Source organism: Papaver somniferum, chromosome 6 (assembly GCF_003573695.1).
Source record: "Papaver somniferum cultivar HN1 chromosome 6, ASM357369v1, whole genome shotgun sequence".
In the NCBI taxonomy this organism is placed as follows: Eukaryota; Viridiplantae; Streptophyta; class Magnoliopsida; order Ranunculales; family Papaveraceae; genus Papaver; species Papaver somniferum.
Genome location: NC_039363.1, coordinates 56,389,085 through 56,461,173, shown reverse-complemented (window position 1 = coordinate 56,461,173; position 72,089 = coordinate 56,389,085). Strand labels below are relative to the sequence as shown.

The window sequence follows — 72,089 nt, the reverse complement described above, 5'->3', positions numbered from 1 at the left end:
TGACTATCAAAGAATTAAATCCGACTAATAGAATCTAAAATTAAAATTTCCCAATCTCATACTGATAAACCTAAGAGTATAAATAATGTTAGCAAGATGATTGAGTTATACTACACATGATAAGTTTTCAACCATGATAACATCATAGAATTAGGTTATTTGAGTTCAACCCTAATCCATAAACTAGCATTGCAGTTACAAAATCAAAGATCGCAGAGAAATTATCTCTAAATAGTAAATTTCAAAGGGAAAAAGAACCTGGAAGTGGAGAGACGGACTGCCATTCGGTGCCGTGAGTCCCCATAATCTGTTGCGGTTTTTCAAATTATCCCCTTTCTTATACGGAAGACTCGGGAATGAATAATGATGGTATTGTTGTAAATTTGACAAGCATTTAACACTTCAAATTAAAACTGGAACCGGTAATTCCGATTCTAGTTGTTAACATTCTACATCAGCCATCTTGTGCAGGAATTAACGTTTATAGTTGGGGAAAAAACGGTTCAGTCCAAAATCCCTCTTAAATGTGCGGATTAGTTCACCCCGATCCGATTAGGAACAGATTAGTCCAAAGTTAATTTGAAAATGTGTAAAGACGTTGTTATCCTTCGCACGCGTTTCATAAAGCGCACGTGCAACGAATTGGAACTGTTTTGTAACTGACACAGTTAATGTGGAAGAGACACGTTGGTTCGAAAAAGAAAACTGAAATTAAAAACTGGAAAAAGAAAACGAAAATGTTAGTAATTCATTTAGCAGAAGAAAGAAGATAAAAAAAACTCAGAGAAAAGAACACCAAGAGAGAACTTTAACCTAAAATCCAAAATCGAAAATCGAAACCTAAAGCTTCAAAATCAAACCTTAAATCTTCGCAGAATAGATGAATACAGTAGCAGTAACATAATGGTGACTGCTAAAAAACCAGTTGCTAAGCGAAAATCAACAGAAGAATCTTCTGATACACCAACAACAGTTGAAGAAGATACTTCAAAATCACAAGGACCGAAGACGAGATCAAAATCTGCAGCAATTTCAACATCAATTGTACAAGAAGATACTTCAAAATCACCACCACCTAAGAAGAAATCAAAATCTACAGCAATTTCAACATCAATTGTACAAGAAGATACTTCAAAATCACCACCACCTAAGAACAAATCAAAATCTACAGCAATTTCAACATCAACTGTACAAGAAGATACTTCAAAATCACCAGCACCTAAGAAGAAATCAAAATCCACATCAATTTCAACATCAACTGTACAAGAAGATACTTCAAAATCACCACCACCTAAGAAGAAATCAAAATCTACAGCAGTTTCAAAAAAGGGTAATACTACTTCAAACTTTTGTCCATCTATTGTGTTTTACCAGTGTACAGATCTGTACACCGGCATGCTATATCATGTTTATATGTTCTGATGTGTGTGTTTTCAGACTGTTGTCCATCTCTTGTTGTTGGTGTGTAGAGATGTATACACTGCCATGCTGTTGCAGGCCTTCTTTTACAGTTCTATCGATTTTTTTGTGATTTTCATGAGATTTGTTTTTGGTGTGTAGAGATGTGTACACCGCCATGATGTTGCAGGCCTTCTTTTACAGTTCTATCTATTTTTTTGTGATTTTCATGAGATTTGTTGTTGGTGTATAGATATGTGTACACCGCCATGCTGTTGCAGGCCTTCTTTTACAGTTCTATCTATATTCTTGCAATTTTCATGAGATTTGTTGTTGGTGTGTAGAGATGTGTACACCGCCATGTTGTTGCAGGCCTTCTTTTACAGTTCTATCTATCTTTTTGTGATTTCCATGAGATTTGTTGTTGGTGTGTAGAGATGTGTACACCGCCATGCTGTTGCAGGCCTTCTTTTACAGTTCTATGTATTTTTTTATGATTTTTATGAGATTTGTTGTTGGTGTGTCCATATATATACACCACCATGATGTTGCATTGATTTGTGTTCAGATTTCTTGTTCATGTGTATATACTATTGCACTCACATGTTGTTGTACTGATTGGTGTCATGTTCTGTATGTTTTTGTACTGACTGTTGTGATTTGAAACTGTTTTTCATCACTTGTGGTACCAGTGCACAGATCTGTACACCAGCATGCTAGTTCATCTTCATAGCCTGTTGAGTGTGTTTTGAAACTGATTTTGTTAGATTTTTGTAAGAGTATAAAGACTTTTACACCTGTATTGTTCTTATTTGATTAGTGCTCTTTTAAATACTTATGTATACATTGTTGTACACCTATGTGACTATTTTGTAGGTACAAGTATAATGAATGTATTATTTTTCTTGGTTCATTTTCGTAGATACCAACAAACCTTATAGATCAAGTTTCCATGCAATCAGTGACTTTGTGAATAGAAACCTTGAGGAAGATGAAAAAGAACGAGGAGGAAAAGTATGGTTCACCTATTATCAATTACAGAAGCAAAAAGAAGGACCATTTTGTCCTGTTATAGATATCTTTGTCCACAAAAAAGCAGATCAAAAAGATGAGAAAGATCCAACTAAAAAGAGAGGTGATATATGGACTAGGAACCCAAACTCAATCTTGAAAATTGTGAGACAGTATCGCCATGAAATTTGTGAAGAAGGGGGACATTATTTCATGTTTGATACTGTTATGTACCTAGATGTACCATAACAAGGGTGGAGGGATAATCTCTTGATTCTCACGAATCAAGCCTACTAGTTCAGTGAAAACCACAGCTTAATCGAATAAACAATTGTTTTCATTAAAATTGGATTAAGAGATTCATTACAGACTTTGACTCTTTGTAGCTAGGTTCTTCCCCATTTAGATCTAACGATCCTAAGCTAGCCCGCATGTGTACATCTAAACCACACGTTACAATTGATGATAACAATTACTAATAAGATAAAGTATGCCAACTAAATACTAACACTAATACTGTATAAGATATGGGACACCCTTTCCTCATCATAGTGGATACATGACACTCCCTTCCCCTTCAGAACATCCTTGTCCTCAAGGATGATGGTAGACAGTCCTCGCTTGCAGACCTTCAGGAGCAGTCCAATACCCATGACGCTAATGAATATTTTTGTGAGGTCCTTGCGTAAACCCTTAACCACTTGTGTGAATACCATGAAAAAGGTGAAAGAATCCATTTTAGTGAGAACTGACTTGTTGTCGATCCCTTAGCAATTTCAACCTGATTCTTGAGAGATACACATCACCTTTTGCTGTGAGGATATCATTCACTTGGGTGGATAATATCTCTGCTAATAGGAACGTTTCATTAAGCATTCGATAAAAACCAACAACACCTTTACCCCATGGCTGCAACAAGGAAATAATTGAAATATCGAATAGATATTGTTGTACACACTTGAACTATGATTCGATCATAACATATACACCATTCTTAAACACATGACCCAGTGTATCTTGACAAAAATATACCATGGAAAAGCAAGAATTACTCCTCTATGTCCGAAATTCAGACCTTGACAATCTAAAATTAGATCAGCAAGTAAACCATATGCCAGCTGCCGAGTAAGAGTGCCTTGTTGCAATATATTATCATACAACTTGCAACCTGCACGACTTCCCCCTTGTTTAACAACCCAAAATGCATTCGACTACTCTAAACCATACTCACATTCCATAATTAGTTGAAAGACTAAAGAACCCTTGTTTGTATCCCATAAATTTGAGCACACGAAGAGTATCAATGGATAAAAATGGGTAGATCTGATAAGAACTCATAGGCATCCATAGAATTAGAAAATCCCTGGACATCCTCTGCTGGAATAATTAGGGCACTAAAAATCCCAGAAGTAGGAAATGAATATCGCAAGGAGGAACTTACGCTGTATAATGGAGCATCAAAATGTGCACCAATCTTCCACCTCAAGGACCCTTCCAACTCAATTGTTAGTGGAAAATGCACTTCATTAATATCCATATGGAGAATGGGTCCATTCAAAGACTCGAATAATAAAATTAAATGGTACCCAGATTCCAAGATCAGCTCAAACACCGATTCGGAACCGTACTCGGCCACCCATTTTGATATAAGAAACATAGTGACGGTATAAGTAATTTTAACCATACAACATTCATAAGTGGTAAGAATAGAAAAATACCCTTGACTAGAAGACAACTTTCCTCTATCATAAATCCAGCGAGTACACTTGATGAGAACTACTATTCGGCAACTCGATGGATCCATGTGATCAATCATATGACAAAGTTCGAAGAAGATAAGGCTACTTCTGGAAGGTATAAGCAGCACCATAGAAATGTGAACATTAATTCCAACAAGTTCAGTTGTTGAACTTACAACTTCAATCAAATAGGGAGAGACCCTTCCAGCAAATTGAATTGTAATCCCAACAAGCAACCCACGCTTCAGCTGCAGAAGAGAAAAAATCGTGCTCCACAAAACAGGACTTAGATCAAACCTTCTGAAGTTCACCCAGTCACAACCACATAAGTATGTATAAGCATTCTGAATACTAAGCCACAACTTCAATCGATGCCCAAACTTAGAATCCAGTGTAGCAAAACAAGAAATCCAGATAATAAGGTCGATCTTTTTTCCACGATCAAACACACTATGGCTAGAATCCAAAACAAGGGAAAGACATACATCAACAATGAACTTGTAACTCAACTTACCTTGCTGCATCCATTTATACAACAACTTGCAATCATCGCGATTCTCAACCTCAATCACCAAGACAAATGCAATTGAGCCTTCGAACAACAACTGTAATGGGTACCGATGTTTGAAAACATTCTCATTAACAAGGTTCCTATAGTCTTTTTCCACCAAAGAGGTTAAAGAACTCACTAATATTTTTTTTCTTTGCGACATTTTTATAAACATCTCATCATTATCACCATAACCACTTCTTTTAACAAACACCAGTAGGTCCGGTATAATTGAGTCACAAAAGAATGAATCAGATTCAAACCCTGGTTTATTAGCGAGCTGAACAAAATTTCCATCAAGTTTATCTATTCGAATCGAACACACATCGAGTACCATGGAGCCAAAAATATTTTTAGCAGGACAAAATTTATAATTACTAACAAAATCAGAACCCTCCATAATCTCAAATTCCTTTCCACGATCAAATAAAAATCGACTATAATCAGAGTGAAGAGGTAAGCAATCTTTACCCATCAACTTGTTGTGAAGAATGACCAGATCCTTCAAGATTTGGAGTTTCTCATAACTACCCTCATTACTCATAGCTTCTGTAGTTTGAAAATTCACCTCATCAGGTAAATCATCCTCTTCATCGAAGAAAAACGAAGGGATGAGCAATTCGAAATCGAGACAATCATCATCTTCTTCAGTTTCAATAAAGAGAAATTGAGGAATCAAATATTCTTCTAAATCAGTGATTGAATCCTCTTTTTCATCAAAGAAAAACGATGGAATCAACTCATCAAGCGAATCGAGAGAATCAACAATCAATTCTTTAGCCACACACATCTCTTCAGTCTGTGTTTCTTTTGGAAACCCAGCTTCTTCCACTGTTTGTTCTGCAGGGTGAATTTCTTCCTGAATCTGTTGAGATTCAATAACCCCACGGATTGACTCTAAATGCTCACAAATGATGGTGGAAGGTGAATTGATTCCCATCTAATCCTGGCGAAGTTGATTTGAGACTCTAGTTCCCAAAGAGTATAATTTCGATTGAATGAAGGTACCTCGTTAAGTAGCTCTTGATATCGTCTTTGCAGATCCAGTAAATGGACATAGAGTTGACATTTCGCCCTAGCTCGATACAAAAAATCACCCATGGATCAAAACTAATCTGATGCCAATTGTTATGTACCTAGATGTACCATAACAAGGGTGGAGGGATAATCTCTTGATTCCCACGAATCAAGCCTACTGGTTCAGTGACGAACACATCTTAATCGAATAAACGATTGTTTTCATTAAAATTGGATTAAGAGATTCATTACAGACTCTGACTCTTTATATCTAGGTTCTTCCCCATTTAGATCTAACGATCCTAAGCTAGCCCATGTGGGTACATTTAAACCACACGTTACAATTGATGATAACAACTACTAATAAGATAAAGGATGCCAACTAAATACTAACACTAATACTGTATAAGATATGGGACACCCTTTCCTCATCATAGTGGATACATGACAGATACTCCCAATAAGAAAAAGAAAGTGGCAGTAAAGAGTGAACCTGAGGATTTCTTTATACTTTATGGGATTAAGATGGTGGCAACGGAACTTGAAAAAGGAGAAGATTTAAATACTGCAGCAGAAAAAAGATACGGTCCGCTGATAAACAGATTGCCTCTTAAAAAAACGAAATGAGCTGGGAAAAAAATATGTGGAGGAGGAAATCGTACGTATCATGAAGCTAAACCCAAAGTCGCCATTGGAGATTCAAAGAAACTCTGAAGACTTAGTGGTGTTGTTTACTATGTACTTGTGTATCACTGTGTTTTTTACCCAGACAAATGGAAGTATGATTAGCAAGAACCAGTATGCACACCTTTTTGAGTCTTTCGATATGATGAACAAAAATTGCTGGTCAGTTCATATACATGTGTATCTCATGGCGTGCATTAAGAAACATATCAATGCACCACTTAAAGTTAATGGTTGTGTGTATTATCTGTTGGTGAGTTTACCATTTTAAAGAATTCTGTTCATTGTGTTTGTTTCTTTCTATTACATTTCTAACTATTCACCTATTTGCTAATGCAGCATTGGTTTCCTGAACACAACAAAGGCATGCATCCGATCAATGAGGGTGTGCCAAGGCTTCTCAGGTGGATTATCGGCGACGTCAGTAATACAATCGAGAAAGACCTGAATGACGTCATGAAAAGGGTATCTCAAAAAACTTTCTTATGATAGTATATGTACATTAAGGTATACATGATTGTACATTGTTGATAGATTTTAAGAAATTTATCTTTTGTACAACAATGTACACTCTTACAACATGTGTAAAAAATTGTACACCTGTAATCAATGTTGATACTTTGGCATGTTTTCAGATGAAACCAGGATGGGTAAAGGTTTACACTGATGAAGAGCGATTGTTTTTGGAAGACCACCGGACGCGGAAACAAGAAAATAGCATATATGCAGTGAAGGAAAAGCTGCGCATTTCAGATATGCAAAGAAAGGAGTTGGATGAGGAGCTTACTGAAGTTCAGAAGAGGCAAGAAAGGCTTCTTAATTACATCGAAGAGAAAAGCCTAAAAGTTAATGAAGTTGGTCTAATGAACTTGACAGAAAGAGAAGTGAATGATTTTCGTAATTACACTTTGGATGAAATCTTATAATTTGCAAAGGAAATACGGCTTCAAACTGAGAAGGATGAGGAGATTGAAGAGCAGGAGGAAAAGCAAGATGAGGAGTGATGTGATTTCAAATTTAGTTGTAGTAAAAAGTTCGTTGAGACTTGTGAAAGCAAAAGATTTTAGATTTCATGAAATTTAAAAAAACAAGAATTAATTCAAGATTATTAGGAATAACCAAGACACTGATTTCACTATTACACATGAATAAAATTATGGAAAATAATCCAAAACTCTAATTATCTTTTAAGTCCCTTATTTCTTAATTCACAATTAATCAAACATATTCTTAAATATTAATTGTATTCCCCAAGCATAGACTATCAATTGATTAAACAAAGTATAATCTATAGAATTGAATCACAAGTAATTAAGAAAATTATGTAAACATTTAAAAACTCTGCAAGAGCAGTGATTGAGTGAATTATAATTAAAAATTAGAAAAAATGAAATAGTTACCCATTATTCATGCGTGAATAGCTTCCTCATTGCCTTGGTTGTGGGAGAATTAGCTCATCATCATGTAGGAAACACACTCAAAATTCATTTTTTATTGCTTAAAGGGTGTTTACAAAGATGAAATGGAGAAAAACTATTAAAAACCGGGTTTGCAACAGTTATAAGTTTTACAAACTGAAAAGAACGATAGAACGGAGTATTGTCGCTTATTCTCGACCCTCGCCTGTGTGTCATTTCCACTGTTGAGAAACGACTGTTGTTGCGCGCCTAATGTTCTTGGTGTTCTTCACATCAGCAGAAATGGTGATTCTTCTGCAACTCGACTTTCACAGCTCTGTAATCTCCCGCAAACTCTCCGTCTCTCTTCCTTGCATATCCCTTCACTATTTATACATCTCTGCAGTATGAAAATCACCGTAATAACTCCATTATAATCCTCATTAACGCTGCCAACCACAAGAATATTCTCTTTCCTTTTTTTTTTCTCCTGCACGCACCTGTTGTTGTCATCCTCTGTCCAAACACTCTTCCACACATCCCAACATGCGTCAAACACGCTCAGGTCACATGAAATCTTCCCAAACATACCCAGAAATCCCGAGAATAATATAAGCTTCCCTGTTTCTTCTTATCGTGAGAAAATCCTTCCTTTTTTCTAACCAGAGGAAATTACCAGTCCTGTTTGTGGTTAACAGGCCCAAATCAAGCTAAAACTTCGATTGAATCTCACCAGAAGCTCTCCAAACCAAATCCAGAAGATCCCGTATAATATTTTTTTTCTGTGAACCTCTGTTTACCTAAACTCAATGATTTAGCCAATTCTGGACCAATAAAACACCCACATCATCTTTATTTATCCATAACAGGCCTATCCCTTGAAAATCAGCAGTTGAATCTCTGTAAATCCCGTCCAAAACTTCAACCCTAATTCTGCCAGTGAAGACACGTTTTCCCGCCAATTCTTGAATTTGAAAGGTAGAAGAAAGTGCCCCTTATCCACGACAGGGGTGCGAATAACAGGTGGTGCTCTGGGGGTGCAAATAGCAGGTAGTGTGCCCCTTAGTAATTGGGTGCTGAGGATGAATTTGGGATATGCATAACCATGGGTTCCTCTTAGCCAAATCTGGGGTCCGTATAGCAAATGTCCTCCGGGGTCCAAATAGCACTTTTTGAGCAAATTTTTCCACACAAGTGTATTTCTCCAAAAACACCTACACAAACATAAAAACACCATAATAAGTACGAAATTGAGTACCAACAATACAAAACATTAAGGACAAATTAGACACAAAAATGTGTCTATCAAATACCCCCAAACTTATTATTTGCTAGTCCTCGAGCAAAACTAATCTAGAAAAATAAAATGACTACACTAAGCACGTGCAACAAGCCGTTAAACCGCTAGGTGGCCCTAGCGGCGGAGTGTTGTCTCCGGAGGGTTTACCAGAGGTGTACCCACAAAAACTTTACTCCAGACCCTAGCTATCTACGCAGAACCTTGGAAGGCACTAAAGAATCTCCTTGGTTGGCATACAATCATTGACTATAGGAGGAAGTACCCTGATGCGAAATTCCTATTGTTGTACACGAGTTTGCACTCAGCATACTATAATTCATATATAAGTGACAGAGCTCTACTCAGATAGTTTCTAGACATCATAACCGGATTCAACCAATCATATGGAAAGATTAAGAAGATGGATAAAGAGAAAAATAGATGGTTAAAGTGAACGGTGTTTCCCATATCTGTCTGAAGGCCTCTGCCAAGATGATCCTATCCTAATGGATTGAGATACCGGTTTGACTAATATCAACACAACTGGCATATACAAGGGGACCAGTGGTCGATAAACCTAACTTTAGGTCAACACAACTGGCATATACAAGGGCACCAGTGGTCGACTTTATTGAATTTATTCCGGTTGGTCTGATGGTCTGGTCTCAAAATTATTTTTTTTTGTATCTCAATCACTCTATTTCACCTAACAATGGTAACATCTTGAGTCGTGTGCCCCAAAAAATCACTTAAGAAATAAAAATAGAAGGGATTAGGATTCAACGAGTTATGGTGAAACTACCATGTTTTTTTTTTATTCTAACACCTGAGATTTGTGCTTTTATGAATAGACTCTTTAGATGTTTCCATCTAATCAGCTTGGTTCCTCAACTCCTACAACCAAGATGTTCCCATCCACTTAGATTGGTTAGTGCGAACCTTAATAAGCATAAATTTATAGGCTCTGGAGTTTATTTATTGCAACCAAAAGCTAACAAAAAGTTTCTTCCCCACCCCCAAACTTAAATCTAACATTGTCCTCAATGTTTCTAATGAAAGAGCAATACGAAAAAGCAAAATAACATGAGGAATCAATTAAAGCGAGAAGTCGGAAAGATAGTACCTGGGTGAAGAGAGAAATCAAAAACTAATATATAACATACAATCGCCTCGATGGTCAATCAAGGGTAAACAAGGTCCTCCAGAGGGACCTCCTCAACATCACATGTAGAAAAGGGCTCTAAAAAGGGTTTCAATCTCTGACCGTTAACCTTCGAAGAACTACTACCATCTGGTGTCTCGATCTCAACAGCTCCATGAGGAAAGACAGTGCGAACAATAAAAGGACCCGTCCACCGAGAACGTAACTTCCCAGGGAAAAGATGCAAGCGGGTATCATACAAAAGAACTTTTTGACCTGGAGAAAATGACTTCCTTAAAATATTTCTATCATGCACAAGTTTCATTTTGTTCTTATACTCCTTCGCACTATCGTAAGCATCTATACGAATCTCTTCCAACTCATTGAGCTGGAGTTTCCTATGGGCTCATGCCTTGTCAAGTGAAAAATTTAGCTGCTTAACATCCCAATAAGCTCTATTTTCTAACTCAACAGGTAAATGACATGCCTTGCCATACACAAGCCGATAAGGCGACATTCCAATGGGGGTCTTAAACGCAGTACGGTAAGCCCATAAGGCATCAGTAAGCCTAGACGACCAGTCTTTCCGATTAGGATTAACTGTTTTCTCTAATATACGCTTTATCTCCCTATTGGAAACCTCTACCTGACCACTAGTCTGTGGATGATATGGGGTAGCTACCTTATGTGTAATACCATATTTCTTCATCAAAATCCTAAAAGGTCCATTACAAAAGTGCGTCCCTCCATCACTAATTATAGCTCGCGGAGTACCAAAACGTGTAAATATATTATTTTTCAAGAACTCAATCACAACCCTATGGTCATTTGTTTTACACGCAACCGCCTCAATCCACTTGGAGACATAGTCTACAGCGACAAGGATGTAAAGGTTACCAAAAGAGTTAGGAAACTGACCCATAAAGTCAATACCCCACACATCAAAGACCTCAACAACTAAAATAAGGTTCAAGGGCATCATGTTCCTACGGGAAATGGTTCCTAACTTCTGTCAACGCTCACAAGTAACACAGTGACTATGAGAGTCTTTAAACAATGAAGGCCCATAGAATCCACACTGCAATATCTTAGCAGCAGTCTTCTTAGTACTAAAGTGACCCCCACAAGAATGATCATGACAAAAGGAAATAATACTGGACTGGTCACTCTCAGGTATACATCTCCTAATAATCTGGTCTAGAAAATACTTAAACAAATAAGGATCATCCCAAAAGAAGTGCTTCACCTCGGCTAAAAACCTAGAAACGATCTTGTTTACCCCAATGTTGGGGCATTCGACCAGTAAAAATATAATTCACTATATTCGCATACCAAGGTGCTTGGGTAACAAAGAACAGTTGTTCGTCAGGAAAACTATCCTTAACAGGAGGAGAATCATTAAGGGTATCCACAACAAGCCTAGACAAGTGGTCTTCTACTACATTTTCTGCACCTTTTTTATCTCTAGTGTCTAAGGAAAATTCCTGCAACAATAGGATCCATCTAATCAATCTAGGTTTAGTATCCTTCTTGGAAAGAAGATACTTCAAAGCAGGATGATCAGTAAAGATTATGACCTTAGAACCTAAGAGGTAGGATCTAAACTTGTCTAAGGCAAACACAATAGCTAATAGTTCCTTCTCCGTAGTGGTATAGTTCAACTGGGCATCATTTTAGAGTTTTGCTAGCATAGTAAATCACATGAAGTAACTTATTTTCTCGCTGACCTAGCACAACACCAATAGCATAATCTGAAACATCACACATGATCTCAAAGGGTAGGTTCCAATTGGGAGCCTGGACTATGGGGGCGGTAGTGAGTAAATTCCTAAGCTTCTCAAAAGCCTCTAAACAAGCATCATCAAAGACAAACTTAACGTCTTTTCCAAGCAAATTTCAAATAGGTATAGAAATTAAGCTAAAATCCTTAATGAATCGACGATAAAAACCTGCATGCCCTAAGAATGACCTAGTATCTCTTACGGTTTTTGGGACCTGTAAAGTTTTAATGAGGTCAACTTTGGCTCTATCTACCTTTATACCCTTCGAAGATACGATATGCCCTAGAACAATTCCTGAACGAACCATGAAGTGACATTTCTCCCAATTAAGCACTAAATTCTTTTCATTACACCTAGTCAAAACTAATGACAAATGATGCAAGCACTCATCGAAAGACGAACCAAACACTGAAAAAACATCCATAAAGACCTCTAAGAACCGTTCTACCATGTCAGAAAATATGCTCAGCATACACGCTGAAAGGTCGCAGGGGAATGACATAGCCCCAAAGGCATGCATCTATACGCAAAGGTACCAAAGGGACAGGTAAAAGTGGTTTTATGTTGATCTTCTGGGGCTATGACAATCTGATTATAACCGCAGTATCCATCTAAAAAGCAATAATGGCTACATCTAGCTAATCTCTCTAGCATTTGGTCGATGAAGGGAAGGGGAAAGTGGTCCTTCCTAGTGACCTTGTTCAATTTCCTATAGTCAATACAGACACGCCAACCCGTGGTCACCCGGTTTGGGATTAACTCATTGTTATCATTCTGGACTATAGTAATACCGGATTTCTTGGGAACAACCTGAACGGGGCTGACCCACTTACTGTCTAAAATGGGGTAGATAATGCCTGCATCTAACAGCTTAAGAACCTCGGTTCGAACTACTTCTTTCATATTAGGGTTCAGTCGACGTTGCATCTCCCTAGAAGGTTTGGTGTCACTCTCTAAATAGATATGATGCATACAATCAGTAGGACTTATACCCTTAATGTCTGCTATGGTCCACCCTAAAGCTTCCTTATTATTCCGAAGGACAGTCACTAGCCTACTTTCCTGATCACTATCCAAGTCGGATGCTATAATCGCAGGTAAAGTTTCAGATGGGCCTAAAAACACATACTTCAGGGAATCTGGTAATGGTTTAAGGTCCAACTTAGGAGGCTTTTCTAACGAAGGAACTAGGGTAGACTCAGAAACGGTTAGAGGTTCGAACTTAGGTTTCCAGCCATTACTAGTGTCTATCAAAGGGGTTGAATCTAACAAAGCATTCACCTCATTAATCACATCTTCATCATCAAAATCAATCCCAAAGTGGGCTAGGCATTTCTCTAATGGATCTTCTAACAAAGTGTTTGGTAATGACTCCTCGACTAATGTTCCTATCATGTTCACCTCTTCTATGTTCGAGTCATCTAGTTCAGAGGGTAGCTTACTAATATTAAAAATGTTCAGCTCAATAGTCATATTACCAAAAGACAAACTCATAATACTATTTCGACGGTTAATGATCGCATTGAATGTGGCTAAAAACGGGCGACCTAAACACTGGTATTTGGTTCTCTGGGTCAGGGACAGGTTGGGTATCTAAGATAACAAAATCCACTGGATAAATAAACGTGTCGACCTCAAGACAAGTCCGCGTCGGTGGCGCCAAAAGTTGATGTGATTTCAAATTGAGTTGTAGTAAAAAGTTCGTTGAGAATTGTGAAAGCAAAAGATTTTAGATTTAATGAAATTTAAAAACAAACAAGATTTAATTCAAGATTATTGGGAATAACCAAGACACTGATTCCACTATCACACATGAATAAATTATGGAAAATAATCCAAAACTCTAATTATCTTTTAAGTCCCTTATTTCTTAATTCACAATTAATCAAACATATTCTCAAATATTAATTGTATTCCCCAAGCATAGACTATCAATTGATTAAACAAAGTATAATCTATCAAATTGAATCACAAGTAATTAAGAAAATTATGTAAACATTTAAAAACTCTGCAACAGCAGTGATTGAGTGAATTATAATTAAAAATTAGAGAAAATGATATAGTTACCCATTATTCATGCGTGAATAGCTTCCTCATTTCCTTGGTTGTGGGATAATTAGCTCATCATCATGTTGGAAACACACTCAAAATTCATTTTTTATTGCTCAAAGGGTGTTTACAAAGATGAAATGGAGAAAAACTATTAAAAACCGGGTTTGCAACAGTTATAAGTGTTACAAACTGAAAAGAACGATAGAACAGAGTACTGTCGCTTATTCTTGACCCTCGCCTGTGTGTCGTTTCCACTGTTGAGAAACGACTGCTGTTGCGCGCCTAATGTTCTTGGTGTTCTTCACAGCAGCAGAAATGGTGATTCTTCTGCAACTCGACTTTCACAGGTCTGTAATCTCCCCCAAACTCTCTGTCTCTCTTCCTTGCATATCCCTTTCACTATTTATACATCTTTGTAGTAAGAAAATCACCGTAATAACTTCATTCTAATCCTCATTAACGCTGCCAACCACAGGAATATTTTCTTTCCTTTTTCTTCTCCTACACGCACCTGTTGTAGTCATCCTCTGTCCAACACTCTTCCACACATCCCAACATGCATCAAACACGCTCAGGTCACATGAAATCTTCCCAAACATACCCAGAAATCCCGAGAATAATATAAGCTTCCCTGTTTCTTCTTAACGTGAGAAAATCCTTCCTTTTCTCTAACCAGAGGAAATTACCAGTCCTGTTTGTGGTTAACATGCCCAAATCAAGCTAAAACTTCGATTGAATATCACCAGAAGCTCTCCAAACCAAATCCAGAAGATCTCGTATAATATTTTTTTCCGTGAACCTCTGTTTACCTAAACTCAATGATTTAGCCAATTCTGGACCAATAAAACACCCACATCATCTTTATTTATCCATAACAGGCCTATCCCTTGAAAATCAACGGTTGAATCTCTGTAAATCCTGTCCAAAACTTCAACCCTAATTCTGCCAATGAAGACACGTTTTCCCGCCAATTCTTAAATTTGAAAGGTAGAAGAAAGTGCCCCTTATCCACGACAGGGGTGCGAATAGCAGGTGGCGCTCTGGGGGTGCAAATAGCAGGTAGTGTGCCCCTTAGTAATTGGGTGTTGAGGATGAATTTGGGCTATGCATAACCCTGAGTGCCCCTTAGCCAAATCTGGGGTCCATATAGCAAATGTCCTCCGGGGTCCAAATAACACTTTTTGAGCAAATTTTTCCACACAAGTGTATTTCTCCAAAAACACCTACACAAACATAAAAACACCATAATAAGTACGAAATCGAGTACCAACAATACAGAACATTGAGGACAAATTAAATACAAAAATGTGTCTATCAAGGAGCAGGAGGAAAATGAAGATGAGAAGATTGAGGATGATGATGAGGAGGAGGATATTGAGGAGGAGGAGGAGGAGGAGGATATTGAGGAGGAGGAGGAGGAGGAGCACAATGAAGGTGGTGATATGCATGATGATGATGACGATGATGATGATGATGATGATGATGATGAAAAGGATGGCAAAGGTGGTGATATGCATGGTGATGACAACGACAAAGAGGGTGGCAAAGGTGGTGATATGCATGTTGATGACAATGACAAAGAGGGTAGCAAAGGTAGTGATGATGAAGGTGGCAAAGGTGGTGATATGCATGGTGATGACAATTACAAATAGGGTAGCAAAGGTGGTGATGACGAGGGTGGAAAATCTGAAAAGAATGAAGTTCCGTATGAAACTTCTGAAAAGCAAAGGTATAAAATCACTTTTATTAAATGTGGCAGTCATTTGTTTTTATGTGTGTAGATAGTTGTACACTAGTATGCTAAAACTCATACCTTTTCTCTAAACTTGAATCTTTTAGCACTCCTCTGTCAAAGACAAATGAAGAGAAGGATGGAACTAGGCAAGGTGTTGAGTCTGAAACTGCTAAGGATCCTAGGTATGAAATGATCTCAGCTCACATTAGTGATTTCTTCTGTGTGTATGTGTACCAAGATGTATCAAGATGTGTACATCTTAGTGATTTCTTCTTTTCATTTTTTGTATATGTGTACCAAGATGTACACCTTAGTGATTTCTTCTGTGTGTGTGTGTACAAAGATGTACACTTTTGTAGAACCTAAAAAAAATGCATTTTTTCAGCACTTCTCTGCCAGAGACAGCTGCATATCAAGAAGACCAGGACGCCACTCAAACAGCTGAAATTGATGAGGCTACGATAATCGCAGCTCAAGCCATATCTCAGCTGGACCCTAAAGGCATGTTGCCGGTTGAAGAAGATGTGCTTTTACTCGCTCAGGGAGAAGATCAACAGAATGATCCTTATACATCAATTGAGGACCTTCTAGACAACTTTTCTGAAAGTGTTTTCATAAAGCTTGAAAAAGGTTGTTACAGAATGGCACCATCTGACGTGAAGGAAAAGATGGCAATCATGATCCACGATTGTCCAAGCTTTCAACTGTTGAGCCAAGAAGATCCAAAAGAAGAGTCGTCGCAAAGATCATTACTCAATGAAGATGCACGAGAAAGGATCGTTGCTGAAGCAGTGCAGTTAATCCAACAACATGGAGATGAATTTTTTAGCAGTCAAGAAGTAGAAAAGCAGAAGACACCACCAGCAAAGACAAGAGATGGGAAGATGAAGGAAGCAGAGATGTTGAAGACAAAATCGGCTGGCAAGTTGTCCAAGACACCACCAAAGAGAGATGAAAAGAAAAAACTTCCTCCTGATTTCACTGCCGAGGGTAAAAACAGACAAGTTAGGATGAAAGTGGATCAAAAAGGCAAGGGGATCCAAAAAGAGGGAGAAGAACCAGGCTATCCTTCACCAAAAAGGAGAGAGGAAAATGAGTATCATCCTACTCTCCCATTGCCAGATATTCGTCAATCAGAACTATACCAATCCATGGAACAAGGACATGACAAAAAAAAGATACAGAAATTCTTCGACTATGCAAGCCTGGGGTAAGTTCATAAAACAATACCTCGCACTATACGAATGTTATTGAAAAAAATTTATGTGCACCACTATGTACACCATGTTAACATTTCCTTTATGATTATGCAGCTCTGTAGCTTGGGAACTAACAAGGCTCGAAGATCCAACAGTCAGGGAAGATATTCTGATTATGGGAGAAGTACTTCGTGAATTGATGTTCTACAAGTATCTGTACCAAGAGGTACTGCAGTTCTATGTCCATCGACGTTGCAAAGCAATGGTCAGAGATAACTTTCGTCATCCAGATGATCAAAAGTACATGAGATGTGAAGTAATGAGTCCTACAACATGTATAAGTTTCTCAAAAACAAATCAAAAATGTCATATATAGATACTTTAATGATGTGTACATACTAGTACACCTGATTGACATGGCGTGTTCTATGTGTTTGTAGATTTCTTTAGGTGTGGACATAGATGTACACCAATATGCTATATGATTGACACATGCTCTGTTAAGTGTTTGCATGGATGCTTGATTGTTAGATTTTATTTGGGTGTGTACATAGTTGTACACCTGTATCATACGTCATGGATACATCTATGTCATACATCTGTTTCCAGGCTTAAAATGTTTGATATGTGGTAGTGTAGATGCTTCTTAGTTTTCTTGTCTAATTTAGATGTACCTAATTCATTTTATTTTCCAACAAATTATTGATTGTTGTACTATGTGAAGAACAATATCATGAGCACTGTACAAAATCTTTTGGTTGATTTCATACAAGACATGCCTGACAATCTGGAAGTTCTTGTAATCCCCGTCAATCACTCTACAAAAAAAATGGCAGTAGGACTTCACTGGTCGCTTCTGAAGTTTGATTTCATAGCTGAAGAGTGAAAGTGGTACAACTCGTTGCACTCAAATGAGGACTATAAAGATGATGCACATCAACTGGAAAATGTGGTGCAATTGGAACTCAACAAGAAGAGAGCGTTAAAGGGTGATGCACCTATAAAACCGCACGAAGTAAACATCATGCAATTCCTTCTCAGGGAATCAATCCAGACTGCCTCCTATACACTTGAAACTTTATGAAACGAGGTATGAAGAAGAGAAATTGTGTTGAAAGAGATCAGCAGAGGGCCGAACACATTTGTCATGGAATGAGAGCAACATTGGTGGCCAATATAGCAACTGATGACTATCACAAGGAGTGGCGCCTGAGTAAAGAGATGAAACCATTGAATAGGAAGAAGAGTGTATTTTAAGCTTCATTATATAGGATCACTTTCTGAATTGCTTCTAAACATTTTCTATCTTTTCAGACAACTTTTCAAATTTCAGTTTTTATCACTGTGTTTATGACTTATCAACACCTTGAATTAATATTCTTATTAGTTTCAATATTGATGTTATTGATGTTACAAGTTTATGACTTATCACTACCATTGAAGTGTACATTACAGGTTTTGAAATCTTAAGGTGTACTTGATTGTGCACATTTACTGACAGAGCAGAAAATGTTTAGAAGGTGTACATAAAGGCACACATGTACTGACATATTTTCATACTTTATCAAAAGTATGAAAATTGAAGACATTGAAAACATAAAAATTTAACATAGAAAAAGTAATTAGTAATTATACAGATCTGAAAACATAGAATATTACTAAACAAAATATACTAGTAGCATCCATTGTACACCAAGGTGTACATAGTGGTACACATGTAAAAAGACAGGTAAGAAAAACTGAAGTTCACAGGAAGGTGTACATAATGGTACCCATGTCCTGGTACTAATTATCCATGCCAAAGAAAATTGAAAAGACACTACCAAAAGTAAAGACCAAACACATAGAATCTTTTGAACAAATGAAACATAGAAAAAAACATCAAATCATGGGGCATGTAGCTATGTTATGGTCACCAAGGGTGATGCACTTTGTGCACATCATGGGCCTCTTTTTCTTCTCATAAGCATTCTTGATACGCTGTGTTCTTCATCTACCGGGTGGAGGAATAAGAATATGAACAATAACCCTATCACTAGGATCATAAGCCTGCGGCTTGTCATAGTTGGGATTGGCAAGATGATCTCCTGGTATGTCCTGTTGTACCATTCGGTAGTGAAGTATGGCTCAAAAAATGAATAGATGTCTTCTCTCTTAGCTTGAATGGCAGCACAAGCATGTGCACAAGGAAAACCATTAACTCGCCACCTGTGACATGTACAAGTTTTCTGCAATGGATCTACAGAATGAGTCGGGGGAGACCTGACTTCATAAAATATTTATATGGACTGAACAATAGTCCAAGTACGACCAATGTCGATGTTTTCCTTTAGTAAAGCCTCATATTCAGGAGTGAACCTAGTGTTGAAATTTTCTACACCTTATATCCTTCTCTCAGACATCTTCTCCATAACCTTCAAACTAACATAATAAAAACACAAAAAATAAAATCAAAAACATGATCCAGAAGGAATACAGATAAAACATGTGTACAACAATGTAAACATTAAGGAAATCCATGTGTACAACAATGTACTCACAGTTGCATAATCACAGATAAAACATGTGTACAAGTATCTACAGATCAAACAAATCCATGTACGCAACAATGTAGAAAAAATTACATAAATAAAACATTAAACATAAAACTCACCGTATCGCATCGAGAAGAGCAAAAGCAGGCAACTTTTTGAAAGGAAGAACCCAGTTGTTGAAGGACTCGGCAAGAGTTGAAGAGTGAGCACCATATCTGCATACAGGGAAAATGCATTTGCCCATTTCTCCTTTGGAATAGTCCTGATATAGTTAGCAACATATCCACATCCAATTGCATGCATGCCCCGCAAAGATTCTTCAAAGTTCGTTGGTGTGTAAGAGTAGGCATCTTTGTAAAACAAATCAATAACGGGCTTCAAATTCGCATCACTTGATCCAATGGGTAGATTGCATTTGATGTGGTAAAATCAATAGTTGTGATGTGAATTAGGAAAATATTTTGGAATGCCCTGCAAAAGTCCTTCTCCGCGATCACTAAGGAAAACAATCTGACGACCATCGATAACTTGTTGAAAATTCTCCAGAAACCAAAACCAATTATCTTTGTTTTCAGTAGAAACAATAGCAAAAGAAAATGGGTAAAAACCATTGTTTCCATTGATACATGTCGCATCCATCAAAGTACCCCTGTATCTACCAGTAAGGAAAACAGCGTCCAAGTAAATCATGGGCATGAGATACCTATAGCTATGCTTGCAGGCACCGAAACAAATGAAAATATCCTCTGAAATCTACTGGTTCCATCCTCAACTTCAAACTTCACATATCTATCCGGATTAGTTTCTTCAATTGCTTTAACATACCAAGTCAAATCGCTATAAGACTTCTCGTCATCGCCATACTGTTCTTCAAATACAGCTTCTTTCCCTCTACGGGCATGGTGGTACTTAATATTGGACCCATAAGTTTTCTTAAAAATTCACATGATATGTCTAGGTTTTAAGCTAGGATCACCCTGTATATTTTCAGCGATCAAATGCTTAACTAACTTGGTTGTCATCGCAGGACTCTTCAACCTCAAACCAACACCACAACTACAAAAAAGAAAAAAACTGGAATAAGTAATGTGAACCACATTGTACATCTAATAAGATCTCAAAACCAACACTATGGACATACACACAAACCAAGCAAGAATATGTAATTTAAGAGTACAACAAGTACTGTGCACCACAATGTACACCTAAAACAAATCTACATATATAAGGTGCACAACTATGTCCACCTCTATGGACATACACACAAAAATCCTAAAGATAAGTAATGTGGACTAGTATGAAAACCACTAACCTGTGAGCATTACAATCTTTCAGCACGAACCGAAAAGTATCACCATTTACAGGCCCAAAGTGAATCCTTCAACCACAACCATCTTCTTCGCATTTTGCAGTAAAACGAGTCGTGTCATTTTTAAGAATAACAATCTTGTGACCAGTAGCCATCTTTTACTTATCGAGAGAAATCCTAACAGCTTTAACACCACCCATAAATTCTCTACCAATCTTGTCAAATACATAAACTCGTTCATCAATAATAAGAGGCTTCCCCTTGTCTGCATCATGATCTAACACCCTTACTATCTTAGGACTTTCAGTTACACAAGCAGACTTAGAAAAAGAACCAGAACTACTGCTACAACCAGACTTAGAACCAGAACTACTGCTACAACCATACTTAGAACGAGAAGTATGATTCCGAATCATATCCACATTCAAATAGACATCTTCATTATCAATAAGAATCATGAAATCAATTAAGCTTTGTAGTTGTATATCACCTTGAATAAAAACTACTTGAGCATTATCCATATAGCTGAAACATATACTCCCAGGAGACAAAGACCTCCAGTGCTTTTATGAAAAATGCTTCAATTCTTCTACGGTTTGTTTTAGTATTAACATGAAAAACAGCAGAATGCTCACCATGTTTCAAAACAACATTAATAAACTTCTCAGACCTGTTTGATACCCCTACATATTACAAAATAAATGATAATAAACATCTGAATCTTCAAATAAAAATTTCATATAACCTAAAAGTAAACGGTGTACATGAAAGTCCATATTTAATCGAAGCCAAAAGCATCAAGTAGCACTAAACCTAGATAAAATACTCCATCAATTAAGCTCCATAATCTTACTGGAACATATAATTGAATAAATCAGAAGCCTAGGATCTAGTATCAGTTCGATTTCATATCATTCATCATAAAACTAAAATAACATCATCAAACAACAGTAAACAAAAATCGAATTGATCTAGTATTAACAGTAAATCATCATCATCACGAGAATCAGAAGCTAGTATATAACAAATATCAACTCAAGATCATACGAATTGATATCATCAACTCATAAACTCAGAAAAACTAAAAATCAGAAACAAAATCTGAAAATTAGATGTAACAGATGAAATACAACCAAAATAAAACTAACCTGAGGTTGAATTATGCTCCATTAACAATCAAATCCAATCTAACCTCTACGAATCTGTTAAATCACCTCCGAATTCAAACCTGGAAAGATCTATCTCTCAGTCTGTCGTGAATTCAAATTTGAGATTAAGAATTTTCGACTCTAAAACACTTTCGAATGTAATCTGAGTTGAAATATGATGAAGAAACGGTCAATTCCTCTCTGAAACTGTTAAATCGCCTCCCAAAACTAATCTCTGAGCTGCATCCTGTTTTGAATTCAAGTTTCAAATCCAAAAATTTCGATTTCAAAATCACGCTTTATATATCAGGAATCGTTCAAGAGTAATTATGGTATATGGAAAACTCGCAAAATCGGGACTCGTTCGTGAATTTGGACTAACTCGTCCATGTTTGGACTAAACTGTACCAGGCGGGGCTTTTTTGTTCTAGATTGTACTAGGCTTCAGATGGATGGACTAAAGCGTCCAAAGCCCACAAACTTTGGGACTAAACGTCAATTATTACTTTATAGTCCCCTTTCTTATGGGCTTTGGATGTTCTACCCTCCAAAGCCTAGAACTCGTTAGTCCAAACAACCAAGTGTTTACGGTGTGGTTCAAATGTTTGACGAGTTAGTCCAAAGTCGGGGCGATACAACAATTGAATTGGAGACAATGGCATCAATCTTCAACCCCAATGGAGATAATTAGCATCAATCGTCCCTTCCATGCAACTACTGATATTTCATCATATTGGAAATGGGGTATCAATACCAATAGAAACCAACTGGATTCCATACTCACCAAGCCTAGACCCCAAATCTATGCTACCCGATCCAAAATGTAGTGATCCAATCTCTCACAACTGGAACTAGGAAAAATTAAACACTCTTCCCAATCATGTAGCCCAAAAAATCATAAACATCCACTTCCCTCAAGATAGCCCCCATGAAAAAATTATCTGGCCATATTCGAAATCCGGAAAATACACTACTTCATCGGGATACAAATGTCTAACCCATAATCTACCCAAACATATTCCCCTCCACCCACCAAATTCCTATGAACCTTACCGTATCCACCGAAAATTCATCTTTTTAAAAAATCAATGAAGGGTTACCAATCTTCTCTCTTCTTCATCATATCCATTTAACCAACTCAAACATTTCCCCCAGATGTAATATACATCTAGAATCAAAAACTCACATGCTAATTAATTGTCCAACGACAACTACATCTTGGAATACTTTATTCTTTCAACCCTAAAACACACCAAACTCCAACAATGCCCCCGCATTTGCTTTAACACCTCATACAATCATCTCTCAAATCCTACAACAGCCAGCTCCAACATCTGTCATCTCTACTTTATATTTTCTTTTCTGGACCTTATGGCTATCCAGGAATGATCTAGTATACCGCCAAAAAAACAACAACAGCGGAAATCTTAACTTGGGCTTAAAGACAACAACAAGAATATTGGGCAGCGCTATATACCTTACCTCCGGTCCTACCGGGAGATTCACCGATACTCAACCACTCAAGAAACACCAAAAGGATCTCAACAATATCGGTAGGATGGTCCACTCCGAACATGAACTGGGTTAAGATTAACACTGATGGAGCGGCCATAGGTCATCTAGGTTTTGCGGGTGCAAGTTTCATTTGCAGGGACTCCGACGCACGACCGGTAATGGCTCTAGCTCAACCTTTTGGAATTGCGAATGCGTTAACAGCAGAAACTTAGGCACTTCTTCTGGCATCGAGAACAGAAGAGACAGACTCAGAGAACCTTCTGCGCTTTATCACATCCCCTTCCCACCCCCTACCCCGTTGGCATATCCCATGGATTATTGAGGAAATAAAGAATAGGATACAACTGATTTCGCAGGCTACAATACGTCACAACTACAGAGAAGGAAATCAAGCAGCAGATGGAAGCCAAATGGGAAATTTGTCAACTAAATTTTGGGACCAGGCAATCCCAATTTTTATTAGTAAAATTATTTATCATGTCTTTCTGGGTACCACATAACCTAAGCTTCGTTTAGTAAAATACATGCTTCAACAACAAAAAAAATGATTCTCGTATTTTCCTAATACCAGAACTAACCTTACAGAGATACCGTATATAAACAAAGGTTTTTGAATTGATTTTTTTTTCCGATATGAGATTTCAAATAAGAATATATAGATTGAGAACAGAGAGTGTGAGAGTGAGACGAGGAGAAATTTTGGAGGCAATTAACAGACATAAAGATATTTTGGAGAATTAATTCGTTTCTACAACTGATTTATATCTCAAGTTAGTTTAGATATTTTAAGTGCTTGTTCGATTTTGGTTATTTCTAAGGTTTCTTCGGTTTTTTTTCTGATTTTGAATTTTTTGAATGCATGATGTGAACACGATTTGTTAGACAGGAAAAAAAATAAAGAAAATATTTATTTTGTTATTTTTTAGGTTTTGATTATTGTTTTTATTTTTTTATGCATGATATGAACTTGATTCAATCTTTTATTTGTTTCCCTAATGCTCCGAACTTTATTCATGGTGATTAATTGATAGAAAAACGAATATCTCTCAATAATGATTTATAGCATGTGTATTTCCTTGTATACTGTATATTTTTTCGGTTGTATATAACATGTGCACTTTAATGTAAACCGTGTATTTATGTTATTTATATATGTTTTTTGTAATATTCAGAGTATCAAACACGTCCGAGAAGGTTTTTATGTTGTTTTCAATCATGGTGAGCATTCAGCACCTTTTCGTGTAAGTACGCATAGCACCTTGGATGAGTTGAAGCATTTTGCATGCAAGCAGTGGAGGTCTTTGTTTTCTAGGACTATAGTTTTGAGCTATATGGATAATGATTGCAGATTTGTTGTAGATGGTGATATATGTCTGCAAGGTCTAGTAACTCTTACGATTTTGGTTAATAATGAAGATTTTTATTTGAATGTTGACGTGATTCAAAAAACTAGTTCTCATTTTAAATCTGGTTGTAGTACTAGTTATGGTTCTAGTACCGCAAATTCTGTTGTAGTTGAAAGCTTTCCTAAGCTTGCAATTGTGGAAGATAGTGATGCAGACAAGGGAAAGCCTTTTTTTTTTCTTTCTGATGAATGGCTGTATATTTTTGACAATATATGCAGAGAGTTTATCAGTGGTGTTCAGGCAGTTATAATCGCTTTTGATAAGTACAAACTGGCTACTGGTTATAATATTAGGATTCTGAAAAATGACAGGACTCTTTATACTGCAAAGTGTAATGAAGATGGTTGTTCATGGAGGATTCACTTGGGCCTATGAATGGTGACATCTCTCGATTTGCTCTGAAATATGCTAATTAATATTCTTCACAGGTGAGTGGTGTTCATATTTGTCCACATTACTAATTTTTATGGTGTCCATAGTGGTGTACATAGTTATGCACCTAATATATGTAGGATTTTTTAGGTGTCCATTATGGTGCAGATTACGTATTTTAGGATTTTTTAGGTGTACATTGTGGTGCACATTACTCATTTTTCCTTGTTCCATGTCTTTTTTTTTTTGTGGTGTTGGTTTGAGGTTGAAGAGTACACCGATGACAACCAAGTTAGTCAAGCATTTGACATTTGACCATATACAAGGAGATCCTATTTTAAAACCCAATAAGATCATTTCACTATTTAACAAGACTTTGGATCCAATATTAAGTATCACCGTGCTCGTAGAGGCAAAGAAGCAGTACTAGATGACGAGAAGTCGTATACTAATTTATTTTGGTATCTCAAACTTATTGATGATGCAACTAGAAGATTTCAGAGGCTTGTCATATGTTTTGGTGCTTGCAAGAAGGGCTATAAGTATTTTAGGCTCATGATTTACTTGGATGCTATTTTTCTTACTGGTAGATTCATGAGGTACTTTGATGGATGTAACCTGTGTCAATGACAACAACGTTTTACCCGTACATTTTTTTCTCTTGTTTCCGCTAAAAATAAAGAAAATTGGGAGTGGTTCCTGAACAATCTTAAAGAAGTGGTGGATGTTCATCCTATTGTTTTTCTTAGCAATCGTGGAGAATGCCTTATAAAGGGCATTCCAAAAGTATTTCCTAATTCATTTCATAGATTTTGCTTTTATTACATTAAGGGCAATCATCCCATTGGACAGGCGATGCGAATTCGAAGGTTGTTATGGATTTTCACTACAAAGATGCTTACTCTTATACAGCTGCTAACTATGAAGTTGCTTTGTTGGGTATGCATGTTCTTGTGTGTGGATATTGTAAATTATATCAGGATTATTCCAAAGGAGAATTGGGATTATGTATTTTTTCATGTATGTAGATTTGGTGCTGACTCTTCAAGTGTTGCCGAGTCATTTAACAACTGGATTAGTGATGATAAAAAGTTGTCTGATTATGCTCTTCAGGATGAGATACGACGAGTACGATTTTACTTTTTTATTCATTTTTTTTTTGTTTATTAGTGAATGCTTTTTCTTTTATGTACATAGTTGATTTGAAATTGCGCATAGTTTAGCAACTATGTGTATATTGTTGTACACATGGATTTTCTTAATGTCTACATTATTGTACACATGTTTATATGTATTTTTTCTAGACCATTTTGATTTATGTTATGTGCTTTAATTTTCAGTTTGAAGATTATGATGAAGAATTCTGAGAGAATGGTAGAAGCTCTAGAAACTTTCAACACTAGGCTCTGTTAGAGCACTGCTCCGTCGAATTTGCAAGCGTTGTTATCTCAAGCTTGTTTGTCAAGTTTAGTTGCCAAAACTATAAATCTTGATTTCTAGTCTACTAATAGCTAAGTCTCGGACTAGGATAGAAAGTGCAATTGAGCTCTAGACTCCACGGTCTTCATCATACAAAGACGAAGAACTACTCAAGGAACTGGTGGAACTTCATCGACAAAAAGGTATGTGGAGACTTGAACTTATCTATCACTCAAAAGTATACTTTATCTCATATCTTGAGACAAAAGTCGTATTGCTATATACACTATGATTATACACATGTACTATTTCGAGTTGAGTTTATCTCGCTTATCTATTTATCGAAATATGTGCTGGTAAGCTTTCGCTTTGGCCAAGTTCATATTTACTAGTGACTAAAGTAATATTAGTTTCAATTACTTGAAAAATCGCTTTGACGAAAAATAGTTTGTGAACAACAACTATATAACATCCTCTAAGAATGTTTCAATGATTGAAATGAGGGTTTAGAATACATAACCATGGTTGGATATAGACATTGTGAGACAACTCATATGTGTGTAAGTACAATATCTTTGAACCAAAGTATGCGTACTTTGCTGCTCATGATAACCGGAACTAAAGTCCGCGTATTGCCGGAAGTTCACATCCCGTGAATTTCTTCTCGAGTTTATGAACTGAAAACTAACTTAATCCGGGTACTTAAGTTCTTGTACCAGTATGCGTACTTAAGTAGATTATTTTCTAAAAACAGTTTAATTCTTTAACTAAGACATTTATATTTTAAGGAATGCAATCTTTGCAAACCATGGCTATAATGTTCAAGAATCAATTCGAGTGAATCAAAGCTGTTTATGTTTCGATTGTGTCTTGTATACTTCTATGAGATCTAAGCAATTAAACAACTCTCTAAGTAGTTCATTTGACTTATTTGAACTAGTTGTGGTAAAGAAGAATAAGGTTGATATGAAAGTGCACATATGGCTAACCTATGGTTAACTACCGTTCAACCAACGACTTGTACACGTTTAGGTACGGTTACTCAAACCTAAATGAAGTTACATTTCATGTGTGTATAACAATCTAAGATTCGATATAACGGTTGAAAGATATTAGCTTGAATCTAATCAGGTTTTCATCTAACGATGAATATTGAATGATTTGTTACCAAGGTAACATTGATTGCAAACCATGATTTGAAGACTGTATAAAGGAGAACTCTAACAACTGGGAAACCTAATCCCCATACCTCATGTTTTATACTAGTTGTAAGCTAGATCCGATTCTCCTTTAACCTCAGGTTTCTATCGAGACCCTGTAGGTTAACGACTTGAAGACTTCATTGGGATTATGAAGCCAGACCCAACTATTTTCTCTGTAGTTGCATGATCTGATATTGCTGCTTCTATCGTGATTGAGTGCAATCGTAATATTGGCTTGAGATTAATTTCTCCGATAGGCAAGATAGAAAAGCAGTCACAAACATCTTCGTCTCATCGTTTGTGATTCCGCAATATCTTGTTTCGCTAGTCGATTAAGATTACTGTGAGGTGATTGATAATTCTAGGTTGTTCTTCGGGAATATAAGTCTGGGTTCTCGATTGGTTCCTTTCACCTTGATTTATCAAAAGACGAAACAAAACTCGTAGGTATTTCTGTGGGAGACAGATTTGTCTATTCCTATAGACTTTTCTATGTGATACAGATTTGTTTAATAAAGTCTCCGACTTTGGGTCGTAGCAACTCTTAGTTGTGGGTGAGATCATCTAAGGGAATCAAGTGCGTAGTATCCTGTTGGGATCAGAGACCTAAGGAGCGCAACTGTACCTTGGATCAGTGTGAGAATGATTTGGGTTCAACAACATTCCAGACCGAAGTTAGTTTGTAGTAGGATAGTGTCTGTAGCGGCTCAATACAGTGTGTGTTCAATCTGTACTAGGTCCCGGGGTTTTTATGCATTTGCGGTTTCCTCGTTAACAAAACTTCTGGTGTCCGTGTTATTTCTTTTCCGCATTATATATTTTTATATAATTGAAATATCACAGGTTGTGCGTTGAATCGATCAATTGGTAAATCCAACCTTTGGTTGTTGATTGAAATTGATTGATACTTGAACATTGGTCTTTGGTACCATTCAAGTTAATTTCTTTTGTGTTCAATTAGACTCGCAGATTTCTATTTTCTTGAGTAAGTATTGAATCGAGAAATTGAGATATAACTCCTTGATATACTTTTTATTAAGATTGGGTCTGACTGTCTAGTTGATTCTCTTAAAAGTATATTGGAGTTAGTCCATACATATTGCTAAGCAAAATATTGGGTGTGGTTGTTAGACCCCCGCTTTTTCAATTGGTATCAGAGCATGCAAACACTTTTAAAGACCTCATAAGTCTGTGTTTGTAACGATCTGACTCTATGGACAGGAATTCTATCTCCAGTAACGTACCACCAGTCTTCGATGTCTCAAACTACTTATGGTGTAAAATCACTATGCGTGCTTTTCTTCAAGCTCGTGATTTTCAAACATGGGTACGTGTTGTTAATGGCTATGATCCTCCGGTTAATACAGAAGGCGATGTATCTATACCTAAGTATATTGGTAGAAATAGTCCAGAAGAAATCCTTGCTGCAAAGAAAAATTCTGACGTCTTAAATGCTATCATACATGCAATTACCCCAGATCCTCATCATCACGTGACTACGTGCATAAAGTGTAGAGAAGCTTGAGATATCTTAGAAACCCTATTTGAAGGGAATACCAGTGAAAAAGAAGCTAGGCTTCAAAAACTAAATTCTGAATGGGAAAACCTTCGTATAGAAGATGGAGAAACATTTGATGAGTCACAAAGTTTCTGAAATTGTTATTGCATCTTTTGCATTGGGTAAGACTATTCCTGAAAAGGACATTATGATGAAAACTCTCAGATCATTGCCATCTAGATACGATTCTAAGAAGCATGCCATCGTTGAAGGAAATAATCTTGCAACGCTCTCCAGAAATACTCTGGTTAGGAATCTAAAGATCTTTGATCATGAGCATACATCCAAATCTGGGAAGGATGTTGCTTTCAAAGCACAAAAGAACACTAAATTACTTGATAAAAGTAAAAGTGTTTGCATCTCTGAAGATGATCTTTCTGAGGCCGATTCATCAGATGAAGATCTTGAAAAGTCAGTCTCGTTGGTCACTAGACAGTTTAGGGATCTTCTGTTGAAGATCAAACGGTTCTCCGGAGATAAATCCAGGTCAACAGTTAGGCCCCACAATCGTGTTCCTCCTAAAAATAGGAATAATGATGAGACCGATGACGAGGATATGCCTCAGTGCTTTAAGTGTAAAGGTTTTGGTCATTTTGAAAATGAGTGTACAAATCGTAAAAAATACACTGGGAACAAAGATCTTGCTGCAACTCTTGATGAAATGTCTGATAAATATGATTCTAATGAAGACGAAAAATCAAGTGTTGCATTTCTGTGTGAAAATATTGATTTTGATAATTGTAGAAATACATACATCAATCTTGATATCCTTTCAGAAGAGAACTCAGCCAATCTGGAAGAAAAAATTGACCTTTTCGTTGGAAACTCTCTGTCTAATTTTTCAGGTTCTATTGTGTGTCTAGAAGCTTGCACATCTCGGATACCTGAATCATATTCCAGGTTGACATTCTCATATTGTTCATTCAAGGTTCATGAACTATCAAAGTGTTACAAGTACAAACACAAATTGAGACATGTCAACAAACTTCAATGAAGAGCAAATCGATTAACAAACAAGCTTAAACTTGTTCAAAAGACCGCAGAGGTATGTAAGATTTTATCTTCGTCAAAGAAGTTAGTTTCCAAGGATAAGACAAGACCATTGGAAAGAAAGTTATGGTCTAAAAACTATGAGAAACATGGTTCTATGAATTCCGATCAAAAAAGATGTGATGGACAGATTATTATTCATCCAAGCACAACTTAAATTGTGTTGGTTAATGCATCTTGTTTCATGTGCCTGATTAAAAGAGACAAGATTCTGCACATCACAGGTTTTTGAAAAAGAAAAATGGTTTTAAATTTGTTTTCTTTTCTTTTTGAACTTTGCCTGGTTTTGCAAGATTAGAATTTTTCCATATCTAATTGATATTGGAAAGGTCTTCCCTGGTTAATCAATAAAAGAGAGTTAAAATTAACAATTCAGCCTTTTATAGGGTATGAGTTGTGCATACGTGAATCCTTTGAAGTGTATAAAGGTTTCGTAACCCTACATTCTTTTTTTCCTTCCCTGAGACTCTTTTTTAACTTAAGGCTGCTTGCTGAAGTGTGATTTCCTCTCACAAATCCGTATGCTTATGGATACTCCAAGCATCATGTCTTTTGATGGAAAATATGTTAATATGATTGTTAATCTATCAATCATGAAGGAAAAAGAAAGATTTTCGTTACCTCCAACTTTGAAAAGAAAAAGAAGGAATGTGAGGAAGCCAAGAGTTGTTCCTTCAAATTCTCAGAAGTTTTCTGATGTTCTTGAAGAGTTGAAGGAGACAAGAAAGGATATTCATAAAATAAAGGCTTGTGTCTTGAGAACTCTTGAAATTCAGAAGGCCCTGGTTCGACATCTTCAGCCTAGAAAGTTTGTTGGAATTGACTTCTTTCTTCACGAACTATATGTTCCCATGGCTGTTGATGACAAGGAGTTCGGGGACGATAAATATTCTTTCAAAGGTCTTAATGTCTAGAAATCTTCTTATAAGAATTCTATTCTTGTGTTTTTAGGAAGAATAACTAGAGTTTGGAATAACCATTATTGTGATTACAAATAGATATGTCCAACGATTTTCATCTTCAATTTTTTTAGATTTATTTGCTTAAATTCTAAAGTTTGTTTGGAAGATGATTTTTGCAATATTAATCTTTATGGTTTTATATATTGCAATTTGTTATGGGATATGTGTGTTTGCATCCATGAACTATGATTGTCCCATACGTGGTCAAAAGTTAAGTCTTTCGTATGTCGATATGCAAGTATTGATAAAAGATTGAATGAACTTTTGACAAAACAAAAGATAAGCCTATTGTATGTTATTATGAAAATATTGATGGAAGATAGGATGAGATTTTGTTTACAAAGAATATGTCTATTATATGTCATTGTGCAAATGGTGATGAGAAATAGAATTAATCTTTGTCTATTCCACGGTATTGATCTTCCCTGATCCATATTTCTTATGTATGTACTGTACGGCTCCGTAAGTTCTCTTATGTTGAGCATTTCCGATTGAATTAATCATGGGTTCTCTCGTGGTTAATTTAATAGAGTATTTTGGATACAAATTCATATTCTTATGAGATTTATTGTCCAAAGAATCCTTTTTTTCTTGTGAAAGTAAGGTCGCTCTTGTTGTTCTTTCGGGAATGACATTTTATGGGGGAGAGTTCTTAATTGAACTTGTGCTTAATTTCCAAATCTTTGTGGAGAGTGCAGATGTAGAATATTATATGGGTTATCTTGTATCTTTATAAACTCCTTGATGAATGCATTTAGGTTCGGCTATATGATTGCATCTAAAAAGTTGATATGTCCTTTCTTTTGGTCATGAAGTGTCTCTATGGAAATTTCATGAAGATCCCACTAGTTTTCGCACCTTTGCCAATTTTATTGACAAAAAGGGGGAGAATTAATGTGTAGTTCGCACTACAAATACATATGGTTTTCGGATCATTATGTAAAGGGGAGTGGTTTTCATGTGAGATGAAGTATTGACTAAGGGGGAGCGATACATACCACCATAGTATTGTTGTCGAAGTTGTGATGCAATTTAACTTTGATGTTGTGTAAATAATACTATGACACTATGTAACAATGATTGAGAGCTTTTGTTTTCTCATTTTTATGGCTATGGATATTGAACAACGATGATGCTGCATTTAATATCTTTGGAATCATTGGAGTGCTTGGAAGTGACGAAGTTTTCGAGTAATGTTGAAGAACCAAGAGGATCATGCATGTGGAAGAGACACTTCAAAGTTTATTTATTTTGTATTCCATATGTATTGATAGTTTTCGTACTTAAATTGACAAAGGGGGAGATGTTAGAGCACTGCTCGGTCGAACTCGCAAGCGTTGCTATCTCAAGCTTGTTTGTCAAGTTTAGTTTCCAAAACTATAAGTCTTTATTTATAGTCTAATAATAGCTAAGTCTCGGACTAGGATAGAAAGTGTAGTTGAGCTCTAGACTCCACGGCGTTCATCATGCAAAGACGATAACCACTCAAGTAACTGGTGGAACTTCATCGACAAAAAGGTATGTGGGGACTTGAACTTATCCATCACTCAAAAGTATACTTTATCTCCTATCTTAAGACAAAAGTCGTATTGCTATATAGACTATGATTATACACATGAAATATTTCGAGCTGAGTTTATCTCACTTATCTATTTCTCGAAATATGTGTTGGTAAGCTTTCGCTTTTTCCAAGTTCATATTTACTAGTGACGAAAGTCATATTAGTTTCAATTACTTGAAAATCGCTTTGACGAAAAATAGTTTGTGAACAACAACTATATAACGTCCTCTAAGAATGTTTCAATGATTGAAATGAGAGTTTAGAATACATAAACATGGTTGGATATAAACTTTGTGAGTCAACTCATATGTGTGTAAGTCCAATATCCTTGAACCAAAGTATGCGTACTTTGCTGCTCAGGATAATCGGAACTAAAGTCCACGTACCAGTATGCGTATTGCCGGAAGTTCACATCCCGTGAATTTATGCTGGAGTTTTTGAACTGAAAACAAACTTAATCTGGGTACTTAAGTCCGCGTACCAGTATGCGTACTTAAGTAGGTTACTTTCTAAAAACAATTTAATTCCTGAACTAAAACAATTATATTTTAAGGAATGCAATCTTTGCAAACCGTGGCTATAATGTTCATGGACCGATTCGAGTGAATCAAAATTTTTTTTGTTTCGATTGTGTCTTGTATACTTCTATGAGACCTAAGCAATTGAACAACTCTCTAACTAGTTCATTTGAAATAGTTGTGGTAAAGAAGAATAAGGTTGATATGAAAGTTCTCATATGGTTAACCTAATGGTTAAATACCGTTGAACCAACGACTTGTACACGTTTAGGTACGGTTACTCAAACCTAAATGAAGTTACATTCCATGTGTGTATAACGATCTAAGATTCGATCCAACAGTTGAAAGATATCAACTTGAATCTAATCAGGTTTGCATTTATCGGTGAATATTGAATGCTTTGTTACCAAGGTAGCATTGATACCCTGATTTGAAGACTATATAAAGGAGAACTCTAAAAACTGGGAAACCTAATCCCTACACGTCCTATGTGATACTTGTTATAAGCTACAGTCGATTCTCCTTTAACCTTAGGTTTCTATCGAGACCCTGTAGGATAATGACTTGAAGACTTCATTGGGATTGTGAAGCCAGACCCAACTATTTTCTATGTGGTTGCGTGATCTAATCTTGTTGTTTATATCTTGATTGAGTGCAATCGTAAGATTGGCTTGAGATTAATTTCTCTGATAGGCAAGATAGAAAAGTAGTCACAAACATCTTCGTCTCATCGTTTGTGATTCTGTAATATCTTGTTTCGCTATTCGATTAAGATTATTGTGAGGTGATTGATAACTCTAGGTTGTTCTTTGGGAATATAAGTCCGGGTTATCGATTGGTTCTTGTTCACCTTGATTTATCAAAAAACGGAACAAAACTCGTAGGTGTTTCTGTGGGAGACATATTTATCTATTCCTGTAGATTTTTCTGTGTGATACAAATTTGTTTATTAAAGTCTTCGACTTTGTGTCGTAGCAACTCTTAGTTATGGGTGAGATCAGCTAAGGGAATCAAGTGCGTAGTATCCTGTTAGGATCAGAGACGTAAGGATCGCAACTGTACCTTGTATCAATGTGAGATTGATTGGGGTTCAACTACAGTCCAGACCGAAGTTAGTTTGTAGTAGGCTAGTGTCTGTAGAGGCTTAATACAATGTGTGTTCAATCTGGACTAGGTCCCGAGGTTTTTCTGCATTTGCGGTTTCCTCATTAACTAAACTTCTGGTGTCTGTGTTATTTTTTTTCCGCATTATATTTTGTTATATAATCGAAATATCACAGGTTGTGCGTTGAATCGATCAATTGGTAAATCCAACCTTTGGTTGTTGATTGAAATTGATTGATACTTGAACATTGGTCTTTGGTACCGTTCAAGTTAATTTCTCTTGCGTTCAATTAGACTCCCAGATTTCTATTTGCTTGAGTAAGTATTGAATCGAGAAATTGAGATATAAATACTTGATATACTTTTTATTAAGATTGAGTCTGACCGTCTAGTTGATTCTCTTAAAAGTATATTGTAGTTAGTCCATAGAGATTTCTAAGTGAAATATTGGGTGTGGTTGTTAGACCCCCGCTTTTTCAGGCTCACTCCCATGTAAGAGGTTTACTAAAGGAGAGCACCGACATTGGAAATACTTGGAGGGTTAGTGAGTCAGGGGATAAATTGTATGAAGTTCATTCTCCCATGTCTCACTGTGTATATCTTTTGCAGAAAACATGTATGTGTTGTAGGTGGCGAGTGAATTGGTTTCCTTGTGTACATGTTTGTGATGCCATTCATGCTAAAGGGGACAACATATACTCATATGTTAATCCATATTTCACCACCAAATAGTTCAACTTGGCATACCAAGAGATCATATGCCACATGCCTAATTTTTACGAGTCGGGGGTTCATGATCCTAGTGATAACATCATTGTTCCATACATAATCCTCCACCTGGTAGACGAAGAATTCAACGTATGAATATTTCTTTGGAGAAGAAAAGGATACCTATGATGTGTACAAAGTGCTTCATCCTTGGTCATCATAACAGAGCTACCAGCCCCCTCCCTTAATGATTTTAATACTTCCGTTCTTTTTCCTTACAACTTGGTAGTTTTTTTTTATGAACCATGTTCTTTGGTGTAGCTTTTTTGTTACAAAAGATGATATTATATTATTTTCTTTAAAATATTCTATTTTTTTGGTTTTTACTTTTAGTAATGTATTTTAGAAAAATATGTCAGTACATGTGTACCATCATATGTACTCATATTTTCTAACCTGTCAGTACATGTGTACCATTATGTACACCTTTTATTTTTTACAGTGATAGTATGTTATTTATGTCCCACCTTGTTAAAGAATGGAATAATGATGTTAAAAATCTAGTCGGGAATTTATTTTGTCATATTCCACAATCCCACCATGTTAAGGAATGGAATAGTGAATATTTTTAATTATTTGTAGGTACGTGTGTACCATGCATTTATGTACACCTTATCATGATAGATAGAATGAATAGAACTTGCTGATTAGCAAGAAGTAGTACGAACATTACTTTAGTGACTTGTGTACCATTATGTACACTTTCCAGTACACTTTCATTTTCTAACTTGTCAGTACATGTACACGGTCATGTATAATTTAACATGTTTAATAGAACGAAGAGAAGTTGTTGATTAACAAGAAGCACTATTAATACTACTTTAATAACCTGTCAGTACATGTAAATAATTAAAATTCATCTTAGTGTTTACTCATGTCATTACATGTGCACAACCATGTACACCTTAATAATTTCTACCATGTTAGTACATGTGCACAATCATGCACACCTTAACATTTTTCCTAACATGTAATATACCTTGCAAGTCTGACCCGAATCTACAATCAAACTAATAATAAGATTAATTAAAGGTATTTAATAGTGATAATAATTGTTTTATAAATGTTAAAAAAAAACATATCGAAGCAAGTCTTAAATAGAAAGCTAAACTCAAATTTTAAAAAGTTGTTTGAAAGTTCAACATAATTCAAGCAAGTCTTTAACAGAAAGTACAGTTCTGCTTGTTCAGTCAAACAAGTCCCTCTTTTGTATTTTCATTCCTTTATTCTCACCCAAATCTTGGTATAGTTCTTCGTTTGCAATATTTCACACTTTCGCATAACCACCAATGTTTTTAAGCATCTTGACCACCATTTCAAATCTCATTTGCTGAAAAATGCCCATGGTTTTTTCCTCAACTCTTTCGATAAGTTTTATTTTCTTGATACTTCTTTTAGAAAGTAACAAGTGTAGATGAGGCAGTCTGGGTTGATTCCTTGTGCCGAGCATAATATGATATTCATTCATGCTCTTCTATAGGTGGATTTTCCCATTAATGCTCTCTTCTTGTTGAATTCCACTTACGCTACATCTGTCATGTTCTTTGCTTCAGCTTTATATGTTACCTCATTTTTATGACTGCAAGAAATTATATCACTTCCATTCAAGAGATCTTAAATCAAACGCCAACAATGACCAATTATTTTCCAGTTGTGATCTCTTCGAAGAACGATTTTACATCTTTATACGTTACCTCATAAGAAATCGGTAATAAGCTCTTTTACCATATCTTTTATATCATGCTTCACATATTAATGCAATTGAGTCTTTGTCAGTAAGTAAATTGCATTATTTACACAAATCATATATGCATTAGACAGTACACTAGTGTAGTGCAAGAATGTACACTAGTGTACGTGCAAGAATGTACACTCCTACAAAAACATAAAAAAGCGGGGGTATAACAACCACACACAATAATTCGTTCAACAATTTTTATGGACAAAACTCCAATATAATTTCGAGAGCACCAACTTAAAAGTGAGACTCAATCAATAGATATATAAAAGAGCTTTATCTATTTCTCAATACAATCAGCAAATCGACCAAATAGAAATCTGTGAGCCTGATTGATATAAGAATAACTTGGACGGTACCAAAGACCAATGCCCAGGTGCCAATCAAGTTATATCCAACAAACAAGGTCGGATTTATCAACTGTGATTGAACTATGCACAACCTGTGATATTTCAATTATATAAAAAAATATAATGCGGAAAAGAAATAACACAGATACCAAAAATTTTGTTAACGAGGAAACCGCAAATGTAGAAAAAACCCGAGACCTAGTCCATATTTGAACACCACAATGTATTTAAGACGCTACAAATTCTAGCCTACTACAAGTTAACTTCGGACTGGAATGTAGTTGAGCCCTAACCAAGTCTCACACTGATTAAAGTACAGCCACATTCCTTACGCCTCTAGAACCACGTCGGATTATGCGCACTTGATTCCCTTAGATGATCTCACTCACAACTAAGAGTTGCTACGACCCAAAGTTGAAGACTTATAAACAAATCTGTCTCCCACAGATATGTATATCTTTTATTCTATTTATTCCATCTTTTGATACAAAGATCAAGGTGAACATGAATCAACTAATAATCCGGTCTTATACTCCAGAAGAGTAGCCTAGAAATATTAGTCACCTCACAATAACCTAACTGATTAACAGAAGAAGTTATTGCGGAATCACAAGAGCCTGAGACGAAGAACTGTTGTTATTACTTTTTATATCTTACCTATCGGAGATAAATCTCGAGTGAATCTTAGAGAAGATAAAACTCAATACGATATAAAAATTAAGATCAAAATACGCAACTACAGAGAAAATAGTTGGATGTGGCTTCACGAATCCCAAATGAAGTCTTCAAGTCGTTAAACTAATAATGGTTTTGGAAAACCTAGGATAAAGGAGAATTGACTCTAGTTTGCAACTAGGACATACAGAAGTGTCGGGATTAGGTTTTCCAGTTGCTAGAGTTCTCCCTTATATAGCCTTTCAAATCAGGGTTACTTACAATCAAAGTAACAAAGCATTCAATATTCACCGTTAGATGAACTCCTGATTTAGGATTCAAGCTAAGTCTGCTTAGAAATTAAGCAATCAATCTCTACCATTAGATGGTATTATCTTGATACACACAAATGAAATATACTTATATTTATATATGGATGAACCGTACCCAAACGTGTATACTTGGTTGGCTCAATAATAGTTAACCGAAGTTAGCTATATTAACACTTATAACTTAGCCATATTCATCTAACACTTCTAGATCAAATATGATGATCAATCAATCATGATAGATAATCAAATGAATCTAAATGTGTTTCAATAGAGTTGTTCAAATGTTCATCATCTTATAGAAATATGTATATGAACCATTTGAAGCAAAATCGGTTTGGTTTGTAATTGTACAAAGTACTTATACAAGAACCAATTCATGAACATAATTCCACGGTTTGTAAAACTAGATCACATACCTTAATACATTAAATTTCCAAGGACTTTAGCTCGCAAACGAACCTGAGTTCATGAGTATGAAAATCACACTTTACCGATTTTAGAACATAACCGCTTTGTTCGCAAACTGAGTGCGCGAACAAGAGTTCCGAACTTTAGCTTTTTCCAGTCGTTCGCAAATAGTGTACGTGAACAGGAGTTCCAGACTTGGACTTGTATAGCCCGTTTGCAAACAAGGTACGCGAACACAAGTTCTAGACCTTTTCACATGTAAACCAATTTGCAAACAGAGTTCGCGAACAATAGTTCCGGACCCGAACTAGACTTACACAGTTAGTATACAAAGTATACAACTTGTATTATATCCAGACATGGTAGTTCTAAAACTCTCATTTAATCATTAAAATCCTTGGTAGACAACAACGGTAATCTCACACATACCACTAGCTTCAAGTAATTTTCAAGTGATTAATCGATCAAAACGAAACTTCCCAAGTCGACATCAAATGATTGTCTCACACAAATCATATAAGATGTTTCAAGGTAATTTTCACATGATTATATTTTGACTTAATATTTAGTTTCCAACAAATATATTATCTCCAACTAAACTCGTCAAGAATACGATGAACTTAACTAAAGCTAAAAGCTTCCAACACATATTTCAAGAAATAAATAAGCGAGATAAAATCGGCTCAAAATATCAAATGTGTATAATGTAAAAGTCTATATATCTATACTACTTAGTCTTATAAAAGATAGAATAAAATAGACTTCTGAGTAGTAGATAAGTTTTAGTCTCCACATACCTTTTGTTGATGAATTTTCTCCAAGCTCTTCAGTAGATCTTCTTCTTCAATTGGTGAACATCGAGAAGTCTAAAGCTCAACTACACACTTTTATCGTAATCCGAGACATAGCTATCAATAGACTTGAAATCAAGTATATAGTTTTGATCAACTAAACTTGAAAAACAAGCTTGAGATAGCAACACTTGCGAGTTCGACCAAGCAGTGCTCTAACAAAACGAACAATATATACTTGAGGTATGATATTGGTGTACAACTATGTACATACCTAAAAAAATCTAACAATCAACCATCCATGCCAACACAGAACAACATGCTGGTGTACAAATATGTACACACACCTATTGAAATCCAACAAATACAACTTTTACAACCACGCAGAACATGCCATATCAAATAGGTGTATAACTATGTGCACAATATTTAAGTAACTAAGTAAACTGAATTATACATGACATTGGATTTTTGTGAGAAACTTACACATGCAGTGGGACTCATGATTTCACAGCTCAAGTACTTTCGATAATCTAATGGATGTATTATATCTCTGACAATTGCTCTTCTACGTTGGTTAATATAGAACTGCAGTGCCTCTTGATCCAGATATGAGGTCACGCGGTACTTGTCACCTAATAAGAATATCTTCTTTCATCTAGTTCTGTTACATCCCAAGCTACAGTACTGAAAAATCAAAAAGGAAATGTTAACATGGTGTACATAATGGTGCACATTACTTTTTATAAGATTTCAATTATGTAAAAAGTGCAAGGTAGTATTCTATGAACTTACCCCAGTTGTGCATAGTCAAATAATTTTTGTATCCTTTATTTTTCCTCTACTGGTTTCATATTTTGGTACAATGGGGATTGTCGAATATCTGACAATGGTACAAGAGGATGATACTCATCTTGCTTTCTCTTTACTGGTGCAGGACAATTTCCATGTTGTACCTTTACCTTGCCTTTTGGATCAACTTTTGTATTAACTATTATGTCTTTACCTTCGGTGAATTCAGAATCTGGATTTTGGAAACTCTCTTTCCTTGTAGTGTTTTGACAACCTGCCATCCATTTTTGCTTCAGCATCTCTCCTTTCTTGCATTTTCCTTGTTCTTTTATTTGCTAGTGTCTTTTAAAATTTATCTTATTCAACTTCTTGACTGCTGAAAAAATCATTTGGATGCCCTTGGAAGAACTATAGTGCTTTTGCAATGATCCTTGCTTGTACATCTTTATTGGATAATGAATTTTGTGACAACTCTTCTGCAAACCCAATGACCAGGTCGGAAAATCTTTGAAGAATATGGTTGCCACCTTTTGCTTCAGCATGTCATTTTTTATCAACCTTTTTCAAGCTTCACGAACACAGATTCCGATAAATTTTTTAGAATGCCATCAATCTTGTTTTTCCATTTCAGATGCCTTCTCCGGATCTTCTCCCCGTATGAGTAAAAGCATATTTTCTTCAACTGGCAATATGGCTTTAGGATTCGCTGAAATATGTCTTCAGCTGAGATTATATCAAAGCAGAACTATATGTTTCTTTAGAAGCTTCAGTTATGTTCATCACATCCTGGTTATCATGGTGCATCTGGTCTTCTTGATCTTTAGGATTTTCATTTGTCTTTGATAAAATAGTGCAGAAGAATGCAATTCTTGATAATTTTTAAGGGTGTACCTAAATGTGCACATGTCATAAAAATGAATTATGTATGATTTTTAGCACTGGTGTACAAATATATACGCACGTACAAAAGAAATCACAAAGTTTTGAATCTTTGTACACACATACACAAGATGAAAATAAATGTAAGCTGAGATCATCGTACCTCGGCTTGCTAGTAGTTTCAGACTCAACTCCTTTGTCAGATTCACTTCCATTCTTGCCATCCTCCTCATCTGTATCTTCATTTTCATTATTTTTCTTTGATCAAGGAGTGTTGAAAAAAATACAATTTTTGAGATAATATAAGAGTGTACATAGTTGTGCACATGTGACAAAAATGAATTACGCATAAGTTTAGCACACTGGTGCATAAGTATGTACATACATACTGAAGAAATCACAAAGGTGTACATCATTGTACACACATACATAAAATGAAAAGAAATGTAAGCTAAGATCATCATACCTCAGCTTGTTAGCAGTTTCAGACTCAATTGTTTTTCCAGATTGATTTTCATTCTTTCCATCATCTCCATCTGTATCTTCATGTTCATCATCCTTCTCATTGTTGTTGTCATCTATCTCCACATACTCATCATTCTCCTCCTCGTCCTCCCCATCCTTACCATCAACACCCTTCTCATTCTCCTCCTCCTCACCATCATCACCCTTATCCTGGTCCTCTTCATCCTCACTATCAGCACCCTTCTTCTCATCCTCCTCATCTGCATCCTCTTCATCCCCACTTCTCCCAACCTCCGTATGCTCATCATCCTCACTTTTTATTTTTATTTTGTAAAAATTTAAAGATTTTTGTCAAAGTTTCAACACATAAAATCAATTGCATATTAACAAACATATAAAGAGTTAGAAATGTAATAGATCCCGACGAAAAATTTATTTAAAATGGTTCAACTTTAATCCTACGATGTTGTGCACATGCAAACTTACCAACAACTATAACAAACAACCAGGAAAAGACAATGGCATATGGATATGTTTTCTAATGCTCTTCATCAGATCATTGTATATATGAATCGACCATCAACTTCTTTTTACTCTATCCAAGGATTCAAAATAGTGTTCGAACTTGTTCTTGTTAATCATGTTTCCATTTGCTTGGGTAAAAAAAATGTGATGCATAGGTAGAAACCAAATAGCACGAACAAATCTGTTACATTTTAGGCCTGTCAACGGTACCTATCGAAACTGATATGGCCTCTACCATATCCGTTACCGATAAGATTACTGGATATCTGATAGCCGTTAATATCTGACGGATATTCAAAAATATTTTCGTTATCCGTTCCGATAATATTGTCGGTTATCCGTTAATACCCGGTAATATCCGATAGTATTTCATTATAATAAAAATAAATTTAATTTCTTTACTAGTCTTTCTCTAATTTCATAGATTATAAAAAAAAATCAAAGAAACCCTAAGAAAATTCAACTAAATAAAACCAAACACCTTGATTAAATGCACAAACTTGACTTTAAAATTATTATATTAAATTAGATTTAAACAAAACTCAAATCTTCTCCATCAATATTGAAAAATTCTCCGCTTTTCTCACAACCAATAAAACTAGTTGTGTTTTTGTTCTTCCGTAATATTTTCATTTCTACCACTCTTCGCATACTACCAAGCTAACTACTAAATATATTACTCAAAAAAAATATAAAATTTTTTCATATGCATTCTTTAACGGGTATCGGATATTTTCCTATAGGATAATGCTTTTTCCGTATCCGTTTCGATAAAGTAAGAATATCCGATAAGGTATCCGTATTTGATATCCGTTATCCGAAATTTTGGATAATATCCTAACGATTCGGACAAATATCGAATTTTGGGTTATCCATTGACAGCCCTAGTATATTTCTTTTCAACTCCTTTTTTACTTTTATTTTTCCCCTCATTATACGTAAATTTTCTTGCTCTACATCTAATTTCCCCAGTTGACTCGGTCTCTTCAGATTCAATCTTCTTATCATCGAACCATATGTCAATTCAAATTTTGATTTTGCATCTTGTCCTTTTCCAGGTTCTGATACTACCATCTCCGATCCAAAAATCACAAACAAGTCTTCAGGTATGCTCATCACTTGCTTATCGTTCCTGCCAGTATTAAAAACAAAAGAATGTTCCCAAGTATTATTTCACAATTTTGAGAAATGAATCTAGATTCTTTGTCCAATCATCTTTCTTTTTCTCAGTTTTGGGGATTTCATTTTTCTTCTTTTATTTTTCTTAAAAAAAGAAAAGAATTCTAAAACACCCCAAAATGGGCTTTCCTTTTGCTTATCTAGTTGCAACTCAGTGAACCACACTTTATCGGGATTTTTCATTCTTTATTTTTCATCTTCTCAAAAAATTATCCACAAAGTCACTGACCGCATGGAAACCTGATGTATAGGGTTTGTTTTTATCTAAGAGAATGGATAAACGGAAATAAGAACCAAGAACATATATGATACTCATAACCAGAGAACAATCAATATATGCATGAGATATCACATAGGTATACAACTGTGTACACTCCTACAAAAATCTAACAAAAACTAAATGCATTCCTATAGAATAATCAATATATTCATGAGATATCACATAGGTATATAACTGTGTACCTGCAGAAATCTAACAAAAATAGGCAAGAGCAATCCCCTGAAAATAGCATGATGGTGTACAAAATGTCCACTACAATAACAAATCTGGGTAACATAACCTGGCTAAATTGGGGCCTGTAACTACATGACAAAATAGGGTCATTGGGAGAAAATTCATAAAAACCCCTTATCCAATATTTATATTAATGCCCAATATACCCTTATTAAATTAGTGCTAATTCGGAGTATTAAATAATGTTTAATCAAGTTAATCCTGAAATTAACTTTCATTAGTCGATAATCAAAACTTGTAAAAAATAATAATTTTTACTCGATCCAGAATCGGTTTATGTTAGTGCATTTGTAAACCGATTCTGGGTTGAGTTTTATGCTTAGGAAGATGTAAACCCAGAATCGGAGTTTGATCAATACCCACATAAACCGATTCCAAAAATCAGGCTTTTGTAATGGACATGTAAACCGATTATTCCTTACTTTCAGAAACAAAATATTCATTACATAGTTTATGAAATTAGCCCACTACATATATATAGGACTCAATATGGGAATTCTAGAATTTGACACATCAAATGCTCATCAATGAACCTCCGAGCACGTCGGTACAACGTCGTATATTATTTTTGGTGAATGAACTTTCTTTCCCCATTACGAATTCTCCATATCCCGTTGAAACGTTCCAGCTGAAATTCAATGAATTCTTATATGTTAGTATGTGAACTAGTGTAGTTGACATGAGTATAAAAATGATAGCATTACTTACTTTTTTCCTAAGAGGAGCTCGTGGATGATAGTGGTAAACCATTTTTTTAACAATTACGTATTTTCGCATTGCGCCTTTTATGTAGTTGAATCGAAAAGCCAAGTCTCTCCATTTTCGGTTATTGGGGTTCGCGGTATGCCCGTAAAAGAACTCTTTAACTCTCTTCCAAAACATTGAATAGATTTCATTCGGACGTTCGCGGAATGTATTAGCAAAGGATTTTACCAGACACAAATCTTCAAACGGTTCCCATTCCATTTTCTAGGCTAAGTGTGTGATGTGGGAGTGGCTCAAAGAGGTCGTCCTTATATAGATGAAGTCTCAACGACTATTTTTTTTTGAAATCAATTCAAACAATCGGATTTTATATATTATCAAATAGACCGATTTTTTCCTTACAAAATCATATAAATTTGCCTCTAAAAAATCGGGCTTTTGTAAAGCACATGTAAACAAATTGTAAAAGTTACAGAACTTTTCTTCAAGAAAATCAGATTACATATTTGTACATGAAACCCGATTTTAAAGCTGAACTTTTGGGAAACTGTCAGAATCGGATTACATATAGTTATACGTAAACCGATTCTGACAGAAAAAAAATGCTACAATCCTCCATTTTTTCCACACACATTAAGTCATTCATAAACTAGAAACCAGATTAAGTCATTCATAGACTAGGAGTGTAACCAAACATAATTCGACAATAAGTTTAAGACAAGACATAAGTTTTGACTCCATAATTATCCATATTTAAATACATAAACATGAATACAACCATTCATTCATGAACATCCCCACCACGACCACGTCCACCTCCACGTCCTCGTTTACTAGGTTGGGCGCTGCTCGATGCACCTTCAGACATTTTTTTGGTAGGGGCTCTCTTTCTCTTATTATTTTGCTCATCCTCCTCCCCCTCCTCCTCCTCCTCAGAATCATCATCATCCTGCTCCCCAAACTTTGCACCAGCTTTTACATCTTCGAGACCGTTCAATTCATCAATTAGCTTTCATTGGCCTTCACATTTTTCCCTTCCCTGATTTCTAGCCTTGCCCGGGTTATCAATTGTCCGACTCGTCTTCTCTGTTTCAATTTCAAATAACAAACATTCAATATATAATGCTAAAACCATTAACAAAATCGTAATTGAGTAACAATATGCACCAAGTATTCGAGAGCCGTATCTTTGTCCTCTATAATGGGCCTCTCATCTACCTGTATCACTCGAGTATGCGAAACATTGAGGTACCACGACATGTAACGCATAATTGCCTCGTCATATGTTCGAGATGGACTAACCAAAGGATATTTGTGAAATTCTCTGTTATCCCAATAATCACATGATGGGAAAGGCCGGTGAACAATGACAATATCACTGTCATGTGCTTTGGTTTTTGTCTCATTGAAGTTGAAATCCTTGTGCGCCTTTGGGATTTTTTGTATGTAATTGTATTGTCTTGCGACTCTCGACGGGTTGTACATTACATATCCTCTTGGGTGAAACAAAGGCCCATGATATTCACCTTGCTCTGGGAACCCAACCTTATTTCATTTTCCTTTAGCCAAAGCCTCCTTGTAAGGATCAAAGACAACATCCTTCGTCGTCAAGTTGTCTAACTGGCGTCTTAAATTCAGATAATCCATTCTTTGTTTCTTCGGCTTACTTCTTAGGTGTACTTGTTTCCATAGTGCTCTCCGTCCCAATCCTTCTTCTCAAAAGCCCTTTTAGAAAATATTGGGAAGTGCAAATATATCCACGCCTGCAGAAAAGCCATATTCCCTCCGAGTTGGTTCCTTTGAGCCCTAGAAGCCTTTCTCAACTCCGTAAAAGAGTGATCAAGGATGGCAGTGCCCCAAGAGTAGTCCTGTATCTTTCCAAATGGTTGCAACAGCTGGATAAAGTTGGCGTTCACACGGGCACCGGGAACATCGGGTAAGATAACAACTCCAAGGATATAGAGGACATAAGCATTGGCCGTGGCGATGATACGTTGCGGCGTCACCTCTTTTCCGTCAGTACTAAGCTTCTTTGTTCCCATAAAGTTGCTCCTCAGCCTCGAGAGATGGAATATCCTCTGCTTTGCCTTGCCTACTAGCATCTCATTCTTGGTCTTCTCCTCATCCCATTGGAACACTTCTTGGTCCACGCATAAATGTTATCCCACTCAAGCTATTGCACGTACTCTTTGTGCTTCACTGCTTTACCTTCTATGCTTAGCCCGGTAATGAACTTCACATCATTTGGAGTTATCGTCATTTCTCCAAACGGAAGATGTAAAGTATCCGTTTCCCCGTAGTATCTCTCAGCAAAGGCGGGACAAAGAGGTCTGCCATAACAAAGGTGGCCCAAATTGTTGACCACAGAAAGCAACCCCGTAGAATTCACTAGATCGACCACTTCCGGAACTTATCCACTGGTTGATTCATCAGCTATCAGTGGCCGTTGCCTCATCTTACTCACTGACGTTCCTGGCTTCATAAGACAATGACATGCTTGTGATCCTATAAAACCAAACAACCATGATAGACAACAATCAAAACACTACACGGATAATAATGTTTATATTACATGGCACAAGGTTCAGGTACTTACTATGGTATTATAGACGACGCCGGCCCAACTGCCTTTGTAACCCCATAATACATTTCCTCCATCAGCTGGTATCCCTAAAGGTGGATCATCAGGGCCGCGAGCAAACATCTTCAGCTCATCGGGCATGTGGTCACCTTTCTTCTTCTTTGGAACTTCTTTCTTCTTACCTTTTCCTTTAGGGTCTCCTTCTTGTTCTTGAAAGACTTCTCTTATCTCTTTATCACCTTCCTTGTCACCTTCTTCTTCATCACTTTCACTCTCATCACCTTCACTCTCATCACTTTCTTCTTCACCACCTTCCTTGTCACCTTCTTCTTCATCACTTTCACTCTCATCACTTTCTTCTTCAACACCTTTCTTGCCACGACTATCTTCATCACTTTCTTCTTCACCACCTTCCTTTCCACGTTCTTCTTCATCACTTTCACTCTCATAACTTTCTTCTTCACCACCTTCCTTGCCACCACTTTGTTCCTCATTAACTCCCTCATCACTTTATTCTTCTTTGTCACCACCTTCTTGTTCAGTAGGTGTTTTGGGATCAGATTCTTCATGTGTTGGTCGCTCCGCTTGTGGTGGTGGGTCATTGATGATGATCCCTTCGGATTTACTCCCCGTTCCCCTTGGGTTTCGGTGGGAAGCATTCAAATTGTTACCGTCTTTTCGACGAGGTCCCAAAGGCTTAGGAGTAGCATGGTCATATTTCTTCTTATATTTCTTTTCGGCTTGATTTTTGTGCCTGTAGAATACGGATTTAAGCAACAAAAAATAATGGAATAGAAAGCATTTTTAAAGTCGGGGTATATAATCGGTTTACTCGATATACATATGAAATCCGATTCCAAAAATATAAAATTAACAATCGTATTTTTGCAAGTGCTAATGTGAACCGATTCACGAAATCGGTTTACTCGATATACATATAAAGTTCGTTTTTCAACTAAACAATCGGTTTTTGTTAAGACATATGTAATCCGATTCCAACAAAATAAGATCCAGGAAGATTGGATACAAAAATCGGGCTATTTATACACTAACGCTCCCCGATTCCTTTTCACATGCAGAACAATCAGACTATAAGTTTATGAACATAATCCGTTTCTAATAAGAATCGGGTTACTTCATGACTAACGTAATCCGATTCTGTGAACACTGAAATTTTTTGATTTCAAAATTCTCAATTTCTAACCTAAAGCATGTTACTAAAACCTATTTTAGAGGATTGGGTTGATAGAAAAGTACCTGATTCGACCCATTTCCTCCTCCTGCGATACGAGAGGCTTCAGATTGTTCTTGCACTTCCTTCGTTCTATTTCGAATCGCTTCAACAAGTCCGGGATTGTCGTCGCTAGAATGATTCCTGTTAGTAGCATACTTAGTTCTTGGATTCGTCAAAGAAACGATTAATCGTTTTTGAATCGTCGATCATCATCGATTTTTGGTTTCAAAAAAATGGAAAAAGAGGGAGTGGAGGAGATGAATCGGTTTTTATGTTAAAAATAAAAACTAATTTTTGTTAGTTAGGTTTATCAAGGATTGATGGGGATAATTTAGTAATATTAATATTTTTTTGAGGGTAAGTTTGGTAGTTTACATAAATATTAGACACTCCTTACCATTGTGAATTGGGTAGATGAAGTAATCTATAGGCCCCAATTAAGTGGCGTAGGCCCCAATTTAGCAAGGTAAAATAACAGTCATATACACATTACAGGAAATACATCCCTGAAATTTGTATACTACAACACATATCTGAATGAAACAACATCCAGACACACATAACATGCCATGGATCCTCAAATAGCATGATCTGTACACTATAACAACAATTCGAGTGAAACAACATCCATACACACATAACAGGCTGCACATCCCTCAAATAGCATGTCGGTGTACAAATCTGTACACTACAACAACAAATCTGAGTGAAACAACATTCATACACACATAAAAAGTCCAATATATTAAAGTAGCAGATGCTATTACCTTTTGAAACTTGAGTAGATGTTGAATCTTCTGTTTGTTGTTGTTTTTTCTTCTTTGAAGATTTTGATTTCTCTAAAATCGTTGATTTTCTTTTAGATGATGATGTTTTTTCACTTTGTGCTACTTATTTTGATGCTAAACCTATTGCTTGTTGTCGTTTTGTTCTCTTTGAAACTATTGATTTGTTGTTTTCAGTCGATGATTTTCGTTTAGATGATGATGTTTGTGGACTGTTTTGTTTTTGCTTCTTTTTCACCATGATGTTACTGAAACTGTAGTTTTCATCGGCCGGGGTTTCAATTTGATTTTCACTGATTTTTTTTCTTTATAATTTGATTTATCATTTCTTTCCGTTATATTGATTTTCTTTTTCTCTTTATAATTTGAATTGTTATATTTTCAGTTTTTATTCAGATATTAAAGATGAAAAACGTGGCTGCTCGTAAGTGAGTGTGTCAGTTACAGATACTTCATGCTTAAAAGAAAAAAAAAACCTTCATCAGTCCTCACTACTCTCACTCTTTTTCACCTCCTTCATTGTTAAGTTCTTCGGGGTAAACTGAAGAATAAAGAGAAATTACTCCATAGTTATACAAGAAAAGACTCTGTAAGGCTTTTCTAAGATAACATATAAACTGGCAACGACATTTAATTCATTTCAATAAAAGGTTAATGAGATAAGGAAGATAAGTAGTGCATTTGTAATCTCATTGAAGTTATGCACGTAATAAACACTTCTGAAAACTGGAAGGGTTTGTGGTTCCATATACTGTTAAGGATTTACACGAAGATGAAAATAAAAAATAATAACAAGGGAACCAAGTGGGATTCTATATTACAGTAGAAGATGAAAATAAACAATTATAGCAAGGGAATCAAGTGTTCAGTAGCAGATTATACTAAATTTCTTTCACGCATGAGAGCTTCTAGTTTCCCAACATCTTCGGGAGTGTCAACACCATGAGCATCGTGATCAACCTTGATCACCTGCAACAGAATAAACAACCCAAAGTTAGTCTATAGAATTGAGATATCGGTGACAGTAAGTTTCCTATTTTAACTTCTATATCTATACGCAACCACTATTTTGTATTTTGCTGAAGACCAAACTAAGCAGAAGCACAATCCAAGTGAGAAAAACACATTACTAATGTATAAGACATAAATAGAGGACAGAGAAAACAGGATCAATGTCTAATAATACCTTCATTTTATAACCATTCTCAAGGACCTTAAGTTGCTCTAAATCTTCTTCAAGTTGCAGTGGAGTAGGTGCAAGCTCTGAATATATCTTCAAAAACTTCGAGTCATAGCTCTGGCCAAATAAATATGGAATCATCATTGATCAAAAACAAGACATGCCAAATCATCAGGAATTTGGATAGACCACACAATGACATAACAGGCGAATTCAGCGCAGAAAAATATGTACTTCAAAACTCATTTATACCTGGATACCAAGATGAAGTAGATACGGGAAGTTCGGATTGACTTTTCCTGATCTGTAAAATTTGATAGATGTGGATAAGTACATTAAATTTTCTTAAGAAATTTGGGATCTCTTTAGCAAGAAACTGAAATATTCAGTGCAGCTTACTTATTAAATGGGATTAGTCCCCTCGAGAAATAAATTGCATAGCCATGGTTGTCAACAATACATTTCACCCGGTTTGGATCGGTTGAATCTTCAGGCGTCAAAGATGTCACGGCAGTGCTGAAAACAGCATCAGGAGCTCCCTATGGAGAAATGACCAGATAGTAATCAATTAATAATCAAATAAAGGAACACGGAAAACAGTGCATAAGTTTAAGAATGTTCCAACTCATTACCTGCAAAGCTTTAACAATCCCATCTATGATCTCTGGTTCAATAAGAGGTTCATCCCCCTGAATATTGACGACAATATCATATTTCTTCTCAAGCTTCTCCAATGCTTCATTGCATCTCTCGGTACCTACAAATCAGAGAAAAACAAAGGTTGGTAGAACAATTGCAGATACTAGACGTGAACAACACTTGTGGAGAAAGATTTCTATACCATTTCTGCAAGATTCTGATGTCATTATCACATCAGCACCAAACCCTCGACAGCATTCTGCAATCTTTTCATCATCCGTTGCCACAACTAGTGCATTAACAAATTTTATATGGTTAGTAGTCACAAAAGATGTTAATTTCAAGTTAACCAAGTGACGGGCACACATCCATTACTCTTTATGCCACAAGTCTAAGTAATTCATTGACAAAAACTTTTTACCTCTTTAAAAGAAACTCATACAGACATGCATGAAACCATATCAGTATACTATATCAAAATTGAAAATTCAGAAAAAATAGAAAGACCATTGAAATACGTACCAACATGGTCTAGTGTCGAGGCTAGTTTTGCTCTCTCCCATGTTCTCTGTTGAACAGAAAGAAGAAAATCATCAGCAACGAATTAAAAAATATGGTATCCTATTGTCTATATATCCCATCATAAACGAGATATATTTGTAAATCCTTTTGTACCTTATGAGATGCTACTATTCTTATGGGTTATGTAAAATGGACTCCATTTCAACAGTGTAACAATGATACTGGTACGTGTCTAGGTGTTGGGTATGGATACAAGCTCTTCCGGACCAGAAAATATTACATACAGGGACAAGGGAGTTAGAGTTAAGGTTAATGTTAAGAACACTCTTCCTAGGAGAATCAATAGCTACATCCAGTCTTGCATCAAAGAAAATAGCAGCCATGCTCCTTCTTCTTCATCTTCGAATTTTTAAGGCAACCAAGTTGCAAATATCAAAGTTTTATGGCTAGCACAACCGTGGCAGTGTCCCTGCATGTCTGTGTAGGGTTCCAGTGCCGATTCTAGGAAATTTTGAAAAACAAAGTGAAGCTGCTGTGACCCCGCTTTCAAATACTCGAGCAAATATCATTATTCGATACTTTCAAATATGCGCACCATAGGATCCGAATATCAAATTATGATGTTACTTATATCTGAACAACAACATATATTATGTTCATTTCTAATAATGGTGGATATGAATAACTGACCTATGATTCAACACTTAATAAAACAGCATATATTTAAGTTAAAGATTGAATTCTTTCTCCATAATTTAATCTGAACCAGATCTCCCAACCCACATATAGCCAACCCAATTTTCAATTCTAATTGATAAGTAAATAGAAACCCAATTGAAGAACACGTGTTTAGTCATTTATGAAAACAATATCAAATCTACAATGCCACAATCGAAGGAATTTAAAGTTTAAGACTGTTAGGTGTTGTAGAAATGTAGTGTGGGTAACAATACCTGGATCATGGGTTTCCCAAGAATATGAACCAAAGGTTTCCCTTCGAATCTAGAGGAAGCATAACGAGCAGGTATAATACCAATTACACGACTCCTGAATTTCCCAGATCCTCCTCGAATTGAAAAAGCAGCTCCAATTGCTGCCGCTGCAATTGCGGCACCTGTAACTAGTCCGTACATAATCCATGACTTACAATTACTGTTTGATCCACATGATGAACCCTGATCCATCCTTCTTCTTCCTCAGTCCTTCAACTCTATAAAGAGAGAGTGACGATGATTCGTTTGATTGTTCGGTAGTGACTCGCGAGTAATAAAAAGAAAAAAAAATACTGGGCTTCAATCACAGACCTTAAATACGTTCAGATTAATAATTCGTCGGACTACCTCGAGATATGTGTGATGAGATTAAGTTGGGTGGAAAAATACGTCTATAATTAGGGCTGCACATGGTTCGGTTTTTATCGGTTTTTGACAAAACCTAAACCGAAACAAATGTACTCGGTTTTCCAATAATTAAAACCAATGAAACCATATAGCCTATTCGGTTTATTTGGTTTCGGTTTCTACTCGGTTTTGTTAAAAACCAGACGGTTTTTGGTTAACCGAATGATTTATAAACAATAATGTGTCAGTGCTTTAACTCGAATAATCCTCCTAAGAGTCCTAACCATTCATTAACTACAATTCATCAGTGTGAAAAGATTCATTCTGCTATGAGAAATTGAAAAATAATAGAGGTTTGCAGTATCAAGCTAAGAAAAATCCCAAACATATTTTAATTACATATTAATTGATACAAAACTAGTGCAGTTGCTGGCTCCCAAGCTACCTCTCCTCCTTCCACGGGAACTCCTGCGAATGATAAACAAACAGATATGAGCATACAAATGGTGGATTCACAAATCATTTTCAACATTCCCAAGCAATAACAACAATAACAAATGACAACATTCCCAAGCAAAATAAACAAGATCAGCAGCACATGGTCGACATATTTCCAATCATTTTCAGTCGATAAGCTAAGTCTTTCGCAGCAAGGACTGATCACTTCTCTGCACTCTTTTAATTGATCTACCAAACCCAAACCATACTCAGAGTACATAATACGGCCTACCCAGAATCAAAAATTCCAACCTAGTTGAACTACCAGGTGTAAATCATTCTCATTGGCATAATAGGGATTTCGCAGGAAAACAATGTCAAGAGTCTACTACCTAGTCAAAGCTATGAATAAGCAATTAACAACTACTGATTAGTCAAACTGAGGTAACTAACAACTATAACCTGATGCTAACCAACATTTATAGGCAAGTATTTCTCAACTTAATATAAAAAATCAAAAAAATATCTATTCACAATATCTTAGGGCACTACGAAGTTCAGAGGATATAAAGTTTAAGGTTCATTAAAAGGAATATGCATATGGAAAACAAGTCAGTACACAAGCCCAACATAAAGTGGTGTTTTGGATGATCATACTGTTGTGTGTCATAGTGCTACTAGAAAAACTTACCGCTAACCCGTTAAATCATTTATAATCAACTTCACGATAACAAAGTTGAATCTTCTTCTTCATCATCATCTATGTCAATGCGGATGAACTTAGAAGTTGCAAGAGAACCTAAAAATTCTGCAAGAAATTACATCAATAAGTGACAAACAATGAGTAGAGAAAATAACAAATCAGAATTTTACAAAAGTGAGTAGAGAAAATACCTGAAACATCTTCGGCATCATCAGTTCCTAAGGTGTTTGGATCAAGATCAACCGGTGTCCGTAACCAGCTTTGCGTGCAAATCAACGCCTCAACTGTCTTAGGCAGCAGTGAACTTCGATATGAATCAATAACTCGCCTTCCAGTAATAAAGGCAGATTCCGAGGCAACAGAAGAGACTGGTATGGCTAGTATATCTCTCGCCATGTGTGATAATACAGGACACCTTGTACTATTAGTCCTCCACCAACCTAAAATTTCAAACTGAACACCGGTAGGGCTAATTCTCGGTTCACGTTTCTCCTCTAAATATAACTCCAACTCAGTTTTCCCCTCAACATTGTCATCCTCCTCATCTTCTCTTGCTCTCTCTGCTATTAGACTAGCATACGCGGAATCTTCATCATCAGTAACCCCAGAAGATTGAGTAACATTATTACAATCACTTGTGGCACTAGACATGTTTTCATCATTTGCATAGAGACACTTGTACTCTTCGAAAAGTTCTTGAAAATCAGTTCTCACATAAGTCGATAAGTGTTTACGTAATGACGGACCCGTGATATCTAAAGTATCAAGAATAAAATTTAAACCTTTCATTTTCTCACGTGGATCAAGCAAAACAGCAATGAACATGAGAGTGTTCATTTTCTCATATTCTCCCCAATACTTATTAAACTTGTCTAGCATTTTAGTGCCCATACCAGAGAGAAATGGATCTGAACTTTTTACCCATGTGTTCATTGTTCTATGAATGACACTTACGTTAAACAAGAACTCATGTGAAGTAACACCAGTACAGTAAGAAAACAGTCAAATCATAGAATACCTTTAAAATTTTTCTAAATGATCTTGCATTGGCCCAATCTTCCATATATGGAGCATGTATAGGAGGCGGAGGAGGGGCCTTCTTCTTGCCTTTGTTATGATCAAGAGTACAAGCTTCTTCCATGTCAACATCATCACTAGCACCGGTAGAAGTATAAAATACATGAGGGATGGATCTTTCGTTGAAACAAAACTTCTTTTTGAAAGCCTTATCTTTCCGTGCTAGCCTTTCAAAAGCTTTCTGATATATACAAGCAGCTTCCAACATCATGTAAGTGGAATTCCATCTTGTATCCACATCTAAAACTAAACCTTTTCTGCAATCTATCTTTTCTTGTTTAGCACAATCCATAAACTTACTCAACCTAGCAGGAGAACTCATCACATGCTTCACCACTGCCCTTACTCTCTTAATAGCCATGTGATACTCTCCCAAGCCAGCATTCACAATAAGTGCAAGCACATGAGAAGCACATCTAACTTGCATAAACTTAGTATTCAGTACACCATTTGAACTAATCACTTGCTCCTTTAAATGACCATCCTCCCTTAGATAATCAATAGCTAAATCATTAGCACTAACATTGTCAAGCGTAATAGTAAAAACCCCAGGAAGTTCTCAATCTAACAAACATTCCTCTAACATCTTCCCAATTACCTCACCTGAATGACCTAAAATTTGGAAAAAGTTGATTACCAGTTTTTGCAGCTTCCAATATTTATCAATAAAATGCGCAGTTATAACCATGTAGCTTTTATTTTGGGCATTTGAGGTCCATGTGTCAGTGGTGAGACAAACTCTCACATTGTTTTCCTTGAAGTAGTTCTTCATCTTCTCCTTTTCAACTTCGTACAAATTTAACACACCCCGCGAAATGGTCATACGAGAAGGGATCTTGAATATGGATTCAAGTACCCTACAAAGTTCTTTGAACCCTTCTCCTTCAACCACTCTAAACGGCTGCTCATCTAAAATCACAAATAAAATCACTGCCTTTGTACATGCATCTTGATTAAAAGTTGTCGCAACCAATTTTCCTTCTTCTCCTAGCCTAGCCGGTTGAAAATCAAGAGTTTGTTGTCCTTTTTCCTCCTTGGGCTTCTTTTTACATATCTTCAAATGATTATTCATACCACCTGTCCCATACTTGGTACCCTGAGCTGCAATCTTTGTCTTACAATGGCGACATTTTGCATATTTCGAAGGCTTGGGGTCCATATCAAAGTGGTTCCACACATCAGAACGTTTCTTTCCCTTTGGTTCTGTCACTTCTGTGTCATCTTCAGTTGCATCTTCAGGGGTTTTACGCTTATTGCTATGTGTTTCTGTCACTTTTATGCCAGCTTCAGTTGCATCTCCATCTGCACTAGCATCTCCAGCAACACTAGCATCTTTAGCAGCACTTGCACCTCCATCTGAACTTGCATTAGGTGGAGGTCGAGGTGGACGCTTATTAGAAGAAACAAAGGCAGTAGGTGTTGAACTGGATCCTCGCATTGTCAAAAGGCAAGTCTGCAATGTGATAAACCATACATTTATGTTAATCGTAATTTATGTCAAAAAGCAAGTCTGCATTTAGCATTTGTTCTAGCAATTTAATCGTAATTTATAAATAGAAAGGGAAACAAAACAACTCAGTTAAACAATGTCAATGTACAACCACTCTAAACGGCATACTAGCAAAAACAAGTATCAACTATAGCAAAAATCCAGGTCAAGTGCATACAAATATCAACTACAGCAAAAACAAGTATCCAATTCACAAACAAAGCATCAAAACAGACGGGAACGAGAAGTACATTTCGTAATCCGTCCTTGTGCTCAAATCTACACCTAAGCTTACAACTCCACCACTAACAAATTCAATCTGAATTAACTTGTAAAATTTATTAAAAATTAAGCAAAACCCACTGTGTAAATCAACCTAAATGACCTTAATTTGAAATCCCCAATTTTTTTCAATTTTACAAACCCTAATATCATAATTAAAATCATAATATCAAAATCATTTCAAATGACACACAAATACACAATCGCAATACCTTTATCAAAATCAGTTCAAATGATACACACAATACCTTTTTCAATTTTCGGTCTCTTCTACAGTTCTATTCCAGCTTCCTTCGACTGATTAGTGATTAGGACTTCGATAGATTTGTTATTATCAAACTAGAAGAAGAAGAAGAAGAAGTAAAACTAGAAGGTGATGGTGGGACTTTGATGGACTGGGAAGACTCAGTCGTGACTCGTGAGGAAGAACGAAAGAAGAAAAGAACGAAAGAAGAGAAGACTCAGTCGAGTGAAGTAAGTTATTAGGGTTAAATATCCCATCCACGGTCTAAAATCATTTAATCCTATGGTCACTATTAATCGGTTAACCAATTGATTTTTGGTTCGGTTTTGCGGAATGAGAGAGTTAAATGTCATTACTTGGACTGCCATGATTTCTGGCTATGGAATGCATGGTTATGGTATTCAAGCAATGGAACTTTTCTATCAAATGAAAGCACAAGGACCTAAACCCAATGATGTCACATTTGTTGCAGTGTTATCTGCTTGTGCCCATGCTGGATTGGTTGATGAAGGGAGAAAAGCTTTTGATTCCATGAAAAAGAATTATGGGTTTGTGCCGAGAATGGAGCATCATGTTTGCATGGTGGACCTGCTTGGGAAAGCAGGATTATTTGATGAGGCACTTGAGCACATTCAATCGGTACCTGGGAAACCAGCACCTGCAATATGGACAGCATTGCTTGGTTCTTGCAAAATGCATAAGAATTTTGACCTAGGAGTCAAAGTAGCTGAACAACTCTTAGGAGTGGAGCCTGACAATCCCGCTCATTACGTTCTTCTTTCCAACATATATGCATCAGCAGGTAGAATGGATCGAGTCGAAATGGTTAGAGAAACTATGATTAACAAAGGTTTGAAGAAACAAATTGGGTATAGTTCAGTCGAGATTGATCATGCAACTTATACATTCTTTATGGGTGATAAATCACATCCTGAAACAACTGCAATCTATCAGTACTTGGATGAGTTAATGCGGAAGTTGAAGCAAGCTGGTTATGTGCCTGAACAGGAACCAGTGATGTTTGCATTAGAAGAAGAAGAGGGGGAATTTGCGCTTAGATATCACAGCGAGAAACTAGCTATTGCATTTGGTTTAATGAATTCAAGAGATAAAACAACAGTTAGGATTTTTAAGAACCTTCGAATGTGCATTGATTGTCATTCAGCGATCAAGTTCATATCAATTGTTACTGACCGCGAAATCATTGTTCGAGATAAACACCGGTTTCATCATTTTAAACAGGGTGTTTGTTCTTGCGGAGATTACTGGTAAGAAGAGTTACTCATTCAAAGTTCAAAAATCTACAATCGAAAGCATAATTGTAATAAGAATTGCTTGTGAAAATTTTGATTTTGATATATTTATTTTTTTGCAATACGAAAAGAGAGTTATAGTTGAAACTAATGGGGTACATTGTTCAGGTCTTGTTGCAAGACCTCCTCAACCCAACTAATGGGGTACATTCCTCATTAAACTGACAGCATGTTTGGCTAAATTAGCACTCCTAGGTTCAAAAGTGCAAATCCAACTACCGAAACCACCAAGTAATATTGCAATAGAGTTTTCAATAAGGCCATAAGTTGTCCATTTCACTGCGTTCCTATTTCCATTTAGTGCAGCTGCAGCTTTGGCCTGTTGTGCGTCCAAGCTTGTTGTTGGCCAGCATCTAGCTCCATGCTGCGTGACTGCATGATCCCTAATTATTAGTCCCAGTCCAGCTTTACCAGTCTGCTCAAAAATCCAGCATCAAAGCTAAATTTAAGTGCAACTCCAACTGGAGGTTTCCAGTGAGTAGTGATGCGTGTGGTGTGTGATGCTGTATTGCACCATTCCCCTGGGCATATTCTCAAATACAACAGAGCATCTGAATTTCCATATTTGCCAAACAATTATAGTAGCTTTCTGAGTGTCAATATTGAGATTATTATAGGGGTTGTTGACAACATAATTGTTCACAATCCATTGAAATTTAATTCTACAAACAGATCTTCATATAATTTGCACCCCACTTGTAAATCAATGGACGATGTAGGAAGGGTGTAAGATGAAACCTTCCCGACAGCTGAGCTAAATGCAACAACTAGTCAACCAGTCAAATAGTTGGAAGTTCGGAACCAAACAATTCCATCAACCCACCGATAGATACAATGGTAATATATGGCAACGTAACTTAACTAGAATACTATTTGATGTATAATAACACTCGCATCCATATGCTCATCCATTATAACAATGTCTGACTTTTCTGAAACGTTTTCTTCCTTAGTTGTGAAGTCTGATTCATTCGTATAAATTATTGAAAGTGAAATTCCTAATCCTAATCCGCAGTGAACATCAAATTTTCTCATAACCTAATTCACAAGCCAAACAAAAACCTTTCCCCAATTTCTCATTCAATAGCTTTTTTCCTAAAACTCAGCCCTAATTTTTTTTTTTTTTTAATTTGAGTGAATTTGATTATGGCATCTGGATCATCTGGTAGACCTGGTTTTGATTTTGGTTCTGATGATATTCTTTGCTCTTATGATGATATGGTAAATCCAGATGGTACTAATGGAAAACACTCTGATCCTATTACTGGAACCAACTCTGCGAAGGTATAGTATCTGAATTTGTTTTTTAACATAAAATTGTTTTTATTTTTGTTTAATATATGTTGGATTGATTTTAACATCTTGAAATACTATTGTCAAACCCTAATTAACATAGGTGATAGAGAAAATTAAAGCTGGGGTATGCACCAGATTAGAGACTAGGGTTATAGTTTTGAGTGAGTTTTTTCTGGTTTACTGTTTAATGACCTTTTTGTTTCTTTTTTCTTCTCTTTTTTCCCTGGTCCGTAATCCAAGTAGAAGTAGGTATGGACTGACTGTAACTAGCTTAGCTATTATAAAAGTTGTTGTATGTTGTATTTGAGGAAAATGAGCATCTTTAATCTTCTCATGCTTCAAAGATCTAGGGCAATGCTGCATGCAACTCCATAGTTGGTTTACTAGTTCTTCACATCCAGAAAATGTGTTGAGTAGGACCAATCAGTGCAAGTCAATCACTCAATCAGCTGCTTATTAGCAATACAAAGTTCATATTTGTTTCTAGATATGCCACCTAATGTAGTAGATTGTTGTTTTATTAGTATTTGTAAGAATATGAAAGAAAGAGTGTGTCTATCAAATGTCTGATATCACGTTTACGCTAGTGTTCTTTGATATTGTTATTAGTATCATATCTTATAGTTAGCTACACCATAAGATGAAACGATCTTTGGCTTTAATAGATAACTCGTATTTTGCTAGGGATTTCATAGTTTTGACAACTGAAACTTTTTTGTTCTCCTTCCCAATAAATTAACTCGAGGATTCTTTCTTTATGGTTTCCCAGGATTTTCGTGAAAACAAAATGGGAAGATCATATTCACAGGTCTATAATCAGCGGGAAGAATCAGTAAACCAGGATCTGATTGCAACTGTTGAAAGAACCATGAAGAAATATGCTGACAATCTCCTCCTCTTTCTCGAGGGCATTAGTTCACGTCTACAGCAGTTGGAATTGTATTGTTACAATCTTGAGAAGTCAATAGGAGAAATGCGATCAGATTTAACTCGGGAGAACAGTGAAGCAGATTCAAAGCTTAGATCACTTGAGAAGCATCTCCAGGAAGTAAGCTTGCTTTCAGCTATGTCTCTTACTATGCTCCATTCCCATGTTTTTTCTTTAAGTTAAGATGCAATGTTGACTAAAACATACCCTTTTAAATCTTCCCTGTTAACATGGAAAGTGGATCGTATGAGACACATTCATTGTCTTGCCATTCTCCGCAACAGCTTGACCACTTGAATCCTTTTAACATTTACACATGAATTATAAGATTGGTAGATATTGTGATAAAATTGGTGGGTCAAAGATTCTTTCACAAGTTAACTTTGTGAGCTTTCAATGTGGTGGCTTTGTAGCATTTTGTTCCCTTCTAGGCTTTTATGTATTATAAGTTATTTTGCATATGGTGATAGTCATGCACCATCTTTACGTTGACGTAGCTTTCGTTCTCATTGGGTTAAATTTTGCTAAGCAGTTTTTTTGAACCTTTCGATTTCATCGCAGGTTCATAGGTCTGTGCAAATCCTTAGGGACAAGCAAGAATTGGCAGAAACTCAGAAAGAACTTGCCAAGCTTAATGTGCAGAAAGAATCTTCGACTGCAAACCAATCACCCTCTAAGGAAGACACAGTTGCTCCATCCGCCTCTGATGCCAAACAACCTGACAGTAAACAAGAATTGCAAAACCAGCAATTAGCGCTTGCTCTGCCCCATCAAGTACCACAGCAACCTATGATGGCGTCCACCCCACCTCAAAATGTCCATGCTCAGAGCCAACAACACCCTTATTATCAACAGAACCCAGTGCCAAGTCTGCCACCACAATCTCAAGACCATTACTTGCAGGTTCCTCAACAACAAGCACTACCATTACAGTCTCGTGTAAGTCAACCTCAGCAAGCTCATCAGTTTCCTCCACAGTGGAGCCAGCAGGTTCCTCAACAGGTACAACAGCAACCACAGCAACCTGCTGCTCAATCTCAAATGGCTCCCCAGACAGCACCAGCTTACCCTCCTGCTCCCCAGACAGCACCTAGTTACCCTCCCTACACGTCGACCCAAAATGTTAACCCATCACCTCTGTCTGTTAACCCATCTTCCTCAGCGTTTCAAGGGAGCATGCCTATGCAGGTTGCTTACTCTGGAGCTCCCCAGCCTGGGATGAGTAACCTAGAGCCTGTTGCTTATGGTTATGCTGGTGCCCCAGCCTCGAGAACCTCTGTTCAACAGCAGCCTCCAGCACAAAATATGCCACGACAACCACCTGCACAGACTCATCAGGGCACTTATGGTGCACCCATGAGTGACAGTCCATACCCAGTTGGGGGACCCCATCCCTCACAGCCTTCCAGACAAGGGTACATGATGTATGATGGAGAAGGAGGGAGGGTTCCTCATTCAATGCCACCGCACTTCCCGCAAAGCGGTTATCCTCCAACCCATGTGGCCTCTCTTCAGAATCAACAACCAAGCCGTCATTCCAGCCCATCGCCTGTGATGCGTAGTCACCCATACGGTGAGCTGATAGAGAAGGTTGTGAGCATGGGGTATGGTAGAGATTTCGTCACAAGTGTGATCCGCGGGATGGATGAGAGTGGGCAACCTGTGGATTTCAATTCGGTGCTTGACAGATTGAATTCACATTCCTCAGGTGGGTCTCAGAGAGGTTGGTAAAGTTACTGGATATATGTTGGCGGTGTTTCAGTTTGCCATGTTATTGCGTTGTCACAAAATAAAAGCCGGAGATATTTTCTCCGGTTACTTATAGGTTTAACAGTACAAAAAACATCACTGTATATTTCTGTGAACTCAAGCTGTGCGACTCTGCTTTCTTCTTGTTAACTGTTGCTCTCTCAGTCTTGGATGTTGTCATGCTACTATTCTGATCTTATATGTGCACAGTACAAAATCCCTCAAGTATTAGAAGAGGTTTGATTGAATGACACTTCTAGACCTCTAATATGTTCTTCTTTCTCTTGTTCTCTTTTTCTTTAGGTTAGATCTTGTATGTGTTTTTAATTTGATAATTCCAGCAGTTTCTTATAAAACAGTATCGGATATTTGCTTTAGTGTTGGTCTTTGTTTTTCATACCTACTGCATGATCCTTATCTTAATCCTTAACTCAAAAAGGGTAAGCATCTCATAATAAAAGTGTCTTCATAATCATTTGTTTATAACGAACTGACAGTCACCACCCTTTCTTGGAATTCTTTTGGAACTTTTTTAGACGAATCAATATAAGCAGTTTTTCGAGCAAGGTGAATAAATTTCGAGATAAAGGTTGTAAACTTAATGACTGTTGATAGAGTGAAGACGCATATTCCACCTACAGTTAGAAAAACAGAGTAAAGCCGTAAATTCGGTACTATAGTAACATAAAGAATAAACATGCGGTACCTGGTAAGAGAGTCTATGGCATGGCCATGACTCACAGATAGTCAAGACAACTTTGCCGGTGTTTCAGGAAATAGGAAGTATCCCTTCACATGTTCAATCTCACACTTTAGACGTCTTTTATGTGGAAAAAATATAAATGATATTGGATTCGAAGCTAATATTTTGGGAATATGGTCTTCTTCCAAAGCTTTAATACCTACCAAAACTGAGTTCGTTCCGATACGTATAACACCACCATCTACTACTTAAGATGAGCCGTTGATAAACAACGGATTTTTCAAAATATAGTCCTTCTCATAGGGCACTACTCACCGCGATCGACTAACATTCCTGAATCGGATACTTCAATCGGCGTTCTTCTTGTTCTCGTTTTCAAGTTGTCTTCTTTTCGGTGAGGTTTAGTAATTTGGAATATGCTCATTTTTTGTAGTAACATAAAGCTTTGCAAGAGGAACAGATCGTCAAAATATTAGCTTCAAATATGTTATTGTTTGGTTTTTATTCACAAAAAGGACGTCTAAAGTGTGAGGCAGTGTGATAATAAACATGTAAGGGGATCCTTCCTCGGAAAGGAAATAGGACAATAATTCATCGTTGATCATTAAAGACAACTTAATGGTTCAATTTTGTAAAACAGGGAGAAAGAGTTTGCGCTACACCCTAGGACAATAATTCATCGTTGATCATTAAAGACACCTTAATGGATCAATTTTCTAAAACAGGGAGAAAGAGTTTGAGCTACTCCCCTATCTGGTTTGCACGTTTGTTTGTCACGTGGTTACCCTTTGTGTAATGGGTGTATTTAGTTAAACTCTGGGTGTCTTTAAAATTTCTACTTTTCTTTATTTTGACCGCTAGGATCCGACCACGTGTCGTGTTAGGATTGCTTCTTGCTTATTAGGGTTTAACCTATTAAATCTGTAAGAATTGCGGCTGTAGAAGTTAATGAAGATATTTGGTATTCAATAGAACTTAGTTCTCAGGCTGATTTTCGGATTCGAGGTTACAATTTCCGTTCATTTGTTATTTCAATTTGTTCATTGTAGAACAATTGACATCAGAGCCGTTCCTTCCTGGCACCATGGGAGGACAAGGAGTTCAAGCTACTAAGGATTTACAAGATACACAGAAGAAACAACAGACTCATTTGGATCAAGTGAACCAGGATGTTTCTGAAATGAAAGAGCAACTTAATCAAGTGATTCTGCAGTTAAAAAACTTAAACAACAGATAAGGTGGTCATGGAGAATCAGGTGTTTTTACAGGATTTATAGCTCAACCAGGAGAAGAAAGTAATGGAGCAGTTTTCAATCAACACACCGAGAATCGGGGTTTCCATAACTACAGTCGGTTTCCAAAGCTAATCAAGAAAAGTATGATTTATAACTACACTGAGCTAGATTTTCCTAGATTCGATGGAACTAATCCAAAGGGATGGATTCAAAAGTGTGACAAATTTTTTCTTCTCCATAATATCAGAGATGAGACTCAGAAGGTGCAGATGGAAGCGATGCATGTGGATGGTAAAGCTGAGAGGTGGCTTTCTAACTTACAAACTTATCGATCTATTTTGTGCTGGTTTGAATTAATTGAACAAGCCTGTTTTCGTTTTGAAAACCCATTTGATGACAATGTTATAGGAATGTTCAATAAACTAGCTCATACCATTACAGTGGACGAATTTTTTGATGAATTTAAAATTGCTAGATCCTTAATGATGAGTCTCCACCCTAAATTTCCTGAGAGCTATTATGTAATGAGTTTTATTGGAGCTCTTAAAGAGGAAATCAAGCATAATATACTCATGTTCCACCCCACTACACTCATGAGAGATTTTTCTCTGGCAAGGTTGCAAGACCAATCTTTACTTAACCAGAAAAAACCCTCAAAACCATCCAATTCCAAATTCTTTCTCAATGGGAAAACCACCCTACCAGTCAGTTTTCCCTCCAAAACCATTAATCATCCCACCAACAAATTTTAAGTCACCACCACCAAATCCCCCTAAGCCAAGCCCTCCCCACCCTCCCATTAAAAAACTCACTCATGAACAACTGAAGATCAGGAAGGCACAGGGCTTGTGCTATAACTGTGATGAACTGTACTGACAGGGTCATGTCTGCAAACAACAACAACTATTTTGGATAGTTGCTGAGGATGAGGCTAATGAAACTACAACTGAGGAGGACAGGTCCCAAGAGGAGCAGACTGATTCTCTAGTTGACAGTGATCTTGAAATCTCTCTTCATGCTTTGACTGGTGCTAGTAGTGGACAAACTATTAGAGTTCCTGGATTCATTCAAAAAACATTCCGTCATTATCCTCATTGATACTGGCAGTACCAACAGTTTTTTAGATTCCTCCTTAGCTTAGAAGTTACACTGCAATATCCTTCCTACTGCTAAGTTAGATGTAATTGTGGCCAATGGTGACAGAATAGTCAGTTCTGGCATCTGGAAATCATTACAGTGGTCTATGCAGGGTCGTACCTTCTCTGGAGATCTCAGATTACTTCCCTTGGGTGGCTGTGATATAGTGTTGGGTGCTGACTGGCTCAAAAAGTTTGGTAATGTGCTCTTTAACTTCACTACCTTGAGTATTTCTTTCTTGCATTAGGGTACTCATATTACTCTTACTGGTACCTCTAAACCTCTTGTAGTTAAGCCAATCAGTAACAAGGGTGTCCATAAATTTTTTCAAACCAATACCCATGGTCTTTGTGCTCAATTATACTCAATTTCAGAACCACACACCCCTATGCCACCTCCTTCAGAAGTTTCTACCTTATTACAAGATTTTCAAGATGTTTTTGCTGCACCTACAACATTACCACCTCACAGAAGTCTTGACCATATAATTCACATTAAACCCAACTCTATCCATGTTAATCAAAGACCTTATATATGCCCTTATGTCCAAAAAAGTGTCATTGGAGACTTGATGCAAGTAATGCTACACCAGGGCATCATCCATCCAAGCCATGGTCCATTTGCCTCTCCAATTTTATTGGTGAAAAAGAAACACAATACCTGGAGATTTTGTGTTGATTACAGAAATTAAATGATATCACCATTAAGGATAAGTTCCCAATTCCTATAACTGATGAACTCTTGGATGAGTTACATAGGTCTGCAGTTTTCACAAAGATTGACCTCAAGTCAGGTTACCATCATATTAGACTTTTCCCATCTGACATATATAAAACAACTTTCAGATCTCATCAAGGCCACTATGAATTTATTATCATGCCATTTGGCCTCACCAATGCCCCTTCCACTTTTCAAGAACTCATGAATGATATATTCAAGCCATTTTTGAGGAAATTTGTCTTGGTTTTCTTTGATGATATTCTTATTTATAACCCTGACGTGGAATCTCATCTCCGTCATTTACAACAAGTAATTTCTGTCTTTACACAAGTTACATGCCAATCTCTCTAAGTGCTATTTTGAACAATCTGAATTAGAGTATTTAGGTCACATCATCACAACCCAAGGTGTTGTAGATGATCCTGCAAAGATAAGTTGCATGACTTCTTGGAAAAATCCTAAAACTATCAAAGCATTGAGAGGATTTTTGGGCCTCACTGGCTATTATAGAAAATTTGTTCAAGGGTATGGCACTATCAGCAAACCATTGACTGCACTGTTGAGGAAGAATGCTTTTCAATGGTCTCCAGTTGCTGATGAAGCTTTAAATAAACTCAAGGTGGCAATGACTACTACTCCTGTTCTAGCACTTCCAGATTTCTTAAAAACATTCATCCTAGAAACATATGACTTGTGATATTGGCATTTGAGAAGTATTGATGCAGGAGGGAAGACCAATAGATTTTCACAGTAAACCATTGGGCCAAAAAGCTATGAGACTATCAACTTATGAAAAGGAGTTAGTGGCAGTAGGATCAACAGTTACAAAATGGAGGCATATGTCCAAGGGCATCATTTCACCATCAAAACTGATCATGAAAGCATTAAAAAAAAAAACTAGAGCAGAAAATCACTACACATGGCTGCAACAAAAATGGTTGATGAAGTTATTGGGTTTTAGTTATGACATCCAATACAATAAGGGGGCTGAAAACAAAGTTGATGATGCTTTGTCAAGAAGAGGACATCCTGAGGTTGTACTTCAAGCCATCACACTTTCCAAGCCTATCTGAATGCAAGAGGTTATTAATAGATCTGTCAATGACACAAAGGCACAAAAGATTTCTCATCTGCTGCTCTCTCCTTCTGCAACTCCTAACTTCTCTTATCATGATGAGGTTCTAAGGTACAAGTCAAGGTTATACATTGGTACTGGTAAAAATGTAAAATCTTTCATTTTATCTTCTTTACACTCATCAGCAATTGGTGGCAATTCTGGTATTCAAGCCACCTATAACAGAGCCAAACTTCATTTTTTTGGCCAAAAATGCAACAAGATATTATATCCATGGTGACTTCTTGTGATGTCTGTCAGAGAAATACACATGAAAACACTCTACCTGCTGGTCTTTTATAACCCCTGCCTATCCCTGATCAGGCTTGGCAGCATATTTCTATGGATTTTATTGAAGGCCTTACCCAGAGTGATCACAAATATGTTATATAGGTGATGGCTGACAGGTTAACAAAGTACAACCATTTCATTGGGCATAAACATATTTACACTGCAGTCACTGTGGCTAAAGCATTCCTACATAACATTTTCATATTGCATGGCTTGCCTACTTCCATCATCTCTGACAGAGACAAGATCTTCACTTGTAATTTCTGGCAGGACCTTTTCCATCACTTAGGTACTAGCCTCAATCTCAGCACTGCCTATCACCCTCAGATAGATGGTCAAACAGAGAGGGTTAATGCCTGTTTAGAGAATTATCTGAGGTGTATGACAGGACTTCAACCCAAGAAATGGTTCTGCTGGCTGGCACTTGCATAGTGGTGGTACAATACTAGTTATCATACTAGCATTAAAATGGCTCCTTTTAAGACTCTGTATGGCTATGATGCTCCACACTTAGCTTTTCCAACCCCTATCACTACTTCTGTAGCTGTAGTTGAGGTGTACCTCCAACATAAGAATGTTATGCTTGACATACTCAAAGACTCACTGTATGTTGCTCAAGCCAAAATGAATTTTTTTGCAAACCGAAAGAGGACTGAAAGATCATCTGAAGTAGGTGACTTAGTCTACCTCAAGTTACAACCTTACAGACAAGCTTTTGTCTCTCTCAGCTAAGTACTATGGCCTTTTCCATTTCTTTCCAAGGTGGGTAACTTAGCTTATAAATTGCAACTTCCACCAGAGGCCAGAGTACACCCTGTGTTTCATGTGTCCCAAATCAAAAAGAAGATTGGTTTTGATTATGTGCCCTCTCCTACACTACCACTGGTAGACCATGCATGACAAGTTATAGTCACTCCTATCTCAGCCTTGGGATACAGAACCATTGCAAGAGGTGATCACACTATTCAGCAGGTACTTATTCATTGGTCCAATGCCACTGCTGAGGAAGCTACATGAGAGAACACTACCACTATTCAAGCTCCACTTTCCAGCTTTTATCCTTGAGTACAAGGACAATTTGGAGAGGTAAACAGTGTCATGTGGTTGCCCTTTGTGTAATGGGTGTATTAGTTAAACTCTGGGTGTCTTTATAATTTCTACTTTTCTTTATTTTGACCGCTAGGATCCGACCACGTGTCGTGTTAGGATTGCTTCTTGCTTATTAGGGTTTAGCTTATTAAATCTGTAAGAATTGCGGCTGTAGAAGCTAATGAAGATATTTGGTATTCAATAGAACTTAGTTCTCATAATGATTTTCGGATCAAAGGTTACAATTTCCGGTTCATTTGTTGTTTCAATTTTTTCATTATAGAATTCGACCTGCTTCTATCAAACCATCAAAAGCTTGAAAATTTCAAACCCATCAAAATGAGATGGTGACGAGTCTGATAACAATTTTTACTCGATCAAGGTGAAACATCAAGAACATTCCAACAAGCATTGGAGAGTCGAGACTGGTTAAGCACCAACGCGACACGATGGAATTCTACCATTACTACTCCTCCGAGGTATTCGAGGATGAGTGTTATGAGAACAACAAAAAATGGCAGAATTCTTCTTTTAACCTATCAATGTATATTCATTGAAGAATGACAAAGAAATATTGAAGAATGAAGTGACTAGCTATGTACGGACTACGGAGCATCACAACAAGGGGGGTCGCCAGAATGCTTATTGTATGTGATGCAGGGGCAGAGCCAGCCCATTACAAGGGTGTGCACTTACACCCCCTGCCCAGCTGGCTCCAAAGCCTATTTTAGGCCCAATAGGGAAAAAAAATCTATATCTAAACTTATTTTTGCCTTTTTGCACCCCCTTAAAAAATTGCAACCCATAACAAATTTTGCACCCCCACGACAAAATTCGTGGATCTTCCCCTGATGTGATGCATTTTATCAAGAGGATGTCAAAGACTGATCATGAAGGGAAAGTTGGGAGATGAAGAGCACCTGAAGTAAAGATTCAGAAGATAAGGAATGCATTAGCACGAAGATTATTAACAACAACTTCCCCTGAAATCAATTGGAAAACCAACAATGAAACTGACTATTTTCTTAAAGTAGACAGTAGATATTATTATTGATTTTTTTTTTGATTTTTTTCTGGTAGTCCTTGATAGTGATATGTATTGAACAAAAGCATAATTTAGGAAAATCTGGCAGTACATATTAAATATTGAACTTTAAAATATTAAATGTAGATGAAGAATTATGTCCCTATATCGAGATACAATAATGTTCTTATATCAGGATATCTTATTAATTGTTGATAGTTATTTGTGTTGTTATGCTTTGCTCAAATTTTCAGATTTTTCTATCCTTATAGATTTCTTCACCCACCCAGATTAAGGGATAAAGAGTGTCTAAACTAGGTAAAAGTACTAAGTTGCCTCATTATTAAACTTATTCAAAATATATCCTACTAGATTTTAAACCTATTCAAATTCTTTCAAAACTAAAAACTATTCAAATCATTCATTACAAACTAAAATTAAAACCTAACTTCTACATCGATCGGTTTAAAGAAAATTTCATCATCCCTTTTAAAAAATAAAATCAAGCTAAACATCGTCGATTACAACTCATTACTCTTAATTATACTTGTGATTGATTTATCCATTCAAAATTGAAAATTATGAAAAAAATCTTGGGTCTCCGTGTTTAACCATAACCGGTTGAGGTCCATGTCCATATAAACTGATTCCTATGATAATCGGTCTACATATATGACCAAGTCAACCGATTATTTTTATATGTTTTCTGGTCGAAAAACATTTAACCATAATTGGTTGACGTTCATGCCCGTGTCGCCCGATTCTGGTATGGAAGGATATCCGGTTTTTTGTATGTTTTTTTTTTTTTTTGCTAAAATCGAATTATGTGAATTTCACATAAACCGATTATATACAATCCCGTAACCGGTTCATGTAAATTTCCACATAAACCAATTCATTAAACATGTTTGATTTTTTGCACAAACCTTGAAATGTTATTTTTATATTATAGAGCATAAAAGTACGAGTTGAACGCAAAAAGAATGAGGTCGTTCCGACGTCGGACGAAGTAATTATGAGCACAGTTAAATAAATGCCCAGATTAACAATCGGTTTACGTAGGCATTTATGTAAACTGATTCTAGCGGGAAAAAATCACAGAAAAACTCTTAAATTTTACAATCGGTATATGTTCTAAGTCTTATAAACCGATTCCTAGAATCAGTTTATAAGTGCATGAACGTATACCGATTCTGGGTTGAGATTTAAAAAAAATCAAAATTTTTACATGTTTTGATGATGATCTAAGATTAGTTGATTTCTAGGTTACAAGATTAAATGTAAACTAATCACCCGAATTAACATTAATTAGTCAAGGATAAATTAGCCATTAAGTAAAATAGTTAGATAGCAAATTTTTCATTTACTTTAAAATATCTTTTTTTTTATCTTGTAGTCACATGCCTCAAATAATATGGATAGGCCCCAAACTAGGAAGGTTTTCTATCAGCAGTTTACTAAAAAAAGAATTCATATTTGATATCTTCATACCTTATTTTGTATGAAGCCTATAAAATGAGTATGCTTAAATTTTTTGAGAAATTACTAATAACAAGGGGTGCTGCCCTCTCGGCCCCCATATTAACCTAATAGTCAAAGATTAAGACATGAGCCCCCCAATAGTTTACATGCTCGGGTAATATAACTGTTTATAGAGGGACAATCTTATATCACTACTTCTCATTCATAATCTAAGTATCAAAAATCAGTCGAGGAAAATAAAAATACTCTTTACTGGAGCGCAAAAGAATTGAAAGTTAATCTCAGATAACTTTATATGAAGGGTGTTCCTTTATATACTCCCTAAAAATATCAATGGTACCCTTTTATCTATGTACCCATAAAACCTATTTTCCTACCCCATCAGATGTATTAAATCTGTACATCCCCAACTACATATCGAAAGAGGCAAAAAAAGAAAGAAAACATAACCATCTTCATCTCATTCTCTCTGCGATTCAAAGGTTCGGAAGAGAGGGATCATTTTTTTAATGATAATGCTACTGTTATAATGCTATCATTCTTCAAAATTGATAAAATAAACTTACAACCTTAGAAAAACTTGGGGTTTTTAATGAGACCCAACTTGAAGGAGATAACAATCAAGAAAAATTTCATACAAAGTTAGCTTATCAAAAAGGATTTTTTCCCCCTTCAATTTTTACTTTTATAAATATTTTTGTTTCTTATCAAGATATCGAATCTGGGTTTTTATATTTTTATTATGATTATGGA

General features: G+C 36.4%; 5 protein-coding genes across 5 annotated transcripts in view; 2 read left to right on the top strand and 3 right to left on the bottom strand.

The window, feature by feature from the left end:
- The window catches only part of LOC113285680 (protein LOL2-like), a 1,741-nt gene extending 1,327 nt beyond the window's left edge, over positions 1-414 (bottom strand). Inside the window, exon 1 of the mRNA XM_026534474.1 lies at positions 259-414. Coding sequence (XP_026390259.1) covers positions 259-304 — 46 coding nt within the window. The 5' untranslated portion in view covers positions 305-414. The remainder of the gene's footprint in view (positions 1-258) is intronic.
- A 39,903-nt stretch (positions 415-40,317) lies between these two features.
- Positions 40,318-46,843, bottom strand: LOC113290821 (probable ATP-dependent RNA helicase ddx56). The gene is made up of 3 exons (XM_026540414.1): positions 46,566-46,843; positions 41,820-42,131; positions 40,318-40,369 (listed from the first exon to the last, which is right to left on the bottom strand). The coding sequence occupies exons 1-3, from the start codon at positions 46,841-46,843 to the stop codon at positions 40,318-40,320; spliced, it is 642 nt and encodes a 213-aa protein (XP_026396199.1).
- Positions 46,844-50,001: 3,158 nt separating this feature from the next.
- Positions 50,002-52,937, bottom strand: LOC113287634 (3-deoxy-manno-octulosonate cytidylyltransferase, mitochondrial-like). The gene is made up of 8 exons (XM_026536428.1): positions 52,636-52,937; positions 51,683-51,728; positions 51,363-51,449; positions 51,154-51,278; positions 50,921-51,060; positions 50,774-50,825; positions 50,528-50,638; positions 50,002-50,310 (listed from the first exon to the last, which is right to left on the bottom strand). The coding sequence occupies exons 1-8, from the start codon at positions 52,864-52,866 to the stop codon at positions 50,218-50,220; spliced, it is 885 nt and encodes a 294-aa protein (XP_026392213.1). The 5' UTR covers positions 52,867-52,937; the 3' UTR covers positions 50,002-50,217.
- Positions 52,938-57,588: 4,651 nt separating this feature from the next.
- Positions 57,589-58,552, top strand: LOC113290820 (pentatricopeptide repeat-containing protein At2g33760-like). The gene has a single exon (XM_026540413.1). The coding sequence runs from the start codon at positions 57,589-57,591 to the stop codon at positions 58,525-58,527; it is 939 nt and encodes a 312-aa protein (XP_026396198.1). The 3' UTR covers positions 58,528-58,552.
- A 952-nt stretch (positions 58,553-59,504) lies between these two features.
- Positions 59,505-62,809, top strand: LOC113287633 (trithorax group protein osa-like). The gene is made up of 3 exons (XM_026536427.1): positions 59,505-59,852; positions 60,634-60,912; positions 61,354-62,809. The coding sequence occupies exons 1-3, from the start codon at positions 59,715-59,717 to the stop codon at positions 62,521-62,523; spliced, it is 1,587 nt and encodes a 528-aa protein (XP_026392212.1). The 5' UTR covers positions 59,505-59,714; the 3' UTR covers positions 62,524-62,809.
- The last annotated feature ends 9,280 nt before the right edge of the window (positions 62,810-72,089 follow it).

Bases quoted from the DNA above. Each gene is read 5' to 3' on its own strand.
- LOC113287634 (XM_026536428.1), bottom strand. From the start codon at position 52,866: ATGGATCAGGGTTCATCATGTGGATCAAACAGTAATTGTAAGTCATGG. The intron at 51,729-52,635 runs GTATTGTTACCC...TCTGTTCAACAG, and splicing joins TTGGGAAACCCATGATCCAG to AGAACATGGGAGAGAGCAAA. The intron at 50,311-50,527 runs GTATTATTAGAC...ATTCTGTTGCAG, and splicing joins AGAATGGTTATAAAATGAAG to GTGATCAAGGTTGATCACGA.
- LOC113290820 (XM_026540413.1), top strand. From the start codon at position 57,589: ATGAGAGAGTTAAATGTCATTACTTGGACTGCCATGATTTCTGGCTAT.
- LOC113290821 (XM_026540414.1), bottom strand. From the start codon at position 46,843: ATGCTAGTAGGCAAGGCAAAGCAGAGGATATTCCATCTCTCGAGGCTG. The intron at 42,132-46,565 runs GTTGAGAAAGGC...AAAAATAAAAAG, and splicing joins CTTGATCACTCTTTTACGGA to TGAGGATGATGAGCATACGG. The intron at 40,370-41,819 runs GTATGATGATCT...TTGATTTTTCAG, and splicing joins GAAACTGCTAACAAGCTGAG to TACTGTAGCTTGGGATGTAA.
- LOC113287633 (XM_026536427.1), top strand. From the start codon at position 59,715: ATGGCATCTGGATCATCTGGTAGACCTGGTTTTGATTTTGGTTCTGAT. The intron at 59,853-60,633 runs GTATAGTATCTG...ATGGTTTCCCAG, and splicing joins CTGGAACCAACTCTGCGAAG to GATTTTCGTGAAAACAAAAT. The intron at 60,913-61,353 runs GTAAGCTTGCTT...ATTTCATCGCAG, and splicing joins TTGAGAAGCATCTCCAGGAA to GTTCATAGGTCTGTGCAAAT.